Source organism: Arachis ipaensis, chromosome B5, assembly GCF_059453495.1.
Source record: "Arachis ipaensis isolate K30076 ecotype BB chromosome B5, ASM5945349v1, whole genome shotgun sequence".
In the NCBI taxonomy this organism is placed as follows: domain Eukaryota; kingdom Viridiplantae; phylum Streptophyta; class Magnoliopsida; order Fabales; family Fabaceae; genus Arachis; species Arachis ipaensis.
Genome location: NC_142440.1, coordinates 33,348,580 through 33,416,803, shown reverse-complemented (window position 1 = coordinate 33,416,803; position 68,224 = coordinate 33,348,580). Strand labels below are relative to the sequence as shown.

Here is a 68,224-nt window from a genome sequence, read left to right as displayed (position 1 = left end):
TTCCTCTTGAAGATCCTATGGAGTGCTTGAGCTCCTCAATATCTCTTCCTTGCCTTTGTTGCTCCTCTCTCATGGCCTTTTGGTCCTCTTTGATTTCATGGAGGATGATGGAATGCTCTTGGTGAGGTCCATGAGTGGGCTCTCTTGTTTGCTCCATTTTCTTTCTAGTGATGGGCTTTTGAGATGAATCTCTCCATCTCCCATGACTCGGAGTTAGAAGCAAATGCCTTCCCTTTCCTCTTTCTAGAGGTTTCTCCGGCCTTAGGTGCCATTAATGGTTATGGAAAAACAAAAAGCAGAGCTTTTTTTTTTCACACCAAACTTAAAAGGTTTGCTCGTCCTTGAGCAAAATAAGATAGACGAGAGTAGAAGAAGAATGATGCAATTAATTTTGAAAACTTATTAATGTATACAAGAAAATTTAAAAAGAGTTGAAAAGAATTTGAAAAGATATGTAAGTTTTGAAAACGTTTTGGAAGGAATTGAAAAGAATTGAAAAAAAAAGAATTAAAAAGAATTGGAAAGATTATTAATATTTGAAAATAGAAATTGAAAGATGAACGTTTAAAATATGTTTGATGCAAAAAATTATAAATTAAAACATGAAAAATTGAAAAAAATCGAATTGGAAACAAAATTACCTCCCTTGTGTCATCTTGGCGTTAAACGCCCAGAATGCTATCCATTCTGGCGTTTTAACGCCCACTTGACTACCTATTTGGGCATTTAATGCCCAGCTAGATACCCTGGCTGGCGTTAAAAGCCAGGAATCCTTCTTTACTAGGCGTTTTTCTGAATGCCCAGAATGCTGCCCATTCTGGCGTTTAACGCCCAGAATGCTGCCTGCATGGGCGTTAAACGCCCATTCTGCTATCTTTACTGGCGTTTAAATGCCAGTAAGCCTGTCCTCCAGGGTGTACTGTTTTTGATGCTGTTTTTGATTTCGCTTTAATTCTGCAGCTGTTTTTATGATTCCACATGATCATCAACCTAAAGAAAACATAATGTGACAATGAAAAACAAATGTCTATAAAAATAAATATAATTTTAGATAACATTGGGTTGCCTCTCAATAAGTGCTTCTTTAATGTCAATAGCTTGACAGTGAGCTCTTAGAGAGCTTCACAGAGACTCAGAGCTTAAAGGTGGCCTCCCAACACCAAACTTAGAAGTTGAGTGTGGGGGCTCTGTTTGACTCTGTATTGAGAAAAGCTTTTCATGCTTTCTCTCCATGGTTACAGAAGAAGATCCTTGAGCCTTAAACACAAGGTAGTCCTCATTCAATTGAAGGACTAACTCTCCTCTGTCCACATTAATCACAGCTCTTGCTGTGGCTTGGAAGGGTCTTCCAAGGATAACGAATTCATCCTCTTCCTTCCCAGTGTCTAGGATTATGAAATCAGCAGGGATGTACAAGCCTTCAACCTTCACTAAGACATCCTCTACAAGTCCATAAGCCTGTTTCATTGATTTGTCTGCCATCTCTAGTGAGATTCTTGCAGCTTGTACCTCAAAGATCCCTAGTTTCTCCATTACAGAGAGTGGCATGAGGTTTATTCCTGACCCCAGGTCATACAAAGCCTTCTCAAAGGTCATGGTGCCTATGGTACAGGATATTAAGAACTTTTCGGGATCCGGTTTTTTCTGAGGTAATTTCTGTTGAACCAAGGCATTCAGTTCATTAATGAGCAATGGAGGTTCATCCTCCCAAGTCTCATTACCAAATAACTTGGCATTTAGCTTCATGATTGCTCCTAGGTATTGAGCAACTTGCTCTTTAACAATATCTTCATCAATATCTTCATCTTCTTCAGAGGAAGAATACTCATCAGAGCTCATGAATGGCAATAGTAAGTTCAGTGAAATCTCTATGGTCTCTGTATGAGCCTCAGATTCCTTTGGTTCCCCATTAGGAAACTCCTTTGTGGTCAGTGGACGTCCATTGAGGTCTTCCTCACTGGAAATCACTGCCTCTTCCTCCTCTATAGTTTCAGCCATGTTGGGTATATTGATAGCCTTGCACTCTCTCTTTGGATTCTCTTCTGTATTGCTTGGGAGAGTACTAGGAGGGACTTCAGTAACTCTTTTACTTAGCTGACCCACTTGTGCCTCCAAATTTCTGATGGAGGACCTTGTTTCAGTCATGAAACTGAGAGTGGTCTTAGATAGATCAGAGATTATGGTTGCTAAGTCAGAGAGGCTCTGCTTAGAATTCTCTGTCTGTTGCTCAGAAGATGATGGAAAAGGCTTGCTATTGCCAAACCTATTTCTCCCACCATTATTATTATTGAAGCCTTGATTAGGCTTTTGTTGATCCTTCCATGAGAAATTTGGATGATTTCTCCATGAAGGGTTATAGGTGTTTCCATAAGATTCTCCCATGTAATTCACTTCATCCATTGTAGGATTCTCAGGGTCATAAGCTTCTTCTTCAGAGGAAGCTTCTTTAGTACTGCCGAATGCAGCTTGCATTCCAGTCAGATTCTGAGAAATCATATTAACTTACTGAGTCAATATTTTATTCTGAGCCAATATTGTATTCAGAGTATCAATCTCAAGAACTCCTTTCTTCTGAGTCATCCCATTATTCACAGGATTTCTTTCAGAAGTATACATGAACTGGTTATTTGCAACCATTTCAATGAGTTCCTGGGCTTCTGCAGGCATTTTTTCAGATGAAGAGATCCACCAGCAGAGTGGTCCAATGACATCTTGGATAATTCAGACAGACCATCATAGAATATACATAAGATGCTCCATTCTGAAAGCATGTCAGAAGGATAACTTCTGATCAATTGCTTGTATCTTTCCCAAGCTTCATAGAGGGATTCACCTTCCTTCTGTCTAAAGATTTGGACTTCCATTCTAAGCTTACTCAAATTTTGAGGTGGAAAGAATTTGGCCAAGAAAGCATTGACCAACTTTTCTCAAGAGTTCAGGCTATCTTTAGGTTGTGAGTCCAACCATGTCCTAGCTCTGTCTTTTACAGCAAAGGTAAAAAGCATAAGCCTGTAGACCTCAGGATTAACCTCATTGGTCTTACAGTATCATAGATTTGCAAGAATTCAGCTAAGAACTGATGAGGATCTTCCAATGGAAGTCCATGAAACTTGCAATTCTGCTGCATTAGAGAAACTAATTGAGGCTTAAGCTCAAAGTTGTTTGCTCCAATTGCAGGAATTGAGATGCTCCTTCCACAGAAGTCAGAAGAGGGTGTAATAAAGTCACCAAGCATCTTCCTTGCATCTCCACCATTGTTATTGGGTTCGGCCATCTCTTCTTCTTTTTCAAAAAATTCTGTCAGGTCCTCTACAGAGTGTTGTGTTTTAGCTTCTCTTAGCTTCCTCTTTAGAGTCCTTTCAGGTTCCGGATCGGTTTCAACAAGAATATTTTTATCCTTGCTCCTGCTCATATGAAAAAGAAGAGAATAGAAAAGAATAGGAATCCTCTATGTCACAGTATAGAGATTTCTTTATGTGAGTAGAAGAATAGAAGAGTAGAATGAAGAAGAGAAAAGATGAAGAATCCGAACACAGAGAGGGAGAGAGGGTTCAAATTATAAGAAGAAGAGAAGTGTTAGTAAATAAATAAATAAATAGAAAGAGATGAGAGAGAGAATTCAAATTTTAAATTAAAATAAAAGGAAAATATTTTTGTTTTTATTTTAATTATTGGTTAGTATTCGAAAATTAAGAGAAGAAATAAAATAAAATTTGAAAACTAAATAAATTAATTAACTAAAAAGATTTTTGAAAAAGTGGTTAGTGATTTTCGAAAATTGGAGAGAAAAAAAGGTAGTTAGGTGGTTTTGAAAAAGATAAGAAATAGTAAACTTTTAAAATCAAACAAAAAATCAAGTAGTTAATTGAAAAAGATTTGAAAATTAATTTTGAAAAGATAAGAAGTTAGAAAAAGATTTTGAAATTAAGTTTTGAAAAAGATATGATTGAAAATTTAATTTGAAAAAGATTTGAAAAGGAAATTAAAAAGATTTGATTCTTGAAATTAAAGTTGATTAATTGACTAATAAGAAACTAAAAGATATGATTCTAGAATTTAAAGATTGATCCTTTCTTAATAGGCAAGTAACAACTTGAAAATTTTTGAATCAAAATATTAAATGTTAGTAATAAATTCGAAAATATGAAGTAAAAATAAGAAAAAGATTTTGAAAATCAATTTTAAACTTTTTTAAAATAGAAAAAATGAAAAAGATTTGATTTTTGAAAAAGATTTGAAAAAGATAGGATTTTTAATTTGAAATTCTGACTTGACTAATAAGAAGCAACTAAATTTTAAAATTTTTGACTAAATCAATTCAAAATTTTGAAAATTATGAGTAAAATAAGGAAAAAATATTTTTTTTATTTTTGAAATTAATGAGGAAAGAGAAAAACACAAAAAAAGACACTAGACATAAAAAAATGTAAGATCAAAACAAAAAATGCATGCAAGAACACTTTGAATGTTAAGATGAACACCAAGAACACTTTGAAGATCATGATGAACATCAAGAACATATTTTTGAAAAATTTTTAAGAAAAGAAAAACGTGCAAGACACCAAACTTAGAAATTTCCAATGTTTAGACACTAACAAATTGAAAATGCATATGAAAAACAGCAACAAATACAAAACAAGAAAATCACAAGATTAAACAAAGACAATCATCAAGAACAACTTGAAGATCATGAAGAACAGTTCCATGCATGTGTTCTTCGAAAATTTAAAGAAAAATTAAAAAGATACAATTGACACCAAACTTAAAATTTGACACAATACTCAAACAAGAAACATAAAATTTTTTGTTTTTATAATTTTATTAAATTTTTTTGGATTTTTTGAAAGTTAATTTGGAAAAGAAAATAAAGAAATTCAAAATTTTTAATACGAATTCCAAGAATCATGCAATGTTAGTCTAAAGCTTCAATCTAAAAAGATTAGACATGGCTAGCCAAGCTTCAGCAGGACATTACATACAACAGCCAAATTGATGGGAATAAAAAAGCTCTTGCAATGATAAGTGAAAGCCTCAGTCCAAAAAATTAGACATGGCTTAGTAGCCAGCTAGGCTTCACATATCATCTGAAACTCTAGAATTCATTCTTAAAAATTCTGAAGAACATAGAATAATTTAATTTTTTTTTAAATTAATTTTTTTTGAAAATAAAAAGCTTAAAAATAAAATAAAATTACCTAATTTGAGCAAAAAGATGAACCGTCAGTTGTCCAAACTCGAACAATCCCCGGCAACGGCGCCAAAAACTTGGTACACAAAATTGTGATCTCAATGGCGCCAACAACTTGGTACGCACAATTGTAATCTCAACTCTTTTTCACAACTTCGCACAACTAACCAGCAAGTGCACTGGGTCGTCCAAGTAATAAACCTTACATGAGTAAGGATCGATTCCACGGAGATTGTCGGCTTGGAGCAAGCTATGGTCATCCTTGTAAATCTCAGTCAGGCGGATTCAATTGGTTATGAAGTTTTGATAATTAAAACATAAATAAAATATAAAATAAAATAGAGATACTTATGTAATTCATTGGTGGAAATTTTAGATAAGCGTCTGGAAATGCTTTGTTGCTTCTGAACCTCTGCTTTCCTATTGCTTTCTTCCAACCATGCGTTACCTCCTTCCACGGCAAGCTGTATGATCCTCTCGGATGAAAACACATTCATATGCGCTGTCACCGCACGGCTAATCATCTGTCGGTTCCCGCTAGCGTCGGAGTAAGACCATTGTCTTTTTGCACACTATCACTTGTGCCCCACATTTGCAGGTTTGAAGCTCGTCACAGTCATCCCTTCCCAAATCCTACTCGGAATACCACAAACAAGGTTTAGATTTTCCGGATCTCAGGAATACTGCTAATGGTTCTAGCCTATACCACGAAGACTCTGATCTCACAGAATGGAATGCTCTGTTGTCAGGAGAGGCAGCCATGCGTCGTGAACCAGGAGCCCATGAGATACACACTCAAGCTATTGCAGGTAGAACAGAAGTGGTTGTCAGGCACGCGTTCATAAGTGAGAATGATGATGAGTGTCACGGGTCATCACATTCATCGGGTTGAAGTGCGAGTGAATATCTTAGAGAAGAAGTAGGCGTGAATTGAATAGAAAAATAATAGTACTTGTATTAATTCATGAAGAGCAGCAGAGCTCCACACCTTAATCTATGGAGTGTAGAAACTCCACCGTAGAAAATACATAAGTGAAAATAGTCTAGGCATGGCCGAATGGCCAGCCTCCAAGTCCAAGGTCTAAGGACTAAACATCCAGAGATGTCAAAAGCTCTAAAATAAATCTCTAAAAGTAGTTTTTATACTAAACTAGTAGCCTAGGGTTACAGAAATTGAGTAACTAAGTGCAGATAGTGCAGAAATCCACTTCCGGGGCCCTCTTGGTGTGTGCTTGGGCTGAGCATTGAAGCTTTTTCTTGCTTAGGCTGTTCCTAGAGTTAAACGCCAGCTTTGGTGCCAGTTTGGGCGTTTAACTCCAATTCTGGTGCCCGTTTGGGCGTTTTACGCCAAGATGTTTTAGGCTAACTTTGAACGTCAGTTTGGGCCATCAAATCTCGGGCAAAGTATGAACTATTATATATTTTTGGAAAGCCGAGGATGTCTACTTTCCAACGCAATTGTGATCGCGCCAATTGGGCTTTTGTAGCTCCAGAAAATCTACTTCGAGTGCAGGGAGGTCAGAATCCAACAGCATCTGCAGTCCTTTTTCAGCCTCTGAATAAGATTTTTGCTCAGGTCCCTCAGTTTCAGCCGGAAAGTACCTAAAATCACAGAAAAACACACAAACTCATAGTAAAGTCCAGAAATATGATTTTTGAATAAAAACTAATAAAAATATAATAAAAAGTAGCTAAATCATACTAAAAACTATGTAAAAACAATGCCAAAAAGGGTATATATTATTCACTCATCAGTAATCCATCTTGAATCAAATATAAATATTAACATTTGATACATACATTGATATTAAGAATATTTTTTTGATACATACATTGACATATAGACAACTAGTATATGCATTGTTTGATATATACATTGACATATATACATTTGAATTTTGAAGTAAGCATTTTTTGATTTTTAAACAAGTTAAACAAAATATTGTTAATTACAACTAGTATATGCTATTTGCTATTTAAATCCCCATATGTGAATTTATAATAAGGGCTAGAGAGCACAGGAGATGGCTTGGAAAGTCTTATTGCTTCATATTCCCAAATCACTTGGTCTCTGATTTCTTTCATTTCATGCAACAGAAGATTTGGACCATGTTGGTATCTGAAGTCATCAATCTCTTTCTACATTTCAATTGAAATGAATTAGTTACATAAGAAATGAACCCAAATAAAATAAGAACAATATCATTCAAACCCCTAATCATACTCTAAAAATGCAATCACAATAACCTTAAACCCTGAACACATTAAATATCAAGTAAATCAAAATCACATTAAATAACAATAAATTTCATTCAAAGTCCTAGTTATACTGTAAAAATACAATCACATTAACCCTAAACCCTGAACAAATTAAAAGGAGGCTACCGAACCGAAGATCATTCACTTGGTGAATCAAAATTTTAAGAGCCACCGAATCGAAAATTGTTTATGTGGTGAATAAATGGTGATCAAATTTCAATCAACAAGAATAGTATTTTTGTATGGAAAAGAACTATTGAACAGAGTAACAACTAACTTCAAAGCTCTAGTTACACTATCAACTTAACTGAATGAAATAAGAAAAGAAAGAAGTTTATTAATTTAGAAAGTACTTACTTGTGTCCAAGCTTTATATTTATATCTCTTCCCGCTTTTGATTTTTTGTGGATCTATTGTTTCGAGCCATTTCATCACATATATTCCACAATCATAGCTAAGCAAGAATTGAGCATAATACTATCAATAGTATACAAAATAAAACACATTAAAAATAGCACTATAAAAGAGAAAGATTCTTACTTTGTACGTTGACTATTCAATCGGATATACTCTACTTCCTCTCCCAGTCCATCCTCTATTAAGGGTTGCGCCCCAGCGTACACCCTCATCTGGGAAATTATTAAATTCTAAAAGAGACAAAAAAAAGTAAATAAATAGAACCAACAACAGTGAACCAAACTCCTCTCATGTACAGAATAATTTGAATAATTTACAAGAAAATAACTTACAATAAATTTGTTCAATTGCTTTCTCGAATAAGGTATATTTTCTGGCAGCTTATTGATAGGGTCAAGGACATAGAATTTCTTTTTGTTTACATCAGCAATCCACAACCACCAATGCTCTCCATTACAAATTGGGACAAATAGCTGAAGTTTCGGAAAATTATAGAATATTCCAGTCGAAACAATAGCAAACAAGAGAATTATCAAAGAATTTTTAGAAATTACACCTTACAAATGGATGCGATGCAAGTTTCCTTTTGTCAAGAAACTGGCGGTGGTGGGCATACTGCTCAATATCAAACCTGTAGGCCTTGTTTGTCCTCTTATCAATGTACTCCACGCCATGTGTTTCCAACATAAAATCTACAAAATGAACATCAATTAAATCACATTTCTACCGAACCAAACACAATTCATATGCTGAATAAAACACGAAAAACATTCAATCATCAAGAGAAAAGTTTTCTTAATGCAAAAGAACTCAACAGAACACATAAGAATCAGATGAACCAATATTAACATTCTAACCGAACCGAAAAAGAATCAGCAGTGAATAAGAAATTTAGCTTACCACAATATCCAGCGGCACAATGTATATTTGTTCTTGATACTGCTGAACTTTGATTTGGTTGAGAATCATGCTATGTATACTGACAACCTACACAAAGAAAAGTTATAAGATATACTGTATAAGAATGTTTAGAAAAATTATTATTGTTAATGCAATTAGGAAAGAATTTACGGAAGCATGCAGTTGTTCTTTGGGCATTAGAGACATGAAATATTCTCTTAACCCCTCATAAAGTGCCTCATGTTTCAAGAAAAATATTGGTTCATATTCGTTGCTACTGTCCTTTGTCTTTTTCACATGTGTCATCCAATGATAACACTTTTCGATCAACTATTTCGATATTTTTATCTTTTTTCCGGAGTTTTGAAAACTTTAGCAGCTGGTAAGTTTGACTTGGAAGATGTTGCTTCAGCAAATTTTAATGCTGCCGCCACTCCAGCATCTACCACCGCCTTTGCCAGGATTTCAAGCTGTGAAACTCTCTCTTGAGAGGGCTGAGTTGGTTGAGATGCTGGTGGACTTATCCCAAGGCTAAAGGAAGGCCTTTCATTTTCCCTTTGCCTAGGTTGAGCAGCACTGCAAGATGATAGAAATTTAACAATGTTATTAAACAAAAATGATATTAATCATTATAGTGAACCGAAATCCAAACAAATAGTGAACCTAAATCCAAACTTACAGTGAACTGAAATGATATTAAACAAAAATGATATAAAAGAAAAGCAAGTAACATACCTATCAAATGATGACAAGATTAGAGTTTCTTTTTTTGATTGCCATGCCACCAGAGGTTCTTGGGATTTTTCTTCATCAGAAACTTCATAGACATCAGCATCCTTGAAAAACTCTTCAATAACAGAACTTGTAAGAGACCCTGTAACACCCTGCTTTATGGGTTCTGAAAGGCAGCTATAAGAAACAGAAGAGAGTCCAAAGACAAGAACACATTGAATTCATTTTTGGTTTTAACTGAACCATAATTAAACCATGTATAAGCAGTAAACATTATCGGTATTTATATAAGCAGTAAAACTTACACATCAACAGGTGCTTCTTGTTCAGATTGCTGTGCTGTTGGTTCTTCGCAGGGCTATTGTTGCTATTCCAGAGGTCTGCTGCATTAAATAGTAAATATTTCTATAATTATCCCAAACTATTATCATATTTAACAATGATATTTAACAAAAATGACATTAATCATTATAGTGAACCGAAATCCAAATTTATAGTGAACCAAAATCCAAACTTACAGTGAACCAAAATTATATTAAAGAAAAGTGATATCAAAGAATTTTATGCTTATACATTAACAGGTGCTTCTTGTTCTGATTGCTGTTGCACCAGAGGTTCTTGGGCTTGTTGCTGTTGTTCTTTGGTAGGGCTGTTGCATTAAATAGAAAACAATTCAATAACAACTATTAAAATTAATAAAAAGAATTTTTATGTAAAACTTACTCTTCATTAGAAACTTCATACACATAGTCATCTTTGAATAAGTCTTCAATTACAGAACTCGTAAGAGACACTGTAACACCCTGCTTTTCGAGTTCTTGAGGGTAGCTGTAATAAACAGAAGAGAGTCCAAAGACAAAAATACATTGAATTCATTTCTGGTTTTAACTGAACCATAATTAAACCATGTATAAGTAGTAAACATTGAACAAGATTCATGGGGTGAATAAATATTTATTAACTTACTTATTATTAGAAGTTTGTTATGTTTCCTTTTGTGGAGGGACATAGATGAAGTCATCCTTGATCAACTCTTCCTAAAGTGAACTTGGAAGAGACAATGCAAGAGGAGGTCTAAGGAATGTAAACAAGGATAAAGTTAATGTTGAATAATTAGAATTTGTTTTGAAAAATAGGAATTTGCATATTGAAAAACTCACACTTCCAAAAGTTGAGAACGAGTTTGTTGTTGAAACTCAACGATTTGTAGGTCAGAATCAGGTGTAGCTCTAGTGACATTTAAAAACATTTTTCTTGTGATTAATTAAATAAAAATTATTAACTAAATCTAAAAGAGTAAGATAAATATTTTTAACATACACTGGTGGAGTTTTAAGAGTCTTTTTTGGGAAGATTTTCTTTTTTCTAAAATATTTTACCGTGCTTTCCGGGGTATTTTTCCTAAAAAAAAAAGATAACAAATTAAAATTAGAAACCAAGATTCAAAGCAGAGGTCTAGAAACACATTAAATTTATTTTTGGGCAACCACCGAACCGAAATTACAATATGCAGTGAACCAATTTACCTGGTATTGCTCGCGGCATTTACAGAAGGTGTAGAGCTTCCCTAAGTCTGTAACAATTGCTTGCTATGTAGATTTACAGTCGGCACTCTAAGCAAGATAAATAAATATTAGTAATTCAATCTAGAGGAATTAGAAAAGGTTGTAACAAAAATAAGCAAAGAAAGAAAAAGAACTCGGGAATAATAAATTGAATCTTACATCTGAGAGAATTCATTTTGTGCCTCTACTGAGTCAAAGTGATCCGAAGCAATGTTTGTTGACTGAGCTCCATCATTTCTTTTCTTTGATCTTTTTTCCCTTATCATCTCCAATGCTCATTTTCTTTTTTCGGCAACATTGTCTTTTGCTTGTTCAGTTCTGAAAGTTCATAAAATAAGTATCAAGGAACCTAAAATGTAAGTATCAATAAAAGAAAATATGATTCGAAAAACTTACTCCTTTTTAGATTGGGCTTGTGTTTTTGACACCCTTTGTGATTATTTTCTTTTTATTACGGGTGTTTTCTCGATTTTATTTTCTCTAGAATACAAACAAACACATCAAATTTATACCGGGGACAAGACACTAACAATGAAGTCAACCAAATTGACAGACACCACCGAACCGAAATAAATTAAAGCGCTAAACCGAAAATTAGAAGCTCAATGAACCGAAATTAATTCATTTGCTGAAAAAAATTGATACATATGCAATCAACAAAACGTCTCATAGAAATTACGCAATACTTACTGGCTTTCAGATTCGCTTGTGCTCTCTGAATCTATTGGCACATGCTTTATTTTTTTGGTTTGTTTTTTAACCACATTCGGTGGTTGTTTTCTTTTCTTTGTTTCAGTTTTTTTATTTCTTCTTCTCTACAATACATATGAACAAGCGCATAAGAACAAATTTAAGAAAATACAAGTTAAATGAAATCAATATCAAAATTAAACTTACCGGCTTTCGGATTCAGATTCAGAGAATCTTTCCTCTTCCGAAGAAGAATCCATCTCGACAGTTTTCGTTTTTATTTTCTTTCCTTTTTCTTTTTTGTCCAAGTTACTTCTTTTTTTTCCTTTCTGTATAGAAGTTCCTACAACAGAAATAAGGACTCAATTATTTAATCATAAAAAAAATACATTAACAATCTGGTGAACCAAATGAAGTAATCCCACCGAACCAAAAAATATTCATTTGGTGAATAGTACATGACAACTATTTAATCATCAAGAAAAATATTTCTTAATGCAGAAACATTCAAATCAACAAACTAAGAATTGCAAATAGGACAAATAAATTAATTATAACCTAAAACAGAAGTTTATTTAAATAGTAGAGTATTTACCAATGATTCTGTTGCTTCAGATGAAATCAGTTCAATCATCATTTCCCTTGTCCAATGGGCCACCCATGGTGCAGGGGGAGCATCAGGAGCAAACGGGCAGGGGAACTTGGTTTCGTGAAAGTATATCAACATTAATACAAAAACACAGCCATCAACAGACTGTTTCTTCCCCGTTTTCTTGTTTTCAACTCCTTTCATCAAGAAGTTAAGAACATGCTTCATCTAATCCCATTCTCGAATGTTGTCCACATGAAAGATTGGTGGCCTATGGATTGGGGAGGCAACACTTACTGTTGTGGGGAGCAAGAAGCACTTTTGTATGAAGACAACAAAAGTTCTCTTGCATTTTTTCCGATTCTCTTCCCCTTCTACAATCATGTGCAGCACATTCCTTATCAAAGTCGCCAAGGAAATATTTTTGACGCTATCAAATATTTCTTTATCTGCTGGATTCAGGTTGTTGTAATCAACCTTTTTAGGAAAACGATTCCCTACAATATTTTAATAGCAAAAATCAGTAAAAAATGGTCAGTTTAATTTTCTGGACACCAATTAATTGAAAATAAGCAGTAAGTGGAAAATGTATTACCTCCGTTGGTTATGCCGAGGGCAGCTGCTACTTTCCGAGGAGTTATGTATATTTTTTCCTGGACAGTTTTCAGGCATCCTTTCTCTTCATCAAATCGATCAAGCAATTCTTTCAACAGTGTATTAGAGACATTCATTTTTGGGACATTTTCCAGGGCACCAAATCCCATTTCTTCCACAATATCTTTCTTTTCTTGACTCATTTCCCTGTACACTGTTGCTATTGCCTTTGTTTGGCATCTGCAATAGTGAGTTTTCTGCAAGTTTTGAAACAGAATGTGAGGATATATTTATAATACAAAATAGATATTATTCGAATAAAAGTGGATAAATATATTTAATCTGCTTACGTTATAATGTGCCTTTTCTTTCATTGTCATTTTCTTGTTGTGTTTTGCTGTAATAAAAAATTTTGGTCAATACTTCATTGAATACATCAACAAGCACAAGCATGTATATCTTAGTCAAGTCAATTAAAATGCAACAGCCCACCGAACCGAAAATCGTTCATGCACAGAACCAAAATCATAAAGGTACCGAATCGAAAAACGTTCAAGCATGCACAAAACCAAAATCACAAAGGCCATCGAATCGAAAAACGTTCATGTGGTTAATAAATGATGATCAACTTTCAATCAACAAGAATACTATTCCTCCATACAAAAGAAGTACTGAAGATAGTAACAATCATTTTTAGTTCTAGTCAAACTATCCACACAAATAAGAACAAGCACGTATATCTTAATCAAATCAACATCTTTCAAAAGAAAAGTTTTTCAAATTTCATGAATTAGGTGTTCTTTCAAAATGACATTTGCAAATTGCCTTCTTTAAAAACTCTTACTGAAACTTGATATCTTTCTTTAAGTATCAAAGTCAACCACCATTTGTGCTGAAATCTATCCAATATAATGAGACAATTTTACAGTAGTATGACTTATCAAAGTGAAAGAGTTGTCTCTAATGTCAATTGTCATAAACAAAACTCATTCAATACATCAACAAGCACAAGCATGTATATCTTAATCAAGTTAATTAAAATGCTACAACCCACCGAACCAAAAATTGTTCATGCACAGAACCAAAATAACAGAGGCCACCGAACCGAAAAACGTTCATGCACAGAACCAAAATCACAAAGGCCACCGAACCGAAAAACGTTCATGTGGTTAATAAATGATGATCAACTTTCAATCAACAAGAATAGTATTCTTCGATGCAAAAGAAGTACTGAAGATAGTAACAAAGCTCTAGTTAAACTATTCACACCAATAAGAACAAGCACGTATATCTTAAAGCCCTAATTACACTATCCACTGAATTGAACAAAAATAACAACAAATTTCATTCTAAGCCCTAGTTATATTGTAAAAATAGTTCAATCTACTAAACGAAGCAAATCAAACCAGTAAAACTAAAATGCAAGTAGGCGAAACGCGACATTGCAAGATTTTAAATGAACAGTAGTTTTCTCATACCTTTGGTAGTCTTTGTTGCTGTTTTCGTTTGTTTCTGGTTGTTATTTGCGAAATCTTCTTCTGATTCCTTTGCAGTAGTGATTTCCGCAGAGAATGTGATTGAAGTTTGAGTGATGTTCAGAGAGATTCGAAGCGAATGAGTGTTTTGGTGTATTGGTTTCGTGTTGAAGATGTAACGTTTTTTCATAATGAAGCGCGAATGAAAAATGAGGGGTTTCTTTTGTGTCTGGCACGTGTTTTTCACTCTCCATTTAATACGCCTGATTTTATTTAAACTTGGGCCAACTTGGTTATATAGTTATATAGATGTATAACAGCCCTGAAAAATTAATACTCATATTTGTTTTGTAAGTAAAAAATGATATCTCTTCTACTTATTTTATTGTCACATAATTTATGTTGTCAAGTTGTAGTTTTTATAGAATTTTAAATTTATTTTTTTTATTATTCTTCTTCATCTAATGACATTAACCAGCGTATCTCCTAATTAACAATAAGTTTAATACTATTATTAATTTATTTTCTAAGAAAAAAACGGTCATATTATTTATTTTTAACTAATTCTATTTAATAAAACATTACTCTATTCTTATATATTTTATATTATAGATCAAATAATCTATGTATTATATTTTTTATAAATTTTAAATTTTTAAGATGAAATTATAAATTGTGAAGTTAATTGATATACAATAATATTAAAAAAAATTGTTACAAAAATATTTGAATTTATCAAAACCAAATACAAAAAGATCTACTCTTTTTTCTTATACTTTATCAAAAATTCTACTTAAACAAATACTTATATATATATACTAGATTGACGGAGCTAGATTTAATTATACTACAAAATTTATTATGATATAATTTTTTTTAAGAATTAAAAATGCTACTTAAGCAAATACTTCAATATATATAAAGTATTGATTGATCGAATTAGTTTATTTTTCGTTATATTATTATCAGTATAATTTACTATAAAATTTATTATATTTATTTTAACAGCTATATAAATTGTTTTATAACTAATTATAAAATTCAATTTTTTTATTGTTATTGTGGTTATCTAAAAGATTTATAAAAAATTATAGTATTAGTTTTTGGTGGAGGGAACATTGGGATTTCAATTCCTAATTAATGAAATTGGTAATATTTCATTTAGATCAAGTGACGGCACTTTTGTTGACTAAGTAAACGGAAACACTGATGACATGTCGCCGGCAACATGAACAAGAACAACGACATCGTATCTGCGTCTTCTTCATCATCGTTGGGTCAGAGCAGCTCACAGCAACAATCAAGTCCCACTTTAAAATATTTCAAAATCCACAAAGGCCGTTACAACCTTCACCTCCAAAAGTCTCCTATTTATTCTCTTGTTCCCAATAAAAGCTTTTCTCAGGTCTCCAAACTCACCTTTCCATTCATATTATCATGCTTTTCATACTCATTAGGTAACTCTAGCACATCTCAAAGAGAACAAAGATTGTTGGGGGAATAGTCAACAGTAGTAGCAAGAGACATGGAGGTTGTTTTGGTGCTTAGGATGCACTGTTGCTTTTTTCGAAACTCGAAATGGATGATTGAAAGTCAGTCTCACCTAGTATTGAAGATGTTCCCAAACTTCCTCCTTTGGTTGCGCATGTTGTCTATACTGAACCGCTCTCAGCTTTGATATTCACATAAAAATCTGGATGAGACCTATGGCAGCCGAGAACAAATCAAACAACACTGACACCTTACTAGCTACCGGCCTCAAGGAATCCAAGCTGGAAAAAATGAGCAAATCTTGGCCCAATCCAAACGAAATTCTACACAATTTCTTTTTATCTAGTTCAACATGTTGTATATTCATAGACGAGCATGCCATTTATGGAACTGAAAGGACAGGAGGATGATCTCGCTCCTGCCTTAGCTTATATTGCAATTAAGATTCCATAAGACTGAGATTACAGGAATAATCATAATTAGTGGGAGTACGTACTCCTCATCTAGCGCCCGACGCTCTGCTAGGGTTTCACTGTGCCGCTTCCATGGTTACACATTTCTTTATCTTTTCTTCGTCAAACCCTTTTCCATCTTCTTCTACTTTCTTTTCTTAATTTCCTTTCCACTTAGCTCCCTAATTTTCGTTTTCTCTCCAAATTCATTCCTCTTTTAATTCATTCCGTTTTCTTATTCACTCATTCCATATATCTTATTTCTCTTTGGAATCATTGAATACCAATTCTGATTTTCTCTACACCATGGGCAACAAATCAGAGACTCAGAACCCTCATATAATTGCTATGACGGTGGAGAGTGCCAGCCTTCAAGTGGCACCCAGAGAAATATGAAACTGCTCTCGTGGAATTGTCGGGGTTTGGGGAGACCCCTGACAATCCACAATCTTAAAGGGATTTGCAAATCCTACTCCCCCGAGGTTGGTTTTATCTGTGAAACAAAAAATCAATCTCGACAAGTTGAAGAAAAACTAAGATCTTGTGGTTTCAAGGAATGGTTTATTGTGGATCCGGATGGATTATCAGGGGGTTTGGCAATGGCATGGAGGGATGGTTGCACTGTTCAGATTTTACAGCATGGTAGATTTTTCATTGCGGCATCAGTTCTGACAGCTGGTTCTAATGATCCCTATGGTGTTCTAGGTGTTTATCTCAGTTCAAATGATCAACATAGAATGGCTCAATTTGCTGAATTAACTTCAGTCACCCAACAGTTCGATGGTAAGGTTGTGTTAATGGGGGATTTTAATGCCATTTCTAATCAATTGGAGAAAGAAGGTGGGGGTGCTAAATCTCCTTCTTCTATTGAAACCTTTAATAGTTTTATTGATGATAATTCCCTGATTGATATTGGTATGGTCGGAAGACCATTCACTTGGTCAAATAGATGGAGGGGTGATGAGTTGATACAGGAAAGACTGGACCGATTCCTGGTAGGAGTTGATTGGCAGCAACTCTATCCCAATGCAACGGTTCTTATACTGTCAGAATCAGGCTCGGATCACGCCCCTCTTCTCTTAGACTCTAATCCGAGAACTGAGATATCTAAACGCCGATTTAAATTCCAAGAAAGATGGTGTTCCAATGATGAAATAAGACAGATTGTTAGAGAGGTTTGGCATGAACAGATTGATGGTTCAGCCATGTATATCCTAGCTCAAAAAATAAAGCGTTGTCGGCATAAGATTGTCAGATGGCAGCAAGAACACAGATCTAATTCGAAGGTGGAGATTGATTTACTACAGTCGGAATTAGAGGAACTTCGTTTAGCAGGAATTTATGGAGGCGACATCATTTCAAAAATAGAGGACAAACTTGAAAAAGCATTGCAAAATGAGGAATCTTATTGGAAAGATAAGTCTAGAGTCAAATGGCTCAAATCTGGTGATCAGAATACAGCTTTCTTCCATCAGAAATTTAGAAATCGAACCCGAAGGAATAGAATTTGGCAACTAACTGGCAATGATGGTGAAGTGGCTACTTCAAATGCTAGTATTGCTTCTGTGGCTGAATCTTATTTCAAGGACATCTTTTCCTCCACTTGTCATGAAAACCCTGAACCTCTGTTTACTGATTTTGAACCTAAGGTTACAGCTCACATGAACCGTAGGCTTCAAAGACCAGTGACTATGGAGGAAGTGAAACGCGCAACATTTAGCATTCATCCTCAAAGTGCTCTAGGAGATGATGGTATGACAGCAAAATTTTTTCAAAGCTTCTGGAACATACTTAGTGGTGATGTGTTTCGAGCAGTTAAGAGCTTCTTTTCTGGGGGCAGAATCTTGAAGGGTTTTAACCACACTCAGATCTGTCTTATTCCCAAGATTTCTGATGCTAAAGATATGACTCAGGTAAGACCAATAAGCCTATCTTCAGTCTTTTACAAGATTATCTCCAAAGTATTTGTACATAGGCTTCAGGGTATGATGAATAGACTAATTAGCCCTACGCAGAGTGCTTTTATTAAAGGCAGATTAATCTCTGATAATATCCTAATTGCTCACGAGTGTATGCATTACTTGAAGAACAAAAAAATGGGTCTCAAAAATGAAATGGCGCTAAAATTAGATATGAGTAAGGCATATGATAGGGTAGAATGGCACTTTCTTTGGTTTATATTAGAGAAGTTTGGTTTTGACTCCCGGTGGATCATGTGGATTCGAGAATTAGTGACAACTGTTTCTTATTCTGTTATTGTGGAAGGACAACCTTATGGTTTCTTCAAACCAAATAGAGGTATTCGACAAGGAGATCCTCTATCCCCCTATCTTTTTCTTTTCTGTGCAGAAGGTCTCTCCTTCTTGCTACACAAGGCAGAACAAAACAGACTAATTCAGGGTCTTCAGATACATAGGCGATGTCCCAAGGTCAACCACCTCCTATTTACTAATGATTCCATCTTATTCTGTAAGGCTAATCATGAAGCATGTTCAAATATCCTGCATTTATTGAATTATTATGAAAGCATCAGTGGCCAGAGGGTAAATCTTAATAAATCTGCTGCATTCTTTAGTCACAACACTCCCTCCACTACTCGTACACTACTGGCTAACTCTATGAATATTAATCATATTGGGGCTCAGGATAAATACCTTGGTTTGCCTTCTACAGTCTCTAAATCGAAAAAGGCTTCTTTTAGTATGATCAAAGAAAAGATTCGGAAAAGAATCCAAGGGTGGAAGCGCAATCTTCTTTCGTCAGGTGGTAGACACATATTGCTTAAGGCAGTGGGAGAAGCTATTCCTATTTATACATTGTCTTGCTTCAAGTTGCCTGATGGTTTAATTTCGGAAATTCACTCTCTACTTTCTTAGTTCTGGTGGGGACAAAAAGGTTCTGAAAGGCGGATGGCTTGGATTAGCTGGGACACTATGACTCGCCCACGAAAAGAAGGAGGCCTTGGATTTAAAGATCTCAGAATCCAAAATCTGGCGCTTTTAGGCAAACAATTTTGGCGACTTGTAACACAGCCTACTTCCTTATTATCCAAAATACTAAGAGGTAAATACTTTAGCAATGGTAATGCTATAACGGCAGAAATTGGAGTCTTACTTTCTTGGGGATGGAGGAGCATACTGGAAGGCCGAAAGATTGTTGAAAAAGGCCTTAATTGGGCTGTGGGTACTGGTGAGAATATCCGAACCTTTGAGGATCCTTGGCTGCCTCCTCCGTATCCTTTAATAATTTCTGACATGCCAAATAGACAGGCTATTTCTGAGTTGGTTCCAAGAGTTAAAGATCTAATTACTGAAGATAGGAATTGAAATCAGAATCTCATTCAAGAATTATTTCCCCAAGACGTTGCAAACAGGATTTTGTCAGTTAAAATTCAGCAGGGTAGGGACAAATTGCAATGGGATTTGAACAAATCCAAGCAATATGATACAGCTTCAGGTTACAGAATTGGCTATTTATTTTACCATCCGCCTCTGGAGCTTTGCCCTAATTATATGCAGCAGAAAAAGCCGTGGATTGATCTATGGAAGTTAAACTTGCCTCACAAAATTGAGTTATTTATCTGGAAAGCTCTCCATGGCCGACTTTCGGTGCTTGCTCAGATTCATCATCGCATCCCATCTATATCACCAATATGCCCCTGCTGTCATGAAGCAACGAAAACAGTCACTCATTGTTTAATCGATTGCTCTAGAATTAAAGACGTATGGTCTCAGAGTTATCTTCGTGACTGTCTTCCTCCTCAGAGTTCTAACAACTTCTGGACATGGTGGACTGCATCAACAGAGATACTTAACCCGTTGAAGAATGCTGACCGGAATCCTCAATTGCTTGCCATCATTTTCTGGAATTACTGGAAAGCTCGCAACCAGTTGATTTTTGAAGGTTCTACTTCTATGCCGTCTGCCATTCTAGCAAGCTCTGTCAAGTTGCTCCGTGAAATCCAAAGAACTCCCAGTTTAGGTCGTCATCTCCATGAGGCAAGCTCTTAGTTGCATGCAATTGGATTTATCATTCTTTTTTCTTTAAGATTTTTCTTCGTTTTTCGACCACGCACCGTCGGATGAATACCTTCAGTGTAGTGTTTTTGGGAAATCCCCACCTTTTATTATGCTGTCCTGCTTTTGGACATCTTTGTATTTTATTTTTTAATAATTAATAAAATATAACCTATTATCTTTGAAAAAAAAAAGATTACAGGAATAATCTAAAATCGGTGCTTGGATACAAGCCATTATTTACTGTTGTACAGTTATTGCTCTATACGAAAATTGAATTTTATGCTTTCCTTTGTAATTATATCATTCGAGAACCTATAATATTATGTTTAGATTCTATGAAAACTATGGTAGCTAAATCAAGTTCAACTTTATAGAATACCCGGGCCTGCTAAAGAATATATCTATCACATAAGTCCTAAAATATGAATCTCAAGTTTTATGCATCTGTTCAATCGTTAATCAGTTAGTTTGTCTAAAATAATCTGATTGAGTACCATCTAGTTTATTTCTCACTTCAAAGACATTTACTTTAAGGATTAGCATCTTTATTGTAAACAAATAAGGTCACAACTCACAACCAATGTGATTACCATGAAAAATATTTTGTACCGCGTTGGCATACACTCCTCAACAGAAAAGTACATATCGATTCAGTGTATGAAGCCAAAGATTGTATATGATATATAATTTAAATTAAGAAGGACAAAATTAAAAATAATATGAAAGATGTGTAGTTGAAGGTCACAGTATCTTCATGGTGCCACTCTTCTCCACGCTTTACTATATTCAGTTTCTGATTCTTTGTTCTATCTCTCATGATCAAAGGAACAAGAAGGTGTTACCCGACCCTTCTTCTTATTGTTATTATTCCGGGCAAAATACCACAATAAGCCAAGGCAGGAGAGATTTAAAGTAATTCAGCCAAAATGAAAATCGTTTCACTAATGAGCCAAAGCATATTTATATATAATTCGAACCAGCCTGATTCGAACTACTCTTACACATAAATCGAACCAATTCAGTTCGAATTATTGACGAAAAATTCACTCTAATTCGAACCAAGGTGGTTCGAACTAGTAACACACATAATTCGAACAATATTAGTTCGAATTATACAAAGAGAAGCTGCCTAAAGTAATTCGAACCAGATTGGTTCGAATTATACAAACCATATTTCGAACCAGGTTGGTTCGAATTAGTGAGAAACAGACCTGTATATATATGGTTGTAAACGTGAGTTGCTCTCATTAGAGGGTGTAAGATGGCTAATGACGAGAGTTTTGTAGTTTTGGTTCACCCCAGAGGATCCATTAAGAGGAAAACTCGTTCCGGTGTGAAGTTCACCGATAAGGATCCTCTCTGTATTATCGTGAGGCCTACGACGAGCTATGATGACCTTGTTAGGTCTGTACTGATAAAATTTGGTCTGGAAGGTGCGAAGCGGGTTAAGAAGTTTTTCTATCTCATTCCAGTCACGGTGCTCCAGGAAATCGTGAAGTATGATTGTTTCACGATCGGGAGTGATGAGGACTTGCAAGTCATGTTTCATTGTTGCCGGCAGTTTCCGGAGGTGAGGACACCAGAATTGTTGGCAAAGTTGGTTGATATGGTATCCAGCTCAGGGGGTTCGAACCGGAATACCACCACTTTAGCCACGGCAGCCGATTCCAATTCCAGACCTGCCGTTGCTTCTTCGTCCGTCCCTGTGTACGAGCCACCGGTCCAACCTGTCGCATCCCCTTCTTTTGCTGTTGATCTCAATGGCAGCGTAGGCGACGAGGTCGGAATAGGGGAATTTCTGCCGACCTCTTTACAGTGCGCTGCACCGCTTGGGGTTGGAGACGGATAGTTGGGTGACGCAGAGGACGATGACGTCGAGCCGGATATGATTGATGATGATAGCGGCGATGATATTGGAGCGAGTGAGCCTGCAGGGGCAGGAGCTGGTTCTAGCTCTGGCACACAGCAGTATCCACCATATTTTTTCTTTTTGGACTTGGATGCCATGAGGCAGGAGGGGGTTTTTGGGCAGCCTGTTGGATTTAGAGCTAGAGATGCGGAAGGGACTGCTGGTCTGACAGAGTTCCAGGTTGGTCAGCAATTTCAGGATAAAGATGAGGCCCTGTTAAGTGTGAAGACTTACAGCATCCGGCGAGGGGGTACAGTACAAGGTAGTGGAGTCTGACTATCGCCGGTATGTGGGCAAGTGTTCTGAGTTCGGGAATGGGTGCACATGGTTGATTTGACTGAGTCCCCGGCAGTGCAAGCGCATTTGGGAGGTCAAACAGTACAATGGACCTCATACTTGTCTTGCCACCTCCATCTCGAGTGACCACAGGAGTTTGGATCATCATGTGATATCGGCGTTCATTATGCTAATGGTTAGGGCTGATGCATCCGTCAACATCAAGGTGCTCCTAAATGCCACGGCCGCACACTTTGAGTTTAGGCCAACGTACAGGAGGGTCTGGTTGGCGAAGCAGAAGGCTATTGCCCTCATCTATGGTAACTGGGATGAGTCGTACAACGAGCTCCCCAGGTGGGTGTTGGGAGTCCAGTTGACGATGCTTGCTACTGTTGCAGTCCTAAGGACGAGCCCTGTTCGAGTTGGTGAACAACTAGACAAGTCTCAAGCTTATTTTCACAGACTGTTCTGGACGTTTCCACCGTGCATCGAGGCATTCCGTCATTGCAAGCCGCTGGTTAGTATCGACGGCACCCATCTGTATGGCAAGTATGGGGGAACGTTGCTCATCGCGATTGCACAGGACAGGAACTCCAACATACTACCTGTTGCATTCGCACTAGTTGAGGGTGAGAATGCAGAGTCTTGGACATTCTTTCTCTCCCACCTTTGTCAGCACGTGACACCACAGTCGGGTCTGTTGGTTATATCGGACAGGCATAACGGCATCAAGGCCGTGCTTGAGGCTCCCGACGGAGGTTAGTTACCTCCATCTGCATACCGTGCATTCTGCATTTGACACGTAGCGGCTAATTTTGCCCTTACCTTCAAGGGCAAAGACGCACGGAGGCTTCTTGTCAATGCAGCGTCTGCCAAGACCGAGGTTGAGTTTGATTACTAGTTTGATATTCTGCGGTCTGAAGACCCGGCGATGTGTGAGTGGGCGAACCGGATTGAGTATTCCTTGTGGACTCAGCATCGTGATGAGGGGCGGAGATTCGGTCACATGACGATGAATATCTCCGAGTGTGTGAACTCAATCCTCAAGGGTGTCAGAAACCTACCTGTATGCTCGCTGGTGAAGGCAACATATGGAAGGCATGTGGAACTCTTTGTTCGCAAGGGGAGAGAGGCTCAGGCCCAGCTGGGAACCAGACAAGAATTCAGTCAGCACTTGGTGAAGTGTATTGAGGCCAACTTGAAGACGGTGAGGTGCTTCACGGTGACTTTGTGCGACAGGGATAACTCCGAGTTCACCGTATTAGAGACCACTCCGACTGGTTCTTTCTCATTGGGTAGCTACAGAGTATCACTTGCCTCTCAGACATGTGACTGCGGGTACTTCCAGGCACTTCATTTCCCGTGTGCGCACGCACTTGCATGTTGTGCCTACTCACGGGTTACCTGGACCGCTTATGTTCACAGGGTGTATCGTCTTAGTTCGGTATTCAGTGTGTATCGGATGGGATTCACACCTCCAATTCCGGAGGGTTTCTGGCCACCATATGACGGGCCCACTGTGATCCCGGACCCTGACAAGAGGCGTGCGAGGGAGGGTCGTCCGAGGTCCACTAGGATACGGACCAATATGGACGAGGCAGATCCGAACCGGCCAAAGAGATGTGGCCTCTGTCGCCAACCCGGACACACACGTCGGAGTTGCCCACAGCTCAGAGAATCGTCTCACACAGGGGGCCATTAGTAGCTGTATTCTTAGTGTTGGTACTTATTTTATTTAAGTTTCGCTTTCTAAAGTTGTAGTTGAGAAGTCATGTAATTTTTTGATGTTTGTGCGTTGTATTGTGCATGCTGCTTTAATTAATGAATATGTTAAGTTTCACTTTGAGTCTTTCTAAAAGTCTGCTGAATGCAAAGTTCAATAAATTAATCTACATATTACATTGATAGACGATGCGAAGACTATGATAGTCACTGATATAACCATTAAACACCCGTTTTCAAAGTACAATATGATGAACAAACAACAAAAGCAAACATGGCTAAAATAACAACAAAAGTAAACATGGCTAACATACATTAATGAACATGAAGAAACAACAACATGATACATGAATCATCTAAACAGATGCGATCCCGTAAAGCAATGACGGGGTACCCGTGTCCTATGACCTCTGCGAATAAGCGGCTCCTCGTCCTCGATCTCATCCTCCTCCTCATCCGGGGCAGACCCCCAGCTGTAGGTACCCATCTCCTCAAGCCTAGCTACGTAGGGAATCCATCTGATGTGAATGCGGTTGCCGGACTTGTCAGCAAACAGCTGCGTACCCAACAACATCATGATGTAGGCACGAGCAAATCGCCGCACAATCTCCTCATCGGCTCCCTTGGGGCACTCTCCAAAAGTCTCCTGGAACCAGCTGCAGTATACTACGTACTTCTGAACCTGGCTGGGAGGAGGAATCACTCCAAGCAACTCCTGGAACCACACCCAAGCTGGACGGCCACCCTGGATGTATATCTGAAAATCTGAAAGGCAGCCGCTCACATAACGCCCATCCACTGGCAACCCCAACTGGTACGCCACGTCCTGAAGTGTGATCGTGCACTCTCCGAATGGCATATGGAACGTGTGCGTCTCCGGACGCCATCGCTCGACGAAGGCACTGACAAGGGCCTCATCTAACCGGAACCATCTATCGTTCAGCCTCACAAGATGGTATAATCCGGCCATCTGCAGGTACGGAACGTATCTCTCATTGAGTCGCATGCCCTGCTGCCGCTGCATTCTCCTGATGCATCGCTGTGGCTGCGCATTACATGCACCGCATTGTTAGAACCAGCTTGATAACCAATGACAAAAATAACCAACACGATAAACCACTAAAGGAAACCGAGTACATAATCTACATGCAAAACCAATATATCCAACCACATTGAAAACCACATGCTCAAACCGCTAACATAAACCTCAAAGAAATCCACTAATCTCAACCACATGCAAAACCACTATCACGAACCGCTTACAAAAGCACATGGTCAACCACTTCCAATACCACCAAAATAAACCGCCAAGGTAAATCATCAACAAAACAGCATACAAAAGTACTAACAAAACCATGCCTAAAAACAACTAACCTAAACCGGCAACAAAAGCACATCAACAAACCACTATTATAAACCGCATAAAAATCCATTAACGAGAACCACATGCAAAACAACTATCATATACCACACAACTAAACCGCTAACATAAAACAACTAACATAAACCACTAACATAAAACAGCTAACATAAAACAACTAACATAAACCACTAACATAAAACAACTAACATAAACCACCAACTAAACCACCAACATAAAACAACCAACATAAACCACTAACATAAAACAGGTAACATAAAACAACTAACATAAACCACTAACATAAACCACTAACATAAACCACCAACTAAACCACCATCTAACCCGCATGGAAAACCTCTCAACTAAACCACTAGCAATACCACTACGATTAACCGCCAACATAAACCGCCACTGAAACCGCATGCAAAACCACTAACTCACATATACCGCTAGCACGAAGTTTTTTATGTACTAACCTCGTCGTTGATGACCCCGGCTATATGAGCAACTCCGTCCAACCGATATAACCTTGCCGGATCGTCCCCCATCGGCTGAGTATTCCGTTCAGTTCTTTGTCGGATCGAATCTGGATCGTTTTCTCTGAGATTTGGTGGGGTAGGGGAATGGAACAATGGTTCGAATGAGGCTGATTCGAACTCCTTATATAGTCGAAATTCACATAATTCGAACCAGCTTTACTCGAATTACTATTGGGGTCAAATTTAGAGTAATTCGAACCAAGTTGGTTCGAATTACTTGGGAAGCTTTCAAAGGGTATAATTCGAACAAGCATGGTTCGAATTAATGGCATTTGTAGTTCGAACCAAGTAGGTTCGAATTATGTTCATCGAGTGTTCGTCAGTAATTTGAACCGAATTGATTCGATTTATGTGTAAGTGTAGTTCGAACCAGGCTGGTTCGAATTATATATAAATATGCTTTGGCTCATTGGTGAAACGATTTTCATTTTGGCTGAATTACGTAAATTCCCTCCTGCCTTGGCTTATTAACGTTTTTTGCCCTATTATTCCCGTCCGAACCATAATAAGCACTACTTGTGCTGCTTTTATTGTTTCCTTTGGTGTATTAGTTAAACTATTGCATTATGGAAACTGAAGCTCTTAAAGACAGAATGGATAACAACATTGGTGACGGCACAATAAAAAAGGTACCTCAAAACTATCTCTTCTTAGGTTTCCTATGATGTTTCATTCAACAGTACAAAAACTTTTGTATGTGTTGTTTGATTCATTAGGCCTTTAGTTTTATCTTTCATTTTGGTTTTAGGGTCCAAAATCATCTAAAATAACTGAGGAACTCTCAAGTTGAAGATTCCAACAATAAGCACTGTGGATAAAGCAATTGAAGATTTTATCAGGATAAACATGCCTCTAACTCTTCCTCCAAAAAAAAGTGGCATTTTCACCATGTACAAGCCCTGCTTTCTCTATAGTCAGAAAAATCCGGTTAAATTATAATTAATAAATTAATTATGAGCGAGTAAGATTAATAATTTAAAATTTATAATTTGAGAAAGTAAAAATATTTAGGATATAAATTAAAATATTTATTTTAAAAATTTTGACTTAAAGTTGGACAAAAAAGACTAACAGTTTGGACTTAGGCCACATTTGGGCCCAAAGCCCACTCACTAACACCCCCATCAGCCACACTTCAGCTCATTTTCCTATCTCATACACTCAAACACACTCAGCCTTAAGAGAGAAGAGAAGTGAAACTTGACACTATTCACCTTTAATTTCAATTGATCCTAACTTCTAATCCGGAACTTCAATTGACGAGCCATTGTGGCCACGCATTCGTCTCAGATTCCTCTTCAATTCCATTTAAGCCTTGTGGTAAGGAACTTCGAATTCTTGCCTAGTTTTCAATTTTCATTTAATTTTGCATTTTTGGTTAAATTGATTTATTAAGCGTTGACAAGTTAGAAGGGTAAAGAATGGATAAATGTATGTTGAGACTGTTTAGGATGATTTTGGTATGGTTTTGGTTTGATTTGGATTGAGAATTTGGTGAGTTGAGTAATGGTATAGAAATTGGTAAAATGCAAAATTTTAACCAACTTTGATGGGTCATAACTTGGTTCTCAGAACCTTAAATTTTGTGAAACTTACTTAAATGTAAAGTGGGCCTATTTAGTTTACGATGTTTGAGGAACAGATAAAAAATAATTTTTAACGAAAAATTTATGCACGTTTAAAGTTTAGGGTTAAAAATTAAATTCTGCAAAAAAAAAAAAACTGGGGTCATGCGTACACACGACCCATTCGTACGGATGAGGGGCGTTACAGAAGTCAAATGGTTTTATGCGTGTTTCATGCGCACGCACAAAAATAAAGTTGTGCGAATGCACGAGGCATGTGTACGCGCAACCTGCATTTCCAAAATTGAATGTTTTTTGTGCGTGTTTCACGCGTACGCGAAAAAGGGAACTCGTGCATACGCACGATTGTCCTGTTTTGTAGAAAATGTTGATTTTAACTATTTTTATCATCTAATTTGCTTTTTCACCTTTGTAACCCCTGTTTAATGTCTGCTAAACTAGTTCTAGGCTTTGGAACGAGTGTGAGTGTATTGAGTGGATTATACTAATATGTTTGAGTGGGATGGTGAATTGAGGAATCTAAGTTAATGATAATTAAGGAAAGATTGTGATTAATGAACCTGATGATTGCAAAAATGATTAAAGACTTGAAGGATAAGACTAGAGATGGTCTGATTTCACTGTATTGGCAAGGGTTGGGATTAGTCCTGTTTACGTGTTGAACTGAGATTTATATTCTGGCAATGTCAGTAGTATAACCCGCTTGTGTACTGAATTGATGCTTACTCTTGGCAAGGATGTGGCAAGGACGGTGGTAAATCCCACTTGTGCACTGAGCTGAGATATACCAGGACAAGGACAGTGGTAGATCTCGCTTGTTCCGTAGTTCTCTCTGTTTTGTAAGGTGGGGCACAACCTCACAAGGGAAGGTGGTAGGGCAGTATCCTTGGATTTGAGCATCCTGATGTTTGTCTCTAGGAGAAGGTGGTAGGACACTAAACCCTGGATTGTAAGCCTCCTGGAGATGTGCAATCAGAGAGACAATGTCCGGGTTAGCTACCGAATATGTCAGGTTCTGGCAGTGTAACTGACACATGAGCTCATGGCCAGTAGGACAGGCATGCATCATGTGCATGTATGTGAAATTGTTTGATAGTACATCTTGTACTTGGATTCAGGGACGGAGCTACATAGAAAAAAGGGGGGCAATGACCCGCTAATTTTAATTTTTTACATGTAAATTATATGTAAATTTCAATTTAGCCCACCCTTAAAATTTATTTTAGTCTTATTTTATTGTGTAAATATTTTCGCCCCCTTCTAATATTTTATCTAGCTTCGCCCCTTCTTGGATTGCCTATGTGTATATTTTATCTTAACTGCTATTTGCTATATATGCTGTAGTTGCTTTTGATTATGTTTGCACTTTATTACTTGTGTTTGTTTCTGCTGCATACTTACTGAATTCAATACTGAAATTCTGTGGTATTGAATTGAAAAAAGAAAGGCTGAGAGAAAACTTGAGATTAGTGAAAGGAGAAAGGCTGAGAGAGAACTTGGGATTAGTGAACATTAGTTAACGAAGGGCTTAGCTTACATTTCCCTGTTTTGGATTAGTATAACCCTAGGCTTGAATCATGTTTGTTGGAGTTTAGGATTGTCTAGTGGGTTCGTGTGATTTTACATCGTCTCTATTTAGAACTTTTACCCTACTAGAAACCTTTTGGTTCTCACCCGTTTTGAAAATTCTCTATTTTTTAGATACAGAACGCAACACACCTCGTTGAGCGTGTTGGATCTCTCTGGGAACAAAGATTTCTTTTGGGTTTTCCTTTTGTGCTTACCTTATATATATATTCTCCACTTTTGTATATGAGCTTATGTATCCCTCTTAGAGGTTGACTTTGGAGAAACATGATTTATGCTTATTTTGTTGAATTTTGGATTGTATATATTTTCTATAATCTATGCTTTCTACCTTTATCGTTTTGAGTGTGATGCGATCTTTTGCTTTTGTTTTGTTTAGCTTTTCTTTCAAGGCTCCTAGTTAAACTATATTTCCTTCGAATATACGTATGTACTTTTGTTTTTAGAGGTCATAATACCTCACTACCTTTGATTTACGACTATAGCATAAAGCTCTGTGTAAAACTTCATCATCAAGGAATACACCAATTATTAAAACTTTACTTCCCAAACTCAGTTTAAAAATCAGGAGCACAAGCTCACAGCAAATTGAAAATGCTATGTTTCTTGCATTGGAAGGTTCACCAAAGGTGGCACCAAAAAAGTCTCTTCTTCTGAGGATGTTGTCACTTACAAAGTTGATCATACCTAGAGGGAAGAACACAGTACCCTTGCCTATAACACTGATTGCTCACTCTAATTCAAGGTCCACACATGGAGGGAATGCTGCTTATCTAGCTTCAATTGTAACTATATTTGCAGCTTTTGCAGTAGACTTGTGCTACATGTGCTTGCACACTTTTCCACCATTGGATTCTTATCTGATCCTTAGTTTTGTCTTTTTATTTTGCAGGATAAAGAATGCATCGTTCTCATTCATTTCCAATACTTAACAAGGCAGGGAGCATAAGTGTAGGTGGAATGTTTCGTATAATTCCAACCACACCAAGATTGGATGACAAAATTGCCACACTAACATCACTGACATCTCCTTCTAGTGATAGTGGTAACATACCAACACTTTCCTCACATGTTTGTATTATAATAAAGCCTTACTACAATGTTTAATTGCCTTAAGTGAATTCTACTAACCAATTTGTTCTTGTGAGGGTTCCTATTCAGTTGAGAATTAGGATGATGGTGAAGATATTCCTGAAGAAGAAGTTGTTTGTAGAATTGGGAGAAGGTGTTAATGATACGCTTAAATTGGAATGTAGTTGCAAAGGTGAACTTTCACTAGCTCACCAACAATGTGCAATTAAATGGTTTAGCATTAAAAGAAACAGAACATGTGATGTATGCAAGGAAGTTAAGAATTTACCTGTGACTCTTTTGTGGCTTCAAATTGCAGTTAGAGGTCAACATGCTAAGATTTCTCAAACAAGGCAAGGGTAAATTATTGGTTTGCTTGTCTTTTTCTTTGCCAACATTTGACAATAGAGTTAATGCAAAGAAATTTTAAAGTATGGCCAGATGCTCATTTTCTTGTAGTTCTCAACATGTTGGCATATTTTTGTTTTCTTGATAGCGCCGATAGTGCTGATAGCATACGCATACTGAGTGAAGAGAGGAGGGTTGTAAGCATGCATAGTAGTGACTGGCAGAAAGTTTGGAGATGTTGGTACCGTCCCTGGCGCTAAACGACATGTTGCAGCTTTTAGCGCCAGCATCACAGAGGCTAATCCTTGAAATGTGTGCACTTCAGCACTAAACACCAAGATTGAAGTTTAGCGCCACCTCCACAGTAGATCTTCCTTGAAATACGTGCACCACGGTGCTAAACGCCAACTCGGGGTGTTTAGTGCCAGCCTCACAGTGACCTTTTCTTAATTGCCATGCCTCACGGCGCTAAACGCCAGGTAGCGGTGTTTAACGTTGGGGCACCTGGAGCAAATCTCCTCCAGAGTGTGCTGAACTCCCTTCTGATTGCACATGTTCCTGTTTTAAACACTTTACATGACCAAAACACACGTAAAAAGAAGAAAAACCATAAATAATTATAATAATATAATTAAAACCAAAATTAATGTAAAATAAGAGGATACTAAAGATTGGGTTACCTCCCAACAAGCGCTTCTTTAACGTCACTAGTTTAACGGTCAACTCTACTAAGTCAGCAGATGAGCAGACCTCTGGTGATCAAACTCACCTCCAAGATAGTACTTTAGCCTCTGGCCATTGACAGTGAACCTCCTATCAGAGTTCTCTTTCCAGAGCTCCACATGACCATAAAGTGACACTCGAGTTACTAGAAACGGTCCTGACTACCAGGACTTCATCTTTCCGAGAAAGAGCTTGAGCCTTGAATTGAACAATAAGACTTTCTGGTCTGGCTCAAATGCTCTTGTGACTATCTTCTTATCATGTCATACCTTTGTCTTCTCTTTATAGAGCTTGACATTCTCATATGCTGAGTTTCTGAATTCATCAAGCTGTTTGTTGGACAGAGAGCTTCCTTGGCAATTTTGGACTACTTGGCATTTAGTGCCACTAGCGTACATCCTGCTCTCACTTTATGAAGCTCCTAGCGCTAAATGCCGAGTCGTGGCGTTTGGCGCTAGCTTAACAGAGAGCTTGCACGAACTTCTAGGCTTGTGAATCTAAACGCTGGGCAGTGGCATGTAGCGCCAGCTTGGCAGCATCAAATTTCTTCCTTTTTCTTCTGCACGACCTCCGTAAAACTCGTCTGAACTTCACCTGAAATAATCAAAACAATAGAGTAACTCAAAGTAGTGTTCAAACAGGTCTAAAACATTAAAACCTAATAAAAACCCCACAAATATACATCTAAATTTCTAAGAAAATATAGGAAAGATGCTCACGCATCATTGCCCCTGACAAACATCCCTCATTATCTATTAAAGTCGTTTAGCTGCCCGTTGGTCGTAGATTTTCCTGATCATCAGATCATGATCCTTATCCCATATAAATTTCAACTGCATAAAGTGATTCAACGACATTAGTTAGTCGAAATAAAACACAGTTCAAATAAAGTTAATTAATTCAACATTATTGGATTCTTACAACCCACTTATGAAACCATCACTCTCTGGTCTCAGCAGGGATCTTCATATAGGTCTGCCACGGGTGGTCGTACATGGACTTAATCACCTCGAAGATCTTCTGTGCGCAAGAGTTGTTGTTTAGTGCAAGCCTATTAGAGAAAAAACCTAAGATTAACACACACATACAAACACATAAACTTAAGATTAAAAAACAGTTTGTACTCACGCCTGCATGCCATCGGGCCAAATCCTCAGCTAGATGACGGGTGGTGGTGGAGGGACATCCTGCAGGGGGCACTATCAGAATTCCCCACCGCAGGCTCTGTCGTTGGATCTGTAGGGAGCGTAGCAGAAGGAGGCACGTAGTTCGGGTTCGGGACCATGATGAACTACTGGTCCGCTGGACCTGGCTGTGACGTCGCAGGGGTCGATGGGGTAGTCGGGGTAGAGGGAGATGATTGAGCAGTCCCTGGGGATTAGGTGGAAACCCTACCACTACCACGACTACGAGACCTACTCGATCTACTTCTGTTACCTGTCGTCATGTCTGCAAAAAGAATATATTATTAACAGTAATCGTCAGATATACTACACAAATCAGTCAACAAAACTCCCCAAAAAATTAGACATAACCTCCCCTAAAATTGGACATATATTCACCTTTACGGTTCCCACAAATCCAACCAACTTCAATCCACAACCTCAGTCAAAATTCAATTAATCTCATAAGAATTAAACTCAATTAAACAAGTAGCCTTTATGATTCAAATCCAAAGCAATAAGATGTAACATGCATAAATACAATACACAATCAAGCTAACGCAATCAATATGCTTAAATTCATGTAATATATATATATATATATATATATATATCAATTTTGATTATTTTTGTAATAATTATTTTATTAAAAAATTCTGTGAAATAACATATATACTTATACATAAATACATGACAACTAATTATTTATATTTAAAAAGAAACTTTGTATATAATATACACAATATATAGTGATTAAATTTGTGAAATATTTTTCATAAATTTAATGCAAAAGCAATATGCAAAACTTTAAAGCAACAAAATCTGAACCGTAAACCCAATTTTATAGTAATCAATTTCAAACTCTAGACTCAATTTCAAAGTAATCAATTCCAAATCCTAAATCCAATTTCACAAGAATCAATTCCAAATCCTAAACCCCAATTTCACAGCAACATAATTTAATCTTTAAATCCCAAATTCACAGAACGTTGTTCAATTTATTTTTAAAACATATATTAAAACCAATTTCACATCAAAATAGAAACATTAATTGCACAAAAGCCAATTTACATGGAATGGAGGAGGTGGCTGATGGCATAGCAGGCGGCGCAGTTTTTTCACGGGCAGAGGTGCAGCTCCAACGGAGGGAGGCAGTGACAAGAGCCATCTGTGGCGGCAGTGCTGATGCAGCGGCGGGGGGAGAGAGAGAGAGAGAGAGAGAGAGAGAGAGAGAGAGAGAGAGAGAGAGAGAGAGAGAGAGAGAGAGAAGATTTCAAAATGAAAGGGAAGAGAGTTCACGGTTCGAATCTAGGGCACGGTTATTGTTGGATTTACTGTCCGATATCTCCGATGGTAATGCGGTGTGGATCACCAAAATGCAATGTTCCATTAAAGCTGGCTACTGTCAGATTTTTCCGACGGTAAATCCGAAACTACGTTTGGTGCCTATTTGCCTTGTTTTCTCACCAAATGTTACAGTTAACTTTACCATCGGAAGAGGCTATCCACTAGTAATGATTTGGCATAATGAATCCCACATAAAACTGTCGCTAAATCCGTGAGTAAAGCCGGTGCTAATGGACACTAAATCTGACGATAAATCTGATAGTACATAGTGCATTTCTTGTAGTGAGATGTTGCAATTAATAAAGGATATTTTTGTCTATGTTTTAAATGGGCAATATATATATATATATTTGAAGTTTGTTAAAAGTTTCAAAAATACCCCTAAATTTTATTCTATTTCAATTTTGTCCTAGAAATTTTTTATTTGTATCAAATATACCCGTGATGGTTAATTTTTCAAAAACTTTAGGACCAATTCAACAATAATTTTACAATAACAACCATCAGTACAAGCAAATCAGATATAGTTTTCATGTGTTATTGCTAGATTAGTTCTACTTTTTTTGAAAATTTAGCTGTCAGGATTATATTTGATGTAAATTAAAAAATTTTGGGACGAAATTGGAACAAAATAAAACTTAAAAATATTTTAAAATCTTTTAAACTTCAAAGATAAAAAATATACTTTATTCTTTTTAAATTTATAAATATTCAATAAAATTAATATTTATATTAATAATTGTGTATAATTAAAAAAATATAGTTAAAATAAATGTTGTTATAGAGTAATTAATTCTTCTATTTTCACTCTAAAATAGATTATGTAACACTACTTTGATAACTTTTTTTTTAAAGTTTTTTTCTCTAAAATAACTTCTTTCTTGATTTCTTGACCTATTCTCGCCAAAGATACTTAAGTAAAAACAAATAAAAAAAATTATGATCTAAGAAGTGATCATAGAAATACAAGAGTGAAAATGCTCACTTTTCAATATAAATGTATCCATTATATATTGTAACTTGAGTAATTATCACGGCAAGTTGGTATTTATATTTGCTATAATTAGTTAGGAAGTTGTTAGATTGTTAGATAAAAATATTAGATACTTAATGATTGTATTTATAGAAAGAGAAAAACTCTGCGTACAAGCGATTAGGGCTTGTAAGTATTACAAGTCAATTAAACTCTAATCCCAAAATTCGCTGCAAGTGCTACATTCCTTACACGCGCTACATCCCTTCTTCTTCTCCTTCTTTTTCGATCGTTCTTTTCTCCCCCTTTCTCACTGGTTTGTTCTTCGTCGTTGACGTTAGTTCCTCCACATACTGTTACGGCACGTTTTCATTGCACCTTCTTCTTCTTCTTGCTGCACGTTCTTCTTCCTCTTCCTCTTCTTCTTCCTCTTCCTCTTCTTCTTCTTCTTCTTCATTGCACCCTCTTTTCTTTTTCTTCTTCTTCTTCTTCTTCTTCTGCACGTTCTTCTTCTTGCTGCACCTTCTTCTTCTTCTTCTTCTTCTTCTTCTTCTTCTTCTTCTTTTTTCGTTATTCTCGATTTCTATTGTTTTTTGACATCAAGCTCTGAAATCGTTTTTGAAGAAGAAGAAGTAGCAGAAGATGAGGAGGAGAAAGAGAAAGAGTTCTGAATTATGCATGATTTTGGGTGTATTTCTTAAATCCTTTGGGTGTATTTTCTGTAATCTTTTGGGTGTATTTCTATAATCGTTTGGGTGAATTCCTGTAACCGTTTGGGTGTATTTCTGTAATCTCTTGGGTGTATTTTATGTAATCGTTTGGGTGTATTTCTGTAATCTCTTGGGTGTATTTTATGTAATTGTTTGGGTGTATTTCTGTAATACTTGCCATTTTTTCTGAAATGAAAAATACACCCATAGATATCAGTAAGATACACCCATAGATATGAGTCAGATACACCCAAAGATATCAGTCAGATATCACTCAAATATACCCAAATGATTACAGAAATACACCCAAAGGATTACAGAAAATACACTCAAACGGTTACAAGAATTCACCCAAACGATTATAGGAATACACCCAAAGGATTTAAGAAAATTCAGAACTCTTTCTCTTTCTCCTCCTCATCTTCTGCTGCTTCTTCTTCTTCAAAAATGATTTTACCATGAAAAATAAAAAAAAAGAGAAAACAGAGAGAAAAAACGTAAATGAAGAAGAAGAAGAAGAAGAGGAAAATGAGGAAGAAGAACGTGCAGAAACGAAAGAAAAGGAGAAGAAGAAGAGTAAGAGGAAGAAGAATGTGCAGCAAGAAGAAGAAGAAGAATTTCAGAAACCATGAAAATCGAAAAAAAAAAATGAAAAGGAAGAGGAAGAGGAAGAGGAAGAAGAAGAAGACGAAGACGAAGAAGAAGAAGAAGAGAAGAAGAAGAAGAAGAAGACGAAGAGGAACCGTTTGAGTGGGGCGCGTGTAGTTACGCTCCATTCAAAATGAGTTAATGCGCGTGTTAATGAAGTTTGGGCTGATAACTTGTAAAACTTGTACGGCCTTTTTACTTGTATGTGTAGCAGGCCCCTTATAGAAATAATAATAATAACTAATTCACTAATTATCTAATATTTTTGTTTAACTATCTAACAATTTTTTAACTAATTACAACAAACATAAATATTAATTTACAGTTATAATTACTCAAATTACATATATTACTAATTTTATAATTAAAATATATTATATAATACTTTTTTTATTATAATTAAATTAAAATCTTTCTTTTTATAGTCAAAAAGGTTTCTCCTTCTCCTTCTTCCTTTTTTTTTATATTTCTTTCTCCTTCTTCATCCACTTTATCTCTTATATATTATTACTAATTTGCCAATGCAAACATATCGCATTTTTTTCTAATGACAATTGAAATTGAAATCTAATACATATTATTAATTTGACAACTACAATGTATTATATGACATTCTTCTATTACAACTAAAATGATTCTCTTCCCTTCCTGATATGTTATTCAAATGTTTGGGATATAAAGAGTGCAAGTATTATTTAATAGTTATTAGTTTATATTATATATTAAATATTAGAATGTTCAAGTTAATTTTATATATTTTGATTTTGTTTATTTAGTTATTAGATTGGACTTTGTGTTAGTGGACTTAATATTTTTTTCTTATTTTGACATAATAAGATGTTATAAATATGTCATAAACTATTATAAGTGTCATATAAAGAGATTAAAGGAGTACCTAAGTACTTTTTGATTTCATAATAAAACCATGGTGTGGACAAGTGAGGTTGAAAGAGTCCATCTCTTGTTACATCGAGAAATTAGGTAAAAGGTTGAGTAAGTCCCTTCAATTCAATGCTCAAACTATAGTGTGGATAGATTAAGTTGTGGAGTCCCTTTCTTGTTGCATCAAGAAATTGGATAAAAAATTTTTATTGTATTCAATTTTAACCTATCTTTTTTGTTTCTATTTTAATTTCAATATATATTTTTTATTCAATTTTAATTCATGTCTTTTTGTTTATCTTTGAGTTTTTATCACTTCATTTTCATATTTCTCTACTTCCTCTACTTACTTTATCTCTCTTTTTATTTTATAATATCTTTGGTGTCTATTTTATAATATTAAATAAAAATATCAATTTGACATTTATATATTAAATAAAAACAATTGTTGACTTACCCAATTTACGACTATCGACCTCGACCGTTCATAGGTTGCTCCCTAATCAATCATTTACTGACCTACCTTAACCTGCTGACTTACTGCAAACATACCCAAATTGATTGACGGGCACTCTTGTGATCGATGCTAGCTATCCAACCCATGTTGACCCATCGATTGACTGACAATCTACCAATTGACTATCTGTGACTAGCATGGTCATTTGACCGACTGACAAAAGACCCGAACTAATTAACTAAGCGATTGTTTGACACCCTATCTCGAACGACCCTAACTAACCAACCAACCATCTGCCCGATCAGTGACTAATAGGTAGAGAGACAACCCTACGACCTAATGACCATTGACCTTTTATTGGTCTACCACAATCGACATCTAACGACTAACCATTAATCCACTGTCCTTCCTATACCTACTACCGACTGACCTCGACTAACACAAACAACTAACAAACCATTGGCCGATGTTGGTAGAATAACCTTGGCTGATCATTGAACACCACTTGCTGACCTATCCTACAAAACCCTGATCAATTTCTGGACAAACCCAAATTGTACAAATTGACTTTTATCGACCATTTGTAGATGTCTACCAACTAACTTTGGATGACTCCCTTGGACTACAAGAGCTTTTGGTCCTGGTTCCCTTGCCTCATGGGGACTTTTAACTCTACGATCTTTTCGCTAAAGTGGTATGTTGGCTATGTGGATCTTTTGTAACATCCTTACTATCAGTATGTCATACTTCCAACTGCGCCACTCTGATAGCGAGGATATTACGACGACTTTTATATCCTTAATATTAAAATAGGAGCCTTTAACTCGAATACTAGATCTTTTTTTTAGAAATTGAAAGTTCTTTTTCCTTCTTACAAACATGCATATACATATATACAAAATTCTTATACAAGTAACTTATAAATATTATATACTACAAAATATACAACTCCTATCCCTCTTACACAATTATAGGCAAGGAAAAAACTATGACTAATATATATAGAAACAGAAACAACACAGCTAAGGACTTAACAAAAACTTCATCAACTTCCTCGTTCATGCTCAAAAGAGAAGCTTGTAGGGGTGTAAGAACATCGTCCTCGCAGGTTCTCAGTAGAGAGTTTAAGAATTGTCATAAGAGAATATATAAAAAGAAGAATGAATTTTGAAAACAGAGATCTTTGTTCGTCTTATGAACCTTTTCAAAACCACAACATTTTCTCATTCAAGGTTCAAAGTTCTCTTCTTTAATATAATAATTTCAAAGCTCAAATAATATCCCATAATATAATCAAGTACGGCCTCCGGTCTAATACCAAATCAAGTCACGGCCTCCGACCCAACATATAAACGACTCTCGGTCTCTGGCCCAACATACAAACAAATCTCGGCCTACGGTCCAATATACAAACAAATCTTGGCATCCGACCCAATATATAAATAAATCTCGGCCTCGATCCAATATATAAACAAATCTCAGCCTCCGGCCCAATATATAAAAAAATCTCAACCTTTGGCCCAATATATAAATAAATCTCCACTTGGTCTCAAAACAAAATCAATCACAGGCACAAACAATACAAGGTAAACATAATAAGAAAATAGTTACAACAAATACCACAATTAACAGTTGGATAGAATTCATCAAATACGCAACCAAAATACTTAAGGACACCCAAAAAAAAGTAAATAAATGCAGTATGATGCATGTCTGTCCTACTATGGGTAAGAACCCTAACTTTCTTGTGAATTTTTTAGATTTTGAGTTTAGGGGTTAATTATAGTGATATATGTGGTTTAGATTAAATATTGTTGGTATAAAGTCAAATTGGAGGTTGAACTTGTAGAATTGGAACCTTGGGAGCTAACTCTTGTGATTGGAGGCTTGGTTTGAACAAGAATTTGGTGTATAGAGCATATTAGAAATAGGTCAAGGTATGGTTTTGGTTTTCTCTATGTAATATGTAATATTTCTGGACACTTAGGCTAGTGGACTATAAGATAGGATTGAAATTTGATTGTTGATAATTGTAATGTATGACGATTTTGATGATTGTGATGATGTTGGTAAATGATGATAATGAATTATGATATTTGTTGATGTTGAGGTATGATAAGTGATGTTTATGAGTAGTGAGATTGTGTTAAAGTTGTTGGTATTAGAATCTTGATGTAGAAATTATGGAATTGTTAAGTTTGTGGTGTATGACTTGATTAAAGTAGATGTTGAATTGATTGGATTATGATGGAAAGGTAGATTATAGTATTTGGTAGTGTTTTGTGGTAAAATTGAATAGGCTTTGATTTAGTTTGATTGTGAATTTTGGAAGTTTGAGAACCTAGCTCATTTTTTGTAAAACCAGTTTTTGGTAAACTTTTACGGATCATAACTTGAGCTTTTGTTTCCGAAATTGGTTGAAATTTGTTTTAAATTAAAGTTTATTTAAATATCTTTAAATTGATATAAAGTTTGATAAAAATGGATTTTTGTAAAGGAAGTTATGAACGTTTAAAGTTTGGTGTTTAAAACTGATTTCTGTAACTTTACAGAATTTTGCAAATCCGGGATGGCATGCGTACGCGAGCACCCCTATACGCGGGTGTGCGTCTCTGCCAGGCCCTCATGCGTACATGGCCTATGCAATGCATACGCGTGATGGGCCAACAGTAAGGAATGCATACGCGTCCTCCTGCACCATACGCGGGTGATGGTTTCTGCCCAGCACCCCACGTATGCGACTCATGGTATGCGTACGCATGATAGTCCAAAACTGAAGTGTGCATACGCACACTTGGGCATGCGTACGCACATGTCCTGTTTTGCTGAAAAATCATTTTTCCCTCGTTTTCAAGATTTTCTAGCTTTCTAAACATTCTTTAAATACTGTTTAGGAATACTATCTAGTACTTAGGCTTTAATACTGCTAAGGATGAGTTAGTGACTTAATTTAGAGAATTTTTATATGAATCTAGAAGATGGAGACTTAGACTTCTGGAGTACTGAATATGGATTAGTTGAGTGAGATGGTAGAGTACTGTAATGACTATTGATATGATGAATTGTGGAGTTATGGATTTGATGATGTTTGAGATGAGTCTAGGACTTGGAGTGGAATGATGACCTTACTGAAAATGATTTCTGAAACCCACTGAGATATTGTTTTATACTGAGAATGTTGGAATGCTATGCGCCTGGCAAGGACAAATGGTTAATCCCACTTGTCGAGGTCACGATGGCAGCGTAAGGACGGTTGGTTTATCCCGCTTACTTTGAGATGTGAAGTCTGTGGCAGAGTATCCCGCTCGTATTATTTCGGATGACAAGAGTGTGCTTGGCACTATATCCGTGGGGGTTCCCGTAGCTATATACGTGATCGAAAGGCAACATCTCCATGGAGATGTGTCAGGTTGGCAGTTGGACCGACAATGTGATATCACAACCAAATAGGATAGACATTCATCATGTGCATATTCTATACGTTTGCTTGCTTTGCCGACCTGCATTGTTTGCTTAATTGTATAACATGCTTAATTGTTTCTTGAATTACTTGCTATACATGATTATACTTGTGTTTTACTTGCATTGTGATGATGAGATAATTAGTTAATGGTTTAGAATTTCTCTTATAGAAATAAGAACTTCGTTGTAAGCATAGCTCCAAACCAACAAATAATTCTCACATAAAAAATTTGAGTTGTCACAAGTACAAACCCCAATAAGAATTAACCGAAGTATTTAAACCTCGGGTCGTCTCACAAGGAATTGCAATGAAGTATTTAATTATTGGCTATGAAGATGCAAGGGGGGTTTGATTTGGAAATTGAAAAGAAAATGTAAATGACAAGAAATTAAATGACAAGAACTAATAAAGAAATGGCAAACAACTCTTGGCTAAGCATAGGAATTGAGATCACCATCCTTGTTGACAAATCATACATTGATAATTATGAGGGGCCAACCTATTAAGTCTACCTCCAAAAGCTTTAAGTACGTAATATCTATTCCTAAGCTTGAAGTACGTCAAATAGGCTTGATCACATCAACCCATAAGTCCCAACCTATCTACTAATTAAATTAGTAGTGGATTAGTGTCAATAGGTATCAAATTGATCACCAAGGGTTCTCAAATCACCAATTCAATAAGACCCAATGACTCAAGGTCACTTAATTCCCTTAGCTTAGGCCAAGAGTAAAGGAAACTACTCAAAAACTAGTGAAAATATTTTATCAAACACCTAGGATGCAAGGAAAGTAAACATCACAAAATGCAAGAATTAACAAAACCCATAACTATCATAAGCAAGAAATCAATAATAGCAAGCAAGATCAACATAAAAGAAATATAGAAACATGAAATTGCATTAAAAGGAAATTAGATCCAACAATGGTTCATCAACATTAAAGAGAGCAAAATAAGAAAATGACAAGTAAAACTAGAAGAACAAAGATGTGATAACAAGAAATTAAAAGAAAAGACTAAATCAAAACAAGAATTGAAAATTAGATTTAAGAAAATTAAACCTAAACTACCCTAAATTCTAGAGAGAAGGGAGAGCTTCTCTCTCTAGAATTCCATGATGAAAACTCTATTATGACTACTTGGTTCATTACCCCTTAAATCTTTGGGTTCAATAGCATCAGAAATGAGTTGAATTGGGCCCAAAATACTTCAGAAATCACAGGCCACGATTTGCCTTTAGTGAGTCACGCTAATCCACCCATGCATATGCGTGATACATGCGTACACATCCCTAAAAACCAGGCAACTATGGCAAATTTTATATCATTTTAAAGCCCCGGATGTTAGCTTTCCAACGCAACTAAAACCGTCTCATTTGGACCTTCGTAGCTCAAGTTATGATCGATTGAGTAGGAAGATGTCAAGCTTGACAGCTTTGCGATTCCTTCATTTCTTCATGAGTTCTCCCACTTTGCATGCTTTTCCTTCATTCTTTCAATCCAATCTTTGCCTTATAAACCTAAAATCACTTAACAAACATATCAAGGTATCGAATGAAATTAAAGTGAATTAAAATTGGCAAATTTAAGGCCTAAAAAGTATGTTTTCATACTTAAGTACAAATTTAAGGAGAATTACAAAACCATGCTATTTCATTGAATAAATGTGAGAAAAGTTGATAAAATCTCCTAAATTAAGTACAAGATAAACCACAAAATTGGAGTTTATCACATTGCTATTACTTGTGTTTTCTACTGGGATTGAGGAGGTTCAGAAGGTGGTGGCAATGTGATCGCATGACGGTTAGGCTGGTGAAGGCTATGGGACAGCAGTGTATCTGATAGTTTAAAAATCTCCTAAGTTAGTTGGCCAGTTTAAGGATTTAATTACTTGTTTTATAAGCTTGAATATTTATGACTTATATGAAGCTCTAGCATTGCCTCTGGCGTCCCGAAGTCTTATATCTTACATTATTGGGCACTATTACCATACTGAGAACCTCCGGTTCTCATACCATATTTTGTTATTATTTTTCAAATGCAGGTCATAACCCACCTCGGTGAGTGTGAGATGGTGACAGAGCGAAGGATCTTGATTATCACATTTTGGAATCTTTTGATTACTTTTATTTTTAATACTCTCACTTTTGTATTTATTTGCCCCAGAGGCCAACTTTGAGAGAGATATATTGTATATGCTGATTTAACTTTCAAAACTCTGTACGTCTGTATATAACTAGCCGGCCTAAACTCCGTGGGCTGAGGCTAGTATCTTATGATTATTATACTCGTATATCTACGTATATTTTATTATTTTGTATCTATACCTTGTACCTTCTTGCTTTTAGCTTCGTATGAACGTTTGCGCTTTTGAAACTCTGTTTTTGAGCTTATTCCTTCATCGGGCTTCTATAATTACTATTTCCTTCTATATATATTATTGTATAAGCATTAGAATTGTCATAACCTTTGATTAACCTTTACTTTATGGTATGAGGTAAGGCTTAGGGTAATTAGGGTGTTACAATAGCCACAGCGCCGCATGCAATTAAAGGTACTCAACCCTACAACATCAAATACCTCAAATTCTTTAGCAAGCTATAATCGAACACTAACTGCGAGGGTACGGAATAAAATACACTTACTGTAATAGCAGAACGAAGCAGCATCAACTCCGAAGCCGACCCAACAGTGGATCCCAGAAACGACAGCGCCGTTTTTCAGTGATAGAGGCTCGGCAACGCAACCCACAGCGACGGCGATAACTGGGCAGTGACGGAGCTCCCACAAAGCTCCCTTTTCTCTCTCCCATTTGCGAACAAGCTCGATGGTGGTAGAAGATGGCAGCGATGGAGATGGCTCAGATGAGGACAATGATGGCAGTGGTTTCATGCAGCACGGAGGCGTGCTCTTCTACCCCTCTTGCGAACGTCGTTGGCTCAAATCCCCTTTCTGTAAGACCCAAAACCTTTGAAAAGTCTTTTTATGAGTAAGTCTCAAATCATATAGTTATTTATAGCCTTAATTTCAGAAATTATTTTATTAGAGATAATTAAGGCAATTTTTAATTTATTGGATTTGAGACGAGTTATGATTATTATCCAATTTTATAATTATTGGGTTATTTTCTATATTTAAATTATAAAGTTGATAGTTATGAAATAATAAGGATTTTATATGATATGGACTAAATAATCAATATTTTAATATATTGATATTGCTATTTTGGAAAAATGAAGAAATTAAGTATATTATTTCTAATCATATGATTTGGGCATTTTGTTGAAAATAATTTGTAAAAGTGATGAGTAAATAGTATTTTTCTATATACAAATAGTTTTGGATTTAAATTGGATTTCAATTACTATATTATCCCTATTTTAAGTGAAATTACTGAAATGCCCTTAACCCTAATTTTTGAAAAATGAAACCCTTCCCTAACCCAACTCCATCAGCCGCTGGGTTCCTCTTCCCTTTCACCAAATCAATGCACGGCTTCTCTTGAATCCAACAGTAACACCCTTCTCCCCTTTCTCAAATCGAATCACCGCCACGCTCCCCATTTCCTAGCTCATCGCCGTTCCTCCCCCTCATGCACCCCCAGCCGCACCTCTCATCACATGGCACACATTGCTTTCCCCAACACCCACGAAGAAGGAAGAAACAGACCAGTAAGAGAGAGGGCCGCGCCGCCAGTGGCACTTGGTTCGTGGATCCGTCACCTCTGCTCGTCGGTGCCGTTCAGGGGAGAAGGGAGGACGCGCGCGCGCAAGGGAGGAAGGAGCCGCCTAGCTCGCTGCCGCCACGCTGTTCGGGTCCGTCGAACCCTCCCTACTGCCGCCGTTCATGTCGTGACTAGAGGGGAGTGAAAGACCAAGAGGGAGGCATCGTGCAAAGAGGGAGCTCGCGGTGAAGAGAGAGAGGCGCTACCTTGTGCGCCACCGTCACACCTGCATACCGCCGCTGCTACCGCGAGCTCGCTGTCGCCGGAGCTGGATAGTCGTCCTTGCCAGCTGCGAAGAGAAGCGAGGTGAAACCCCCTCCGTGTCTGCTGCGAGAGGTCTTGGTGCCGCCGGAGCTTCCATTGCCGTCAGAAGCTGTCGCCGTCCAGCCAGCTGTTGCTGTGGTCGTCGCCTGTCGTGAATGGTTGCCGGAGAAGTGGTTGTGGCTGCCGGAATCACACCGGAGCTTCTAGCTTTTTCCGCCACTTGAGACCCTGCTGCTGTCGCCGGAAAATTTTGCCAGTAAGCGTTTTAAGTTTGATTTCAGTTCTTTTGGAATTTCGAGAAGGTTTTGATGCTGCGTGGTTTTTTATAGTTGATCCACCAGAGCTTCTGGCCGCCGCCAGAGCTGTGCCAGGGCCAGTCCGAAACCGTAGCTGCTTCGTGTTGTTATTCCGGTAAGAAATTATGTTTCGAAAGCCTTACGTTAGTGTCCCGTACGTGTATTAAAGCCTTTATGGTATTAATGTTCCTAGAGTTAGTAACTGAGGTTGCTTGTTGTAATTTAGAGCTGTTTATGCTGCTGCAAAAATGTGTGGGGCTGTGCTTTGAAGCTGTCTTTGATTTTGAGTTGAGGTGAAAAGAACTTATGAGGCGCTTGGATTATGAAATTGCGTTTTGAGGTAGGGGCGCTTTCCAAAAACTATGTTTTATGTATTGGAATTATTACATATGGATACTGATGTGAGATATTGTGTATTTGGTGATTGTATCTGCCTTATGTATTATTTGATTGACTCGAATGACTATGGATGTTGTTTTGGCTAAATCGTTGTGTGGCTTGTGAAACGTAATGTTTGAAGTCGATTCTTTAAAGATTTGAAATGAGTTTAATCCGTTGAGGATTGGTTTGAATTGAGTCAATTATTTTGATGATGTGAAAAATAGAATCCACTCTTGAGTTTAGCCTAGCTGGCTTTAAATAATCTGGTTTTTGATAAATGATTGTTACTGAACCGTTTCTTTAAAGCTTTAGAAATGAGTTTATTCGGCTGATAATGATTTGATGTTGAAACGGTTTTCTTGAAATATGGAATTGAGATGACTATTGGATTTTGGCTTGCCTTGGACTGATTTTGGAATTTGGGCTGTTGAAAAGGATTGTGAAACGGTTTAGTAGGGACCCGAACCGGGTGGCAAAGTCCAAGTTTTAGGGGAGGTGCTGCCGAAATTTCTATAAAATCTGAGTCTTTATGGAATGTTGTCTGGAAAAATGATGAGTTAAAGACTTCTACTATTTTACTTGAATTATCAAGGAAAGAAGAATTCATGCTTTTGAAATGAATTATTAAAGAGGAAATTGTGACTTAGTCTTGCTTCTTAAAAAAGGCATTGTATCTCTTTCAGAAGAAAGTTATTTAGATGAAACTTGTGTTTTAAAGCTATTCGAATGTGAAAAGGGTTTATGTCTTTGAATTTGACTTGGGGGTTTCAATTAAAGAAGTTTCAATGACTTTGAAAGAACCTGAATGTCTATTGACAAGTTTCATTTTGAAATGTTTTGAGAAAGGTTTTAAGTACTCTTTGAATTCTGAATTTCTGCAAGACTAAAATAATTTTGAACAGTTGAAACGTTTTAGAATTCATCATGGAGGTTAAAGTTGGTTTTGCCTAAGTAAAGGAAATAGCTTTGAAAGAAGTAAATGATTACGTGACTCAGTTTGGCTTAGACCCTATTTTATTACTCAAATCGGAAAGCCAAGGTCTTGATGATTTTTAATGATTTTGGCGAAATAAGTTATGCTATCCTCCCCTAAGGACTTGGGACCCTGCCAAGGAACGTTTGTTATAAAATCCCATTGTTGGATGGGTGATTTTGAATATCTCAAAGAGATCTTTAACTTTCCATGGTTTTGGAAGTTTTGGAAAGAGGAAGGCGAGAGTGGCTTATTTTAAAAAGAGAATTTTCCTTGAGTAAAAAATTGGCTTATGAGCCTGAGATAATTTGAGAAATGAGATCTTTAAAGCTAAGGCTGAAAAGAGTTGAAACTTGATTTCAAAGTGAAATGAATTGAGAAAGTGATTTATGGCTTAAATGCCGATTTCATGAATTTGATGATTTTGAATGTGGAAGTGCTATTTTATCGTGAGCCGGAATGGCTGTGTATGATTTATGAATATTGGCTGGTTCTGGATTGAACCGTGACCCGGAATGGCTGTGTATGATTTATCAATATTGGCTGGTTCTGGATTGAACCGTGAGCCGGATGGCTAAGATGGATATTGATCCATGGCTGAGAATGAATGCATATATGCTGAGATATTGATAATTGTGATTTTGCACTTCCACTATCTGAGATACGAGTTTCCCTGGGTAGTAGCAGTGGCTAGCCACCACGTGCTCCAGGTTGAGACTTGATACTCTGTTGACCCTATGTCGTAAGTGTGGCCGGGCACTGTGAAAGCCCCGGATGAGCTCGTCCCCGTAAATATTCACCAGTGAGGGTGATGGATATGGATCATGATTATGATCAAGTTTATGATGAGTATAACTCGAGTTGGGGATGCGCGACAGAGGCACAGTCCAATGGTTAGCTACCAGGACTTGTCGGGTTGGCTCTATAACCGACAGATGATATCATCAGCCACTAGGGACAGGCATGCATCATATGCATTTATGTGACTTTGTTTGGGTGTGCATATTATACTTGGTTTGCCTATGTGATTAATTGCTAATTGTTCTACTTACAATAACTGTTTGTTTGTGCTTGCATCTTTCTATTTGTGTTTGCTACTGGGACTCTGTTGGACTGTGGTGATTGGTTGCTGGTTGGATTGTTTGGGCCTAGGGCCGTGGTTGGAATGAGGTGAACCGATGGTTGGTTTCGATTTTTGTGTTTCTAGTTTGGAAAAGTATGAAATGCTAATTTGGTTCAACATGGTTAAACCTTTTTGAAAGGCTTTTTGAGTTTTTGAGAATTGAACGGTTCCTCTTTTAGAAAAGATTTCCGACTTTACTTTTATTGTAAACCGTTGTTTTTGAAAAGAGGCATAAGACGGTTATAAATCACTGGTGCGGTTATTCTCACGTATCCTATTACAGTAATTCCCAAAAACCCTCTACTGAGATCCCTTTCGAGGATGATGTTCTCACCCCCCTACATTTTTCCCCTTTCAGGATATGGGCGCTGAAGTTACGCAGAGCTTATTTAATTGTTGTTGTGATGCTCTATATTGTTTTAGTTATGGTTTATTGTATCCTCGCCTTTCTCTTGACATAATCTGTAAGAGGGATAGGGATTGTATTGGATTATGTTTGTAATATTATTTATATATATATTTGTACATATATATGGATGTACTCTTTATGAGTTTTATAAGTTGTATGGTATTTATGGATGTATGTCATCGGATGAAAGTATTTTTGGGAACGGTATTGCGGTTTAAAGTTTCAAACAGGCTCATATTTTAGTATTAAATATTATAAAAGTCGTCGTAATGTCCGAGCTATCAGAGTCGCGCAGCCGGAAGCGTGAGCTTTGGTAGTTAGGGTGTTACATTATGGTATCAGAGCATTTCTTCCTGCAGAGCCTGAGGAATGGACTGACTATGCTTCAATTGCATACTCTGAGTGTTTGTCATGTATTAGGTCTTGTCGAACGACGAGAATTAGAGCTTTATGCACATGACGATCTATTGATTTAACGCTGTTAGTCTTGCATTGCATAATTCTTGGTATTAAGTTTGGCCGGCTTAATACTAGTGAATTATGTATATGAAAGCACTGATGGGTTATCATAGATGAAATACGAGTTTTGAGTAAAGTGAATCGCGGGTTTTGGGAGCGTTAAAAACTATTTCTCGAGGATATTCAGTTGTGTGTCTTGAATTCTATTCGAGTCGACCTGTTCTTTCATGTCCTAATTTGAAGTTCTTGTTTGCTAATCCTTTGAAAAATAGTTTGACTTTTCAAATCTATTCCTCTGTTCATATGCATTCTTGTTTGATCTTAAGTGCATATGCTTGGTTGAACTCCCTGTTGTATCTATCTTTCTCTGTTTGAGTTCTTCTTGATTCATGTATCCTTTGACATGACTTTGAACTTGTCCTACTGCACTGTGCATTTTAGCTCCGGGTTCCGAGTTCATTCTTAGAGAAATTGTTAATTCAGTGTTCCTCTTATTTGACAGTGAATTAAAGCCAATTTTGAGATTTTTATAAAGTTGCTGTTGATTAGATATGTACTTATCTATATATGAATCTTTGAAGATTTCTTATACAGTTTAATAACTATTTATCTCTAATACCTCGCATGTACTTTTACTGGTTTACGGAACTGCACTTATTTTAAAGGTAAATTGACTTTCTAGTAATTCTACTATAGCTCCAGTGCACGTCTTCATTTGATTATGTATTTGGATATTTTTCAAAATTTTGAAAAGAAAGGATTTACCACTTTTGTCTCGGTTGAGTTTCGTTTGATAAACTTTACTCAATTCATTTTGATTTGAGTTTGATTTAGCATACTACATGGCTTATGCCATTGTTGTTCTTTTGAAAATGTTGGACTCATAGCTTTCTTCCTATGAACGGACTAAATTCTCTATTAAATCTTCCATCTCCATAAATGTCATGTTTGACCTTGTTTTTGACTGATCTTTTACATCTTGTGAATATTGCCATTGATCTTGGTTTTTTCTTTTTGTGAAACTCATTCGTATATGAGTCAGTTTGATTCGTTTCAAGTTAGTGCATTGTTTATTCTCCCATTATCTCTACAAGAGTTTTTAGTCAAAGATTTATCATTGAGAAATTACAAATGATTGAGTTGTCTTTTTCTATGACTTTTGTATTCTTTTGGATCAATTTAAAACTTGTTTGATGTTTCATGTCTAGTGGCTCTTGTTTGAACTACTTTAATTTAAGATCCTTTCTAGTATGGCTTGATTCCTTTTTTTTGGTACCTCCCAATTTTTTTGAATATCTTTCTGAGAAGGTGATTTCAAGAACACTTTTGGAGTCTTGCTTTGAATCTTTTAAAGAAGTATTGAATTCTCTTGTAAAAAGTTTTTAACGGAATTTATTTTCTGTTGCTTGATTGAGATTGAAACCATTGTTCAATTTTGACGAAGTTAATTCAAAGTTGGCAAGCGCTATTTTAAATGAGGTTTTGAAAAGTTTCCTTGTTTAATGGAAACCTGTTCGTTTGTAACGCACCACTTGTCTCCTTATCAGATTGTAAGCAAAAATTTTACCTCGGAACTTCTTTTCTAAAGAGAGTTTAACTTCCTCTTTTGTCCCCGCTATGTTATACACGCTTGTTTGAATATGGGCTTTGGGAATTTTTGAACAAGCATTTGATTTCTCTTCCGAGTTTTATGAATTACTTTTGGTTAAGTTGTGCACCTAATTATCTTTCTAAAATATTTGAGGAAATATTTTAGCTCTTGGCGAAACTTGTGTGCATTTTGTTTTTAAAACTCTACATGATTTACTTCAACATGAAATTGTATTGGAGTAAAGCCACGATTATGCTTTTGTTACTCTCTTGGAGGATGTTATTACTTAACCTTTCTTTTAGACTGCGAAGTGGTTTTTCCGCAAGTTTTGGTTCCTTTATGAACAATGTATTCGGAAGTACCTTTAATCGTGCTCTTGAGTTCTGTGAGCTTTGTCTTGGGTCTGAAATATTCTCTTCTGTAAACCTCATACTTCTTCGACCCAATTTGAATTTGGTTCAAATTAATGTGCTGATTCTTCTTATTGGACCTATTGAATTTCTTTTATCTAAGGGTTATCTTTGAAGTTGTCAATTGATTTATTTCTGGCAAACTTCATTGCTTGAGCGTCTTTGTTTATCTGGAAATTGGATACACTCTCTCAAATCTATGAGTATTATTGTTGACATTTATCTCTCATTCCTAAATCTTGTATCCTTATGAGTAGACTCGAGAATTGTTTTGATATCACGTGCGACTTGTAGACGTAGTAACGCGATGCGTTAGTTCTTTAAGACGTGATATGTGTATATAGAAGGTGAAGCGGTAAGTGTGTAACGTTATGATAAGTTGTGGGTGTTTTGTCCCTTGCAAACGAGTTTGCGGGTGTTAGGCTCATGATCGGCTATGAAGTTGTAAAGTGCTTGATGGAGTTGGAGAGTTGAAACTTTGAGGTTGAGATGAGATTAGTGTGCGGATGTTGAGCACGTCGTTGTAACCTCATCCTGTTTTATAACCTTCAATGCCTTGCTTTTCTACCACATGCTTGAACCATGACATCTTTTGCATTTGAGCCTATCTTGTAATGTGTGCTTTGCAACCATATTCTTACCTTCACATCTTTATGCATACGACCATCCAAGTATTTGAAAATCGTATATAAGTCTATATGTTGAGATATTTTTGCTTATTCCTGAAATGTATTCAAGGGTGAACTGTTATGAAACTTCTATCGTTTTATATCAATTTTCGAGGGCGAAAATTTTTATAAGGTGGGTAGAATGTAAGACCCAAAACCTTTGAAAAGTCTTTTTATGAGTAAGTCTCAAATCATATAGTTATTTATAGCCTTAATTTCAGAAATTATTTTATTAGAGATAATTAAGGCAATTTTTAATTTATTGAATTTGAGACGAGTTATGATTATTATCCAATTTTATAATTATTGGGTTATTTTCTATATTTAAATTATAAAGTTGATAGTTATGAAATAATAAGGATTTTATATGATATGGACTAAATAATCAATATTTTAATATATTGATATTGCTATTTTGGAAAAATGAAGAAATTAAGTATATTATTTCTAATCATTTGATTTGGGCATTTTGTTGAAAATAATTTGTAAAAGTGATGAGTAAATAGTATTTTTCTATATACAAATAGTGTTGGATTTAAATTGGATTTCAATTACTATATTATCCCTATTTTAAGTGAAATTACTGAAATGCCCTTAACCCTAATTTTTGAAAAATGAAACCCTTCCCTAACCCAACTCCATCAGCTGCTGGGTTCCTCTTCCCTTTCACCAAATCAATGCACGACTTCTCTTGAATCCAACAGTAACACCCTTCTCCCCTTTCTCAAATCGAATCACCGCCACGCTCTCCATTTCCTAGCTCATCGCCGTTCCTCCCCCTCATGCACCCCCAGCCGCACCTCTCATCACATGGCACACATTGCCTTCCCCAACACCCACGAAGAAGGAAGAAACAGACCAGTGAGAGAGAGGGCCGCGCCGCCAGTGGCACTTGGTTCGTGGATCCATCACCTCTGCTCGTCGGTGCCGTTCAGGGGAGAAGGGAGGACGCACGCGCGCAAGGGAGGAAGGAGCCTCCTAGCTCGCTGCCACCACGCTGCTCGGGTCCGTCGAACCCTCCCTGCTGCCGCCGTTCATGTCGTGACCAGAGGGGAGTGAGAGACCAAGAGGGAGGCGTCGTGCAAAGAGGGAGCTCGCGGTGAAGAGAGAGGGGCGCTACCTTGTGCGCCACTGTCACACCTGCATACCGCCACTGCTACCGCGAGCTCGCTATCGCCGGAGCTGGATAGTCGTCCTTGCCAGCTGCGAAGAGAAGCGAGGTGAAACCCCCTCCGTGTCTGCTGCTTCGGTCTGCTGCGAGAGGTCTTGGCGCCGCCGAAGCTTCCATTGCCGTCAGAAGCTGCCGCCGTCCAGCCAGCTGTTGCAGTGGTCGTCGCCTGTCGTGAATGGTTGCCGGAGAAGTGGTTGTGGCTGCCGGAATCACACCGGAGCTTCTGGCCGTTTCCGCCGCTTGAGACCCTGCTGCTGTCACCGGAAAATTTTGCCGGTAAGCGTTTTAAGTTTGATTTCAGTTCTTTTGGAATTTCGAGAAGGTTTTGATGCTGCGTGGTTTTTTATAGTTGATCCACCAGAGCTTCTGGCCGCCGCCGGAGCTGTGCCGGGGCCGGTCCGAAACTGTAGCTGCTTCGTGTTGTTATTCCGGTAAGAAATTATGTTTCGAAAGCTTTACGTTAGTGTCCCGTACGTGTATTAAAGCCTTTATGGTATTAATGTTCCTAGAGTTAGTAACTGAGGTTGCTTGTTGTAATTTAGAGCTGTTTATGCTGCTGCAAAAATGTGTGGGGCTGTGCTTTGAAGCTGCCTTTGATTTTAAGTTGAGGTGAAAAGAACTTATGAGGCGCTTGGGTTATGGAATTGCGTTTTGAGGTAGGGGCGCTTTCCAAAAACTATGTTTTATGTATTGGAATTATTACATATGGATACTGATGTGAGATATTGTGTATTTGGTGATTGTATCTGCCTTATGTATTATTTGATTGACTCGAATGACTATGGATGTTGTTTTGGCTAAATCGTTGTGTGGCTTGTGAAACGTAATGTTTGAAGTCGATTCTTTAAAGATTTGAAATGAGTTTAATCCGTTGAGGATTGGTTTGAATTGAGTCAATTATTTTGATGATATGAAAAATAGAATCCACTCTTGAGTTTAGCCTAGCTGGCTTTAAATAATCTGGTTTAATTTTTGATAAATGATTGTTACTGAACCGTTTCTTTAAAGCTTTAGAAATGAGTTTATTCGGCTAATAATGATTTGATGTTGAAACGGTTTTCTTGAAATATGAAATTGAGATGACTATTGGATTTTGGCTTGCCTTGGACTGATTTTGGAATTTGGGCTGTTGAAAAGGATTGTGAAACGGTTTAGTAGGGACCCGAACCGGGTGGCAAAGTCCAAGTTTTGGGGGAGGTGCTGCCGAAATTTCTATAAAATCCGAGTTTTTATGGAATGTTGTCTGGAAAAATGATGAGTTAAAGACTTCTACTATTTTACTTGAATTATCAAGGAAAGAAGGATTCATGCTTTTGAAATGAATTATTAAAGAGGAAATTGTGACTTAGTCTTGCTTCTTAAGAAAGGCATTGTGTCTCTTTCAATTTTGAACAGTTGAAACGTTTTAGAATTCATCATGGGGGTTAAATTTGGTTTTGCCTAAGTAAAGGAAACGGCTTTGAAAGAAGTAAATGATTACGTGACTCGGTTTGGCTTAGACCCTATTTTATTACTCAAATCGGAAAGCCAAGGTTTTGATGATTTTAAATGAATTTGGCGAAATAAGTTATGCTATCCTCCCCTAAGGACTTGGGACCCTGCCAAGGAACGTTTGTTATAAAATCCCATTGTTGGATGGGTGATTTTGAATATCTCAAAGAGATCTTTAACTTTCCATGGTTTTGGAAGTTTTGGAAAGAGGAAGCCGAGAGTGGCTTATTTTAAAAAGGGAATTTTCCTTGAGTAAAAAATTGGCTTATGAGCCTGAGATAATTTGAGAAATGAGATCTTTAAAGCCAAGGCTGAAAAGAGTTGAAACTTGATTTCAAAGTGAAATGAATTGAGAAAGTGATTTATGGCTTAAATGCCGATTTCATGAATTTGATGATTTTGAATGTGGAAGTGCTGTTTTATCGTGAGCCGAAATGGCTATGTATGATTTATGAATATTGGCTGGTTCTGGATTGAACCGTGACCCGGAATGGCTGTGTATGATTTATCAATATTGGCTGGTTCTGGATTGAACCGTGAGCCGGATGGCTAAGATGGATGTTGATCCATGGCTGAGAATGAATGCATATATGCTGAGATATTGATAATTGTGATTTTGCACTTCCACTATCTGAGATACGAGTTTCCCTGGATAGTAGCAGTGGCTAGCCACCACGTGCTCCAGGTTGAGACTTGATACTCTGTTGACCCTATGTCGTAAGTGTGGCCGGGCATTGTGAAAGCCCCGGATGAGCTCGCCCTCGTAAATATTCACCAGTGAGGGTGATGGATATGGATCATGATTATGATCAAGTTTATGATGAGTATAACTCGAGTTGGGGATGCGCGACATAGGGACAGTCCAATGGTTAGCTACCAGGACTTATCGGGTTGGCTCTATATCCGACAGATGATATCATCAGCCACTAGGGACAGGCATGCATCATATGCATTTATGTGACATTGTTTGGGTGTGCATATTATACTTGGTTTGCCTATGTGATTAATTGCTAATTGTTCTACTTGCAATAACTGTTTGTTTGTGCTTGCATCTTTCTATTTGTGTTTGCTACTGGGACTCTGTTGGACTGTGGTGATTGGTTGCTGGTTGGATTGTTTGGGCCTAGGGCCGTGGTTGGAATGAGGTGAACCGATGGTTGGTTTCGATTTTTGTGTTTCTGGTTTGGAAAAGTATGAAATGCTAATTTGGTTCAACATGGTTAAACATTTTTGAAAGGCTTTTTGAGTTTTTGAGAATTGAACGGTTCCTCTTTTAGAAAAGATTTCCGACTTTACTTTTATTGTAAACCGTTGTTTTTGAAAAGAGGCATAAGACGGTTATAAATCACTGGTGCGGTTATTCTCACGTATCCTATTACAGTAATTCCCAAAAACCCTCTACTGAGAACCCTTTCGAGGATGATGTTCTCACCCCCCCTACATTTTTCTCCTTTCAGGATATGGGCACTGAAGTTACGCAGAGCTTATTTAATTGTTGTTGTGATGCTCTATATTGTTTTAGTTATGGTTTATTGTACCCTCGCCTTTATCTTGACATAATCTGTAAGAGTGATAGGGATTGTATTGGATTATGTTTGTAATATTATTTATATATATATTTGTACATATATATGGATGTACTCTTTATGAGTTTTGTAAGTTGTATGGTATTTATGGATGTATGTCATCAGATGAAAGTATTTTTGGGAACGGTATTGCGGTTTAAGGTTTCAAACAGGCTCATATTTTAGTATTAAATATTATAAAAGTCGTCGTAATGTTCGAGCTATCAGAGTCGCGCAGCCGGAAGCGTGAGCTTTGGTAGTTAGGGTGTTACACTTTCTCCCTCGCGTTCTGACTCCCAGCTGCGACACGTGGTGACGGCAACATTCCTGGCTCGCGTCTTCTTCGTCAGTCTCTCTCTCACATGTGACATGGACGGCGGCGACGGTGGCACCAGGCCCTGCCAGTGCTACTTCTTCTTCCTTCTTCTTTTTTTCGGATCTGCGTGTGTGTGTGTGTGACGTTGAAGGGAAAAATTGTGGGTGGCGGTTGCTGAGGGTAGATGGTGTTAAGGTTAATGTTTTTGTTTGTAAATTAGGGTTAGGATTTGATTTGGAAACTTTTGGGTTAATGTAGGTATTTTCAATAAAATTGGAGGTAGAGTAGTAATTGAAAATAAAATATAATACAATTTATTTATTTTTAAAAAAATACTATTTATTCGTCAACTTGCAGATTATTTTCAATTGAGTATTCTAATTTAAAATTAGAGATAAATAAATTAATTTATTTTCAATTCATAAAATCAAACTAAAATTTCAATTATTCAAATTTAAATAGTCAAAACCTGATTATTTTTAAATTTTTAAAGTTTTAAATTGTAAATAGAAAAATACTCAATAATTATAAAATTAGATAAAAATCTTAATTTATTTTAAATTCAATTTATCAAAACTTAGTTCAATCACTTTTAATAAAAAAATTTTTAAAAATCAAGTTTTGACCCATTAAAATATATCAAAACTAATTCTTAATCTAACTCCAAAAAGTTTAAGTCTTATAGATTAAGTCTACATATGGTTTACATCTTGACAACACTATATATCATTTTTTTGTAATTTGATAAAATTTGTAATATTTATTATAAAAATATTATATATTATTATTTTTGTAATAAAAATTAAATATTAAAATATAATTTATTTAAAAAACTTACAATTATGTAATATTATTATGGACAAAACATTAGTTTACAATAAAATTAGTACCATATATACTCATTGTTTGCTTATATTGGCACCCTATATATATGATTCAATTCTTCAAAATGTGGGTATTCAGAAATTATTCTTTTTTAATTTTATATTAATTTTATTAGGTAATTAATTAAGGGTACAACTAACTAGTAAAAAATGAAGTTTATTAAGAAAGAAACAAAAAATAAATAGAATTAGACCTTTTTTATTTTCTCTTTAGATGAAACGTGAATTTAAATTATTATGAAAAAAATTCAAAATCAACTAAAAATAAACATTCAAAATTTTTAAAAATTATATCTAAAACTAAATAAAAACAAAAATCTAAAATTATTATAAAACAAATATTCAAAAATTAATAAAAGAAACATTCAAAACATAATAAAAAGAGAATCCAAAATTTAACAAAAAAAAAATCTAAAATTATTTAAAAAAATTTAAAATCTAACAAAATGACACAAAAAAATATTGATTAAAGTACATCAAAAAATAAAAAAAAATATTTAAAATTATTAAAAAATTATCCAAAACTTAAGAAAAAAGAACCATCCAAACATAAGATGTAAAACATAAAAAAAAAAACACATTCAAATGCTAAGAGAAAGAAACATAAAAAAAAAGACCGTGTGTGACAACTAATGCGCGAGTGATGGGTGGCGCGGCAAATACGGTGCCTGACGGATTAGTGCGCGACACTGCGACCAGCGCGGCACGCAATGAACTGGTGTGCGGGGGTGCCCAAGTATGGGCGGCACGGCGGGCGACAGACGGTGATAGATAATATTGCACAAATACTGGAGAGTGCATTTTTTGAAATTTAAAAAATTAACTCAAGTTGACTGACCCCTAATTGGTTATCGATACTTTTTTTGTTTCATAGTTCATTGAACTACGAATTTTATTGAATGTTGAAGTACCATAATGCTAGTGTTATCACACAAGCAAAATCATCTGACACAATAAATAAATAGATTAAAAAAAAGCCATCAAAGAAACATAACATTCAAACCAAAGAGAAAAGAAAACTCCAAAATCTCATAACATCATTCCAATAACATTTTACTTGGCAGCAACTTTAGCAGCAACCCATTTTTCTTGAAGAGCCGTAGCAAACAAAACAAGCTTGTCAATCTCAGGAAGAGTTCCAGTCACAGTGGAATCCTCAACAAAATTTGTAGCCCAATTCACCAGTTCTGGAAACTTGTCGGCAACGAGGATCTCCCTTCCATTCATCTCTTCGAACACACGTAGAAAAGGCAAGAAGCTCCCAAAGGCAATGTCAATGAATCCAACCTTGTTCCCTCCAAAGAAGGACTTTCCTTCACTGCATTTGTTGAATGCCTCTTCCAACGTCACAAGCACTTCTTCCTCCAATTGCTCCAAGTGTCGCTTCTTTTCCTCTTCATCTCCAGCGGCCATTAGAATGTTCTTCATGCAAACCACAAACTACGTACACCCAAATTTAAATAATGCATAAAGAAGTTGATTGAAAACCAAAACTAAAATGGAACAGGTATGCATACAATTAGAAGGATGTAATATATCTATATATATCTGGATTGTTTAGGATTTTTTTATTAACCGAAAATGGTATAGAAAAGTAAATTTCAATAAGCTTTAGTCTTTAAAAATAATAATTTACATTGTTGTCTAGTTTTTGTACATTTTATTGTGATTTTGATTTGGAGAAATGCTAAGGTACAATTAATATTTTCGGGTAGAAAAATGAGGAATTAGTTAGTGTTGGTTCAAATCCAAGATAAATGTAGGAAAAAAATTATTGGTCACTTAACAGTTTTCATTGATTTATAGTTTTTATTAGGAATAATAAATTTAATGATATCCTACTCGCAAATCAACGTGGAAATTAAATGAATATTTTAAATCTTGAACTATTTATTATACTTATAAATATGATAAACAAAAATACTCACAAATAATCAATTTGAAATTAAAATTATCAATTATTAAATCAGTCATTATGTAATTATATATTTTTTACTCACAAATAATCAATTTGAAAATTAATCTTTGAATATTGTATTATCTATACTTTTTGATAAACAAAAATGTTCTACGAAAAAAAAATAAAAAAAGGTATATAATTTGCTTTAAAAAATAATAAAAATAAAATAACATATTTTTTAAATTAATATTTAATTACTGTCAAAGAGAATCTTCGTCATTTCATTATTTTTTTCTCTTCATCATAATATATACCTACCAATACAGGCCAACGATATTATAGTTTATTTATATGTCCACTTATAATTTTGTATCACAAAGAGACTCCGATCCTATATTTTAGTGGTCTTCTGTTTAACTTTTTATATATATATATATGTTTTTCTTTTAGAATTTTAATTTGAAACAACAACTGCCTACATATTAAAAATGCAAATATAGCCCTTTGATTTGGTAAACATAGTCAAGGTAAAATTGGATTTGTATATGAGATAATAATAGAACTAATTTTATTTATTTCTAAACATGTTTTTCACCGAAACCTTTAGAAAAATATTTACAAAAATTTAAAATCATAGATGAATAGTTTTAGAACAATAAGAACTCTCATTTAACCAAATAAAGGACATTATTTTATATTAGGATAAAGTATAATTATTTTTTCTCTCGAAAAATTTTAAAATTATGCTTAAATGTTTAATTTGATTTGAATTTACCTATAATATTTATAATAACGCTCAATTTTTTTTCTTTTATTAAATTTTTTGGTAATCACAATTGGTCAAAATATTTTTTTCCTAATCCACCCTTCATCATCTAATATTCGCTCTTATCCTTCTCTCGATATCTCCACCACACCATCTTTCTCGTCAACGTCAACATCTCTTCCTCAATACAATTGTCATTTATCAAGAGAAAGAAATAAATACTAAGAGAAGAATTTCAATAACTTCAGAAATATTAGTGTTGCAATAATTCTAGTAGTTAATGTGAATGATTTATATTTTATAATTAAAATTAGCGATTAAAATTATAAATAATATTAATATTCTTAAAATATCTAAAAAATTTTCCATATAATACATACCCTTCGAATATACTAGAAAAATTAGGGGTCATGCCTTGTTGAATATAAAATAAATAATAAATAGAATAAAACAAAATAAAGCATACCTTATCGTCAATGTATGAACCCCAAAATCTAGCAATTGTTCTGTCATAAGCATCTCGAGGAAGAATAGAAGGACCATTGGACCAAACCTCGTCAATATATTGAACTATGACTAAGGATTCACATATGGGTTTGTCACCATGAATTAGAACTGGGATTTTCTTGTGCACGGGATTGGAACGAAGAAGAAAATCACTTTTGGAGTTCAAGTCCTCTTCAATGTTCTCATATTCCAATCCTTTGATGTTAAGTGCAATCTTCACCCTCGAGGCAAATGGACTGAACCATCCACCCAAAAGCTTCAAGTCACTACTTTTTGCTGCCATAAATATTATTGTTGAAAGGCGGCTATAAATTATTGAAACTCTGATATCTACTATATAGGTTACCACTTACACTAATCAAGCAAAGCACGAAGTGTATATTTATGGTAGACGCTTCTGTATGGAAACAAATTAATGAAAGAGATGAGACATTTGTGGTCCACACTTGTGACATGTATCTTTCTGTTTTTGGTGTCCGCTTGTGACATGTGAATAATAATGTTTTCCGAGAAATAATGTTTTGTACAATTTTTTTTAAGGATAAAAGCGAAAAATATAATTTAATTTAATTTAGGACACTCAGATAATATCGAGACAAATTCATTTTATTTATGTGATTTATGTTATTATTTTTGAAAAATACTGTTATTACTTTTAAAAAGTAAAAATCAAGTGGTATGTGAAGAAACTTCAACAGATATTAATATATAAAAGTCAAGTAAAAGCCAAGTTTATATATGTGAAATTAATTTAGTGGCTCAGTTTTTTCATTATGGATTTGGTACTGGTGTTGTCCAATGAAATGGATGCATAAAAAAAATGATTTTTTATTTAAATAAATTATTTGCTCTCCTATTTTACGTGAATTCCCTAAATGGTTTTCTTGAACGTGAATCCCCTAAACCATATATATATTATATAAATCGTCCTAGGCTGGTGTGTGTTAGTTAATATATAAAACATTGTACCCTGGGACGATTTATGCATGAATTGCATAGGTGAATAGAGCATAAATCGTCCCACCCTAGTGTGTTTTAGAAGTCACATATAAATCGTCCTAACCTAGTATGAGTTATGTGTTTTCACCTAAAACACCCTACCCTAGCACGATTTATGTGCATCTTTGTAACCCTCAACCCCCTAGCACGATTTACGTGCAAATCCCTAACCCCCACCAACCTAGCACGATTTATGTGCAAAACTAACCCCTACCAACCTAACACGATTTACGTGCATAAATACCCCTCAGCAGCCTAGAACGATTCATGTGTTAAGAGCCAAACCCTACTTACCTTCCACGAGTAAAGTCTCATTTGTGAGAGACTCCATTAGCGGCGAGGAGGGTAGTGGAGGGGAGGAGAGCAACGGGAAAAAATTCAAGGAAGGGTAGTGGGCGGCGGCAGTGGAGGATTGCTAAGGCGTCGGAGGAGGTGGCCTCCGGTGGACGGCATCGACGGCGGCTGAGGGCGGCTTCCGAAGGTTGTGTTGGCGGCGGTAGAAGGCTGATTTGCTGGCTTTGGGTGGCAGTGCAAGATGGCGAGGAACGACATGTACCGATTGAACGGCATCGCGCACGTGGCAGGTTTTATCGACGAAGAGGTTAGTAATTAATTTGGTTTACAACTGATATAGTCAATGTCGTTGATGTGTTTAGTTATAAGAATGTGATTCATTTGGAAAAAAAGTGGTTGTTGTGTTAGAAATTTGTGAAACGTTAAGGTTAACATGTTTAGGATAGGTTAGGGTCATGTTTGGTTTAGGAGTGAGGTTGATTTCTGATACATATTTTTGGTTGTTGTGGGATGTTGAGTTGTAACTGTGCTTGTTATTCTGTTATCAGCCAACCCGGTGTGTACGGACTATCCGCAGGCAACAAAAGATGATATTGCATGACCGTATTATGCCTTACTTAGATAGCGCCGGATTGCTGCATGTTGCTAGGCTGAATGATTATTGGTTTAAGCTGGATGAGCCACTAATTAGTGCCTTTGTTGAGCGATGGCGTCCAGAGACACACACTTTTCATATGCCATTTGGAGAGTGCACTGTCACTTTACAGGATGTGGCATATCAATTCGGCCTCCCTGTTGATGGATTTCCAGTTAGTGGTTGTCTCAGTGACTTTGAGCAGTTGATGGAAGGTGGTAAACCTGCGTGGCAGTGGTTTGAAGAGTTGTTCGGTGAACTTCCTCCTGAAGACTGTATTGATGAGTTCACCGTGTCATATGGCTGGTTCCAAAACAGGTTGAGAGTAATGCCGAATGATGCTACAGATTCTATGGTACAGGTCTATGCTCGTGGTTACATAATGATGTTGTTGTCCATGATGCTTTTTGGCGACAAGTCTGGGGCTAGAGTGCACTTACGCTGGCTCCCGTATGTTGCGGATCTCGACGGACTCGGAAAGTATAGCTGGGGTTCGGCCACGTTATCTTGGTTATATAGGTGTCTTTGCAGAGTTGCCAATCGGAATGTAAAAAACTTATATGTTCCTCCTGTATTTATAGGCTCTTCAAGCACATAAATCGTTTCATGTGATATCTGGTATTGTGTTTTTACACGTAAATCGTCCCATACTAACGTATCTTATCATATAACACATAATTCGTTTTAGGATATTGAGGGATAAAGATTTGCACATAAATCGTCTTAGGGGGTTGTGGGTTAGGGATTTGCACGTAAATCGTGCTAGGGGGTTGAGGGTTACAAAGATGCACATAAATCGTGCCAGGGTAGGGTGTTTTAGGTGAAAACACATAACTCATACTAGGTTAGGACGATTTATGTGTGACTTCTAAAACACACTAGGGTGGGACGATTTATGCTCTATTCACCTATGCAATTCATGCATAAATCGTCCCAGGGTACAATGTTTTATATATTAACTAACACACACCAGCCTAGGACGATTTATATAATATATGGTTTAGGGGATTCACATTCAAAAAAACCATTTAGGGGATTCACGTAAAATAGAAGAGCAAATAATTTATTTAAATAAAAAACCCTGAAAAAAACTTCCACTACTATGGTATTTGGTCAAAAGTAGGTTACGTTTTAGTTTTGTTTTCAATTTTTTTTTTGGTTGAGAAACATACACAAACGCAGGTTCCGTTTTGATCTTTCAAAGATTTTTATTTTTTTTTAAGCCCAATCGTAGCTTATATTTTGCTGTAGGTATTAAAATTTTTTTTTGAAGTAACAAAACACATCTTGCATTTTACTTTTGTGTGTCAGCTTTTTTTATAGAATAGCCAAAACGCAGATTGCGTTTTATAGGCTATCAACTTTTTTTTTGAAAAACTAAAAACACATGTTATGTTTTGTTTAAAAAATATATATATATATATATATTTTAACTAAGAGTCCGGCCTATAAATACAAAGCAAAATGCTCATTCAGCTTGCCTAACTCCACTTTTATTCATCATATTCTTCTTTCTTGCACATATGTTGTAGTTCTTAGTTTTTTTGGCAGTTAGCTGTGTCAAAAAAATCGGATTAGGTGAGGTTGAAGTTATGGAAAATATTACAAATTTGCGAGTATATTATAACGGTGAGGTTATACCAAACACACATAAAGGAGTGACTTTTGTTTGTAAATGTCCGTTGTCATTTGTTATTCCATGTACCATGAATTTTGTTGAGTTGCAAAATGGACTTTGTAATAACATTCAAAGCCACATTTTGAAAAGGGTGAGCAACCTTTTATATAGAAGTCCTGTGCAAGTATTTGGTGAGCTAATACAGTTTCAAATAATGCCCATCACTGACAATGCCAATATGCAACAGATGTTGTGTATTCATCAACAAACTCGATTTCACGTGCTGATGATAGAGCTGTACGTTGTGTTTGAACAGCAGTCAGGATTTGGCGCGGTCGACAAGGAGGTCAATGTTGATGAGCTCGGGGATACAGATTGTTGACGCAGAAAATGTGCACCCAGACGTATCGCTCAAGAGACTCCTGAGTATCACACGGCTCGGTGTCTCTGCACCGCTGGACCCAAGCAATATTAACCTTCCCCAACACGTGATCTTGCGGACCGGGCTTCCGACCAAAACACGCAATGCAGTTCTCCACCAAAAACTGGTGACTGCTGTCTGATCTACCCGTAATGGGCTCTCCATTAATCGGGAGACCAAGAATATAGCTCACATCTTCCAGCGTCACCCTCACTTCACCAACCGGAAAATAAAATGTGTGAGTCTCCGGCCTCCAGCGTTCCACCAAAACACTCAATAGTGTAGAATGGCCTCTCATTTTGCCTACTTGCGAAACGTATTAAAACCCAGTCAATACCAGTGCCGCTGCAGCTACCTCGTTAAAAGTATTTAGCGAATCCAATTTTCTGGATAACAAATTCCTGATAAACTGTAAAGAGAAAAATGATAATTATTAAATTCTAAATAATATCAGTTAATAATTTATTCAAAAAAATCAAGAACAATAATTAAACAGTATTATTATTATTATTATTATCTTAAAACATAATAATAAATTATAAAAAAATTATAAATATTTATTTATTATTTATTACTTGAAAATAATAATACTATTAGACAGTATTCTATTATAATAATAATAATAATAATAATAATAATAATAATAATAATAATAATAACCAGTATTCTATTATTAAATAATATTATTTATTATTACAAAATATTAGTTAACTATTAAATTAATAATTTTTTTTACTAAAAAGTGTTAAAAAAAATACTTTTTACTAAATCGGATTATTAAAATTATCATGAATGAAAAATAGTAATAAATTACTAAAAACTAATAATAAATTATTAAATAATGTTATTAATTATTAAAAATTAATAATAACTTATTATCATTATCAATATTATAAAAAATAATAATATACTAATCATAATAATAATTACTCAAATATAATAATAATAACAATAGTAATAATTATTTATTATATTATTATTATCCTAAACGGTATTCTATTATATATACACTAACCATAGTAACAATTTTTTTGAATTTTCGTGAGACTTTAGCATAATAATAACTGACAATAATATTGTATAATAACAGTGACACTAACAATAGTAATAATAATAACAATAACTGCAATAATAATAATAATAATAATAATAATAATAATAATAATAATAAATAACAGTATTATAATAATGACTAACAATAATAACAACGACGCTAATAATAATAATAATAATAATAATAATAATAATAATAATAATAATAATAAAATACAAATAAATATATTTATCTATTGATCATAAAATTAAAAAAAAAAAAAACTTACCCACTCAAGATGATCCAAATATTTAATGATGTGATTCTCAAGTTTAGTAAAATTACGTATCATATTTTTCCTTCTTTCCTCGGTTGAACTTAAATTTCTTTCCGATCTTCTTCTTCCTCCACAGCAGCCAAAATATTTTAAGTTTTTAACCCCTAACTCTCATTCATCACAATGTTCACTTATCCTCTCTTTCACTCTCATAGCACAATGTCTCACTCTTTCTCAACACATTATTTTTTTTGTCTGCGTTTTGGTTTGAAAAACACCAATTTCACCTCCTATTGTCAACACGTGTCATATATGCAAAGCTGCAGGCTGCCAAACGCAACCTGCGACTTGTTTTTACGCTGGCCAAATGCAACCTGCGTTTTGTGATACTCAAGATTGGTTAAAGGCTGCTCCTATTTGCATGCAAGGAGCCACAGGACACGTTTCGTTTTTGGAACTCCTTTTTCTACCAAACACATCCTGCGTTTTGCAGTAGGTGACAGAATTTTGTATTTTATCTCAAGTAAAATGTTATCTGCATTTTGCAGGTGATTGATGTATGCAGGTCTACATTTATGAAAAATACACTATTGATCCATATTGATGATTATCACCATTATTTGATTCATAACTAAATTAATTTTATAATTTAGTACTAAAATTCATTTAGTTAATATTTTTTTAGATCTTTTTCATATATGTGTTGCTATCATCAACCAAAAAAATAATATAATATAAATGCCAAAAATAGTTTAATTTATTGTCAATATTTTATTTTATGGTTTTGGAGAAGAGATAGAGGGAATGAGATTGAGTGAAAGAGAAAATAATGTTTTTGACTTTGAAGGTCTTCAAATGACTTGAGAATGGGAGTTGGATTAAGAAATAATATAATAATTTTTAATAGTTTATAAAATAGGTTATGCTGTACTCGGAAATTATGATATTATTTTAAATTTTCTTTTATTTTGATAGCGTTCGGTTTTTAACACTATGCACTATAATCAAAATTTAATTACAAATACTAATTTAAAGAATCTCACCACTTTGTGACTCATATCACCTAAGCTACATGTACACCTAGCTTAATACTAACCACTCTAACTACTAATCTAATAACTTAGACTTTTGTGTGATCTAACTTTTTTTTGTCTTTTATATCTTTTAAATAAAACTTAATTCAAACAATAAAAAAAAAATTTAACAACACTCAATCTCAAAATAATAATAATAATAATAATAATAATAATAATCTCAGCAAAGATGGTGTATATTCAATCAGAAGCGGTTTTATCTTCCTTGATTAATTTTTTCATATATTATAATAATAATAATAATAATAATAATAATAATAATAATAATAATAATAATCTCAGCAAAGATGGTGTATATTCAATCAGAAGCGGTTTTGTCTTCCTTGATTAATTTTTTCATATATATATATATATATAATTTAATTTTTTAAAGTGTAATAATTCGTGTCATACACGTGATAAAGTTAAAATTATAATTTTAAGTTATTTTATTAAAATTAATTTAAATTATAATAATTTAATTAATAAAAAAGTAACATATTACTAGTTTAAAATATTTTTTAATCTATCTGGTGTTAGTGTATCTACTCTAATGTAGTAATTATTTATTTTTATTAATTTATTTTTTTCAATAAGCTAGACATATATACTCACCAACAAATATTTATATTGTTTTGCCCCCGGTGACAGAGACAATAGTCAATTATAGAAGACTGTTGAGGTGTTTTGAGTTGATGTCGGGACTGAGCATTAATTTTGATAAGTCAAGTTTGATATCGATGAATTGTGAGTAGGAATTGATAGATCATGCCTGTGGTTTGCTGGGATGCAAGCAAGCGGGTTTACCCGTAAGGTATCTCGGGATTTCTTTGGGTGCAAATCTTCGTTTGGTGAAGACTTGGAAACCGATAATTGACAAGGTGGAAGAGAAACTCAGTCTCTGAAAAGCAAAGGTTCTAACCAAAGCGGGTAAGCTTGTTCTTATCAAATCAGTGATGAATAGCCTTCTTATTTACTATCTTAGTCTATACAAGATGCCAAAGGCGGTTGCGGATAAGCTGATTGCCCTGCAAAGGCGATTTATGTGGTGTAAGGGGGATGGTAATGATGGTATTCTGTTAGTTAAGTGGGAGTTGGTTCAGGCACCGAAAAAGGCTGGGGGTTTGGAGGTTGGGGATACGGTGATCCAGAACACAGCGCTCTTATTCAAGTGGTGGTGGCGATTTTCTAAAGAGGAGTGCCCCTTGTAGAAGAAGATAGTATGCTCGTGCAACAACCTGAACCTTGCTGTAATGCTAGTAAATCAGCAGTTACCGGTTAAAGGAGGGCCCTGGAAAGACATATGTCAGTTAAACATTAAAGAGCAGAAGATAAAAGATAAAATGCTTACTGACATGGGGATGGAGGTAGGGAATGAGAGGAGTACCCTGTTTTGGGAAGATAACTGGCTGCAAGGTGGCCCATTAAAGGTGGCATTTTCAAGACTATTCTCTATTTCGAATCAGCAAGGATCGATGGTAGGGGATTGTGGATTTTGGGATGGGCTTAAGTGGATATGGAACTTCCAATGGCAGAGAGAGTTGTTCCAATGGGAGCTGAAACTTGTCCACCAACTTCTTGAGCGGCTAAGGCAGGTGAAATTGTCAGATGGTAAAGATGATAATATGGTTTGGAAGTTTGATAGTAAAGGGATATTTTCTACCAAGTCTGTTGTGCAGGTCCTACAATTGGAGACTCTGTCGGATGAGATAACGAGGTACAGTTTCACAAGTTCAGTTTGGAGAGGAATGGTACCGCCGAGGATTGAGCTTTTTGGGAGGTTTGTACTTATTGGCAGAGTGAATACCAAGGAAAGATTGAGTAGACTAGGCGTTATTAG

At 35.9% G+C, this 68,224-nt stretch overlaps 2 protein-coding genes, 1 non-coding gene and 1 pseudogene across 3 annotated transcripts; 2 read left to right on the top strand and 2 right to left on the bottom strand.

The window, feature by feature from the left end:
- Positions 1–2,765: 2,765 nt before the first annotated feature.
- LOC148563793 (small nucleolar RNA R71) lies at positions 2,766–2,873 on the top strand. The gene has a single exon (XR_015884014.1). It is a non-coding gene; the product is annotated as a small nucleolar RNA R71 (small nucleolar RNA).
- A 5,409-nt stretch (positions 2,874–8,282) lies between these two features.
- Positions 8,283–9,070, bottom strand: LOC148563792 (uncharacterized). Its single transcript, XM_088487544.1, has 4 exons — positions 8,936–9,070; positions 8,765–8,851; positions 8,426–8,556; positions 8,283–8,337 (listed from the first exon to the last, which is right to left on the bottom strand). The coding sequence occupies exons 1-4, from the start codon at positions 9,068–9,070 to the stop codon at positions 8,283–8,285; spliced, it is 408 nt and encodes a 135-aa protein (XP_088343670.1).
- Positions 9,071–24,660: 15,590 nt separating this feature from the next.
- On the top strand, positions 24,661–31,032 carry LOC148563791 (uncharacterized; annotated as a pseudogene).
- Positions 31,033–57,706: 26,674 nt separating this feature from the next.
- On the bottom strand, positions 57,707–60,515 carry LOC107643427 (glutathione S-transferase U17). Its single transcript, XM_016347073.3, has 2 exons — positions 59,995–60,515; positions 57,707–58,302 (listed from the first exon to the last, which is right to left on the bottom strand). Exons 1-2 carry the CDS (start codon positions 60,316–60,318, stop codon positions 57,916–57,918), a joined length of 711 nt encoding a protein of 236 aa, XP_016202559.1. The 5' UTR covers positions 60,319–60,515; the 3' UTR covers positions 57,707–57,915.
- Positions 60,516–68,224: the final 7,709 nt, after the last annotated feature.

Bases quoted from the DNA above. Each gene is read 5' to 3' on its own strand.
- LOC107643427 (XM_016347073.3), bottom strand. From the start codon at position 60,318: ATGGCAGCAAAAAGTAGTGACTTGAAGCTTTTGGGTGGATGGTTCAGT. The intron at 58,303-59,994 runs GTATGCTTTATT...GGGTGTACGTAG, and splicing joins GTTCATACATTGACGATAAG to TTTGTGGTTTGCATGAAGAA.
- LOC148563792 (XM_088487544.1), bottom strand. From the start codon at position 9,070: ATGACACATGTGAAAAAGACAAAGGACAGTAGCAACGAATATGAACCA. The intron at 8,852-8,935 runs GTAAATTCTTTC...TTCTTTGTGTAG, and splicing joins AAGAACAACTGCATGCTTCC to GTTGTCAGTATACATAGCAT. The intron at 8,338-8,425 runs GTAAGGTGTAAT...CCGAAACTTCAG, and splicing joins AACTTGCATCGCATCCATTT to CTATTTGTCCCAATTTGTAA.